The 72,089-nt window shown below is 42.7% G+C and overlaps 1 long non-coding RNA gene across 1 annotated transcript; it reads right to left on the bottom strand.

Moving 5' to 3' along the window:
• Positions 1 to 30,836: 30,836 nt before the first annotated feature.
• On the bottom strand, positions 30,837 to 60,421 carry LOC117045792. Its single transcript, XR_004426467.1, has 3 exons — positions 60,273 to 60,421; positions 59,520 to 59,685; positions 30,837 to 31,421 (listed from the first exon to the last, which is right to left on the bottom strand). It is a non-coding gene; the product is annotated as an uncharacterized LOC117045792 (long non-coding RNA).
• Between the last annotated feature and the right edge of the window lie 11,668 nt (positions 60,422 to 72,089).

The raw sequence follows: 72,089 nt of genomic DNA, 5'->3' as shown, positions 1-72,089 counted from the left end.
TGCATGTAGTCCTTGGGCTGCAATCGATCACCACTACCAATAAAGTAATCAGATGGCGTGTGCATGCATGCACGCACACAGACACATCAGTCCTTGCCAAGAAGTCTGCTGTGTGAAGCACAGCATCATGTAACAGCAAGCAAGGGGCGCTGGACCTGGGCCATAGAAACCAGAATTCAATGCTAAAGTTGGGTAGTGAAATCTCCCTGGCAGATAACTTGTTCCAACAACTTCTAGAGCATGACCGTGCCATATAGAATGATGCAATCTCTCACCCTCCTTAGGAAATAATGAAGTTCTTAAAGAAGCCACGGTCTATCTTTCTATTGTCTTGACAGACCTGTTGACATCTCAGATGAGGAAGGGTTGGATCCTGGCAATTCCTAAAGCAACTCCTTAGAAGGCTCATGCACTTGGGTGGCATCGCCCAAATGGGTGGCATCTTGGGTAGACATAGGATCCTTCCCCAGATGAGGACTAGTTTGATTGAAGACTCTTGATCTTGCCTGTTGAGTGATCCTGAGAATGACAGGACTACCCTCCACGTGTCACTGGGAACATAAGTTCACAGTAAGCAAAGTCCCATTTTTCCAGTTACACCTAGCTTGCCAGCTGTGGCCATTCTCGGACCCGCATGGCTTTCTCACAGGGATCCATGCCCTGGTAGCCTCCTGCCTTGACAAGTACAATGGCAGATTAAACTGGGGGCTCTAAAACTCCAAAAGCTTGGGAATATAAGTGGAAGGCTCACCCATGCAATATCCATTTTCTTTTCTTTTCTTTTCTTTTTAAAAAACATTAGCTTAGCTGGCAAAGAGAGAAATGAACACTGGTGTTCGGGGGCAGAAAGTCAGTTGCAAACAGTGGTATGTCTGAAGTTTGAAGCAAAAATTCTACACTAATTCAACCATGTTTAATTGGCTTTCTCTGAAAGTTAGACAAATTTCTCACAAGGTAGTTTCCCCATATCGAATTTCATACTAATGGGACACAGTCATCTTGACTTTACAATGAATACAGCTGAACTGAGGTGAGAAAGCAAGATATTTAGAACTTGGGAGCTTCTGCTGCTGCAATTGCTGCTCTGTCATCTGATGGATGTATCAGTTACAGTCGTACCTCAGAAGTCAAACAGAATCCATTCCGGAAGTCCGTTCGACTTCCAAAACATTTGACTTCCAAAGCATGGCTTCTGATTGGCTGCAGGAATTTCCTGCAGCCAATCAGAAGCCACAGAAGCCCCGTCAGGCATTCAGCTTCCAAAAGAACGTTTGAAAACCAGAACACTCACTTCCAGTTTTCAATCGTTTGGTAGCTAGAACGTTTGACTACCAAGGCATTCAGGAGCTGAGGTACGACTGTACAATGAATATTTGTCATTCTAAACTCTTATTAGAAAGAAAACATATTCCAAACAGGAAAAAACAAACAGTTCCTGGGTTCCATCTCAGAGAGCGTTGTTTTTAGAAGAAAGTGATTCCTTGCGTTTAAAGCCCTGTAAGACTGAAAGCAGCCTGTTCCAAATGTGTTATAATTTTCCCGATTATTCGTTTTGTTTTGTTTTTGGGGGAGCATTCGGCTTTAGGCAGCTTATTTCAGGAACAGCTTCTGGCACTTACAGGGTGTTTTCTTGCTCATTCAGCCCTTAATGCACTGGGTGGGTCTCTTGTTTCTTCTGCCTTCCAGGCAGCTTCCTCCTAATGCTCCCAGGACCTGGCTCAGAATTGCAGAGGATTACTCAGGCCAATGGTGTTTGTGGCCTTCAAGACTGTGTGTCTTCAGGGCGATAGAGATAAGGGCAGCGGAGGAGGAGGCGTGGGTGGATAGCTAGTCACTGCAGCTGCCCAAAGGCTGAGGGGGAGAGACATTCTTTTGAATGCATTCAGACACACTGCTATTTCCTGCTTTGCTCTCAAAGTGCTCCACCTGCTTTTACTTAACCATTTCCTGATTTCTGCTCCTAGAAATCCTCTGCTGGAGTAGCTGGTCTCTCTCAGAAGTATTACTTAAAACTGGCATGCCTGTGTGGGGCTTTTAAATGGCAAATGCTTGTTACCAGTTCATCCATCCAGAAGTATGCATCTTAAACCCGAACTCATCTTTAATATAACTTGATTCAAATGACTAGAATTACATTTACAGCTAGCAATCATTGGCTTATATCTGTATTTTCTGTGTGTTTTTTCCACAGCATGCAGACTGTGGAAAATAATATGTTGAATCTGCACCGGGATAGTTCAGTGGGTACAGCATGAGACTCTTAATTTCAGGGTCATGGGTTTGAGCCCCACATTGGACAAAAGATTCCTGAATTGCAGGGGGTTAGACTGGGTGGCCCCGGGGTCCCTTTCAACTTTACATTTCTGTGATTCTGTGAACTTGCGCAAAGACTTAAGGAATACAAAATATTAAATATCTCAACAGACTTTTGGAGGGGGAAATGGCATAATTAATCAGGAAGGAAAACTGTGCCAGATTGTGGAATACTTATACCATGGTAAAAAGACATTTATAACAAAGTGTTATTAAACATAAAATACTGTACTGTGCTGAATGATTCTTTTACTAAGGCAGTGATCCTAAGCACACGTACCATGGGGCAAGGGTACCTCCAGACAGTTCTTTGTGTCACAAATGCATCATCAGATGCATTTTTAGTGTGTGTACGACTGGCATGTTAACTTACACACATCCCCCCCCCCCCCCAGTTATGGATATTCATTGCTGTTCATCCATTTACTGTCCACACAGTAGGTGGCACTTGAAGGAACGTATCCATGCTGTGTATTTTGCCCTCTCCTCAATACACTTGCCCATACTGGTCATGCACACAAATATTTGTGTACTTGTGCAAGCACATTAAATAAATAAAGACAAACAAGAGAAAGACACCAGAAGGGCGCAAAAGCAAATGTTACCAGCCCTTAGTTATCCATCTTGCTTCACGACTGGCAAAATGGAGACTTGTGCTTTGCAGGGGAGGGGAACAGCATCCATCCCCTCCAAAATTTCTCCAATGAACATAGGGACATCCTAAGGAAAAGCGGGACATTCCAGGATCAAATCAGAAACTGGGACAGCTACTGTAAATCCAGGACTATCCCTGGAAAATAGAGAAACTTTGAGGCTCTGAGCATCCACTTTCATTTGTTGTGGTTGTTGTTGTTGCCCATGCCCCACAAAATTGTATAGTGGTACCTCGGGTTAAGAATTTAATTCGTTCTGGAGGTCCGTTCTTAACCTGAAACTGTTCTTAACCTGAGGTACCGCTTTAGCTAATGGGGCCTCCCGCTGCTGCCACACCACCGCCACGCGATTTCTGTTCTCATCCTGAAGCAAAGTTCTTAACCCAAGGTACTATTTCTGGGTTAGCGGAGTCTGTAACCTGAAGCATCTGTAACCCGAGGTACCACTGTACTAATGAGCCTCTACTACACCAACAGTGACTGTTGTTGTTGTTGTTCAGTCGTGTCCGACTCTTCGTGACCCCATGGACCAGAGCACGCCAGGCACGCCTATCCTTCACTGCCTCTCGCAGTTTGGCCAAACTCATGTTAGTAGCTTTGAGAACACTGTCCAACCATCTCATCCTCTGTCGTCCCCTTCTCCTTGTGCCCTCCATCTTTCCCAACATCAGGGTCTTTTCTAGGGAGTCTTCTCTTCTCATGAGGTGGCCAAAGTACTGGAGCCTCAACTTCAGGATCTGTCCTTCTAGTGAGCACTCAGGGCTGATTTCTTTAAGAATGGATAGACTCATTGTGACTAGAGATGTATAATAGCTTATTTTTACTTAATGGATTTTCCATAAAGGGAAATCTGGATTAAAACTGAAAGGAAAGAAGGAAATAAAAGAGTATGGATTGGCATTTTGATAAAGATGACATGGTGTGGGCCCTGTGTAAGAGTTGTAGGCTTGACCTGTAACCTCCAGTCTAGCGATACTCTCATTGAACTTGGTCGAACTGACTTCTGTGTAAGCATGATTAGAATTGTGCTTTAAGAAGGCAAATTAGGCTGGGCCATGGTGAAGCATTTTTCTTTCTTAACATAATTTCCCCCTCTAATTTTATTCATACATTTCTAAACGGGGCCAGGTTTAATATTCAGATAATGTTAATCCTCGTTCTAACAGGTATTGGGCCAGGCTTGTTCCAGTGCATACTGCAGAGCCTAAGCCCTGCCAAACCCTTGCATTTTTTTGCAAGTATGTTCAAGATAAGATAAACCATGAGTACACAGTGCTCACGGAGGGCTGAGGGAACCTTTTAAAGCTGGTTTGCAACATTGTATGAAAAGCTTTATGAATTAGAAAGAGCCACTAACCTTTCCTTTTGTCTGCTCTGTATATGCCACCTTGACCCTCATCATATTGTAGGGTTGCCATATTTCAAAAAGTAAAAACCAGAACACCCCGAAAATTGTTGAGCTTCTTTTTAGGAAACCCCAAAGTTCTGGAGCTTTTAATTAATTTATTTTTTACAAAGATGGACTTGCCTAAGATACAAGACAAAGTGCCACATTTGGCAGCCCTATCATACTGTCAAAGCAAGCATCAGAAGAAGCCATTGTAGCCTATGCTGGAGCTGAGCCAAAGGGGGAAAAAGTGCTGAATCATCTAGCATGGACAGTATCTAACGTCTCATGAATACCATATGCCCCAGCTCCCACATGTTTCATCTAACCAGAAAGCGCATGTCATTTTCTCATTGGATCCATCCACCTGTATATGGTTTTCCATAATGATTTTCCACTTGGGTCCTCTTTAAGTCTTATTATGTTGCCCAAATTCCAAACTTTTAGACCATTTAGTTTTCCTTAAGAGTACCGTGCTCCAACATTTTGATGGCTTGTGCACACATCTAGAGTATATCCTGGCAAGGTTTCCGTATGATTTGTACCTAGAAATATTTGTGCAGTCCACACCTTATCTTGCACGTTCCTCTGGGTTTTCATTACATCCAAGTGAGTAGCTTATTATATTGGCACAAACCTTCTATATTATGCACCAGCATGCAAGCCATAAGCTAATAGCACTTTATACATCAACACACACACACACCACCTCTCAGTGTGAACAGCAAGCGAGTCTGCCAGAGATCAGATGCTACATAACTCCAGGAAACTCCAGGATTGAGATATATTAGGAAACAACACTGACAGAGCAGTCTTTTTCTATTCACATGGGTAGGGGAATTGGAAAGCTTTTCCCCTTAAAGTGAGTGCTGAACTGCTTAAGTGGCTGTGCTGCTCTGCTAAAGCCTTCACTGCTGCTCATACTGGGGAGCAGGGAAGGAGGTAATCCAGTCATTTGTGCAAGCATGTGGGAGTGAGGTCATTGCATACACATAACCAATGGTTAGGTCACATGCAGTATACTTTTATTATGACTCGGCTACCAAACGCCACGCATCTCAGCATCAGAGAAATTTCTTAATAAGTTTGGGTGTTTTATGCCTCTGAGTTTGTTGCAGACTGTAACAGAGGAGAGGAATGGGGTTGCAAAAAAAATAATTACGTAAATAACCAGGTACAGGTTTTGCAAGATGTAGTTTAATGGTCTCTATTGAAGCGGGATCAATTTTCCCACTGGTCGTAACTAGAGCAATCAAACTGAGGCACATAAAAAGCTCACTGAGTCTGTCTTATTCTACAATCTCAGAGTAGCCTCTTTATGCCACAGACAGATAAAAACAGAACCCATGGCAAATGTTAACATTCTGATAGAGATCTTGCTTACAATAATAAATTACCATTGGGTGACACCTAATAGGTCAAGCAGTCCTGTGTTCTATTTTTGTCTCTCATGTCTCTCTCCCTGGCCCAACCAGCTCAGGAATCTTCTACAGAGTTAATCTGTTGTTGTTGTTTTCCCAGTGGTGTTTAAAAACAATGTGTTTTACAACTTTCCAGTGGGAAGGACATTAAGCTCATTGCTAAGGTTACTCCCATTACAGGGTTTCGGCAATAGGAAAAAGTCTTATTTCAGAACTCTTTAGTAGAACAGAATTTTGATGCCTATTTTGGGTTATAGATGCCCTACAGCTATCCCTACTTAGCAGTGGCAGTGCTAGCAATATGTCTGAAACATTAGTTCCGATACTTGAACAAGGCAAAAGCTTCAGGTTAGCTGCTAGACTCCAGGTACTTCGGTCAAGAACTAGTTAATCTAGTATGATGATCTCATAGTCTTACTGGCTGGTGATATGGCTGATAATGCTGAGAGGCCAGCAAAGAAGACAAGTGCTTCTGTTTTTATTTTTAAACACACTTGCTTCCTTTCTTATAGTAGAGTCCACATGCTACCCTCTCCCCAACTTTCCAGTGGACACAGGGCTTCACTATTAGATTCACCACGGGCCCTATGAGTCTATGCCTTTTAATTTAAACAGCATCTTTACCCAGCTTTATTGACATACTTCAGTGCTTTGTTCCTGAACAATAGCGCTGAGCTCATCTAGGTGCATGTTGCCCTGTGGGGGGGGGGGGGCTTGGGGGAACTTTACTTTTCAGCACTACAATGGCGCTTCTTTGAATGATCAGCTGAAGAAATCCAGCATGCTGCAGCACATATTTGCCTAGGTCTATGTCACCTTGCAGTGCAATTATTAGTAGCAAACATTTCTCTTTAGACTAAGCTGTCTTCCACACAAAGAGATGTAATCTGCAGTCATTCATTATCACCTGGAATATTTTTCTCCTGATAAGAACTGAATGCTTTTCCAGGTTGGTATTCTGCGCTTAGTTGCCGATAGCTGTGAGTGGATGATCTTAGAGGGTACAGGCTTCAGCATCTTCCTCCAAGGGAAGTTTGAGCGGTCACCTGTGGGGATAGCCAGCAGATGGGACGACCAGTAATCCTGGAGTTCCTGCTCCCACTGCGTCGTGAAAGGGTCCGCTGGCTATGATCTGAAGGTAGTTGTCGTGAGTTCTGAAGGTTACTGAAGGTTTCCGAAGGTTTTCTGCAGGTATCTGAAGGTTCCGGAGATTCCGGAGGTCTCCGGAGAGAAAGATAGGCTAAGCTAGGTAGCGGCCAAAACTTAGAAGGCCAAATAAAAGCTTTTGAAATAAAAGAAATAAAAACTAAGAGACTGCAGTCAATGGTGAAGAAGCTCTCAACTGCTCTGTGTGGCTGGTTTTACTTTCGGTTTCTCTCTGGCTTGTCTCGCACTGATGTTCTCTCTGGCTTGTCTCGCGCGTTCTCCACACACGCTACAGAGAGCGGAGGCTATTTATTAAGAAATCAAACATCGTCACAACATATACAAGAACCAATCACAACCTTGTCTCTAAGCTAGTTTCTGGGCGGGAAACTACCAACTGACGGTTACATTGGCTAAATTGGCACGCTTTTCCCAAACGCGGAGGGATCCATGCAGCAAACTATCTGCTGGATCCTTTGCCCTTCCTTCCTAACGCGGAAGGTTACCTTAAAGTAAACATAAACAAACAGGTGCAGGAGCACCCCAAAAACGTATTCCCACAGTCACCTTTTCTACTGCACCTCAGGCCATGTACTTTGGATAATTCAGTGGATCTGCCATGTGAAGAGCAATTGCTTTCCTCCCTTGCCCACTCAATATGTCTGTCCCACTTATGTTATTATTATTGATTGAATTTGTATACCACCCTTCGTGTGAAGTTATGAGGACAGTTCACAAGAGAAGAATACAAAGTGAGAATACAAGATACATAATAAAGCAAAAACAAAAACCAGCCAATAACCCCCCTCCACAAACACACACACACACACAAACACACAAAAAGCCATAGAATGTTAATCAGCCTGGTTGAAAATAAATGTTTCCGCATGTTGTTTTAAGATATGTAATGAAGGTACAAGTCGAGCCTCCCTGGAGAGAGCATTCCACAAATGGGGAGCCACCACAGAAAAGGCCTATTCTTGCATTGCCATCCTACAGACCTCTCGTGGAGGAGGCACTTGAAGAAGGGCCTCATATAATGATTTTGTTTTGCTTTTTAATATTGTAATTATATGTTGTGAACCGCCCTGAGATCTACAGGTATAGGGCAGTATACAAATTCATGACAACGACGACAACGACGATGATGTCTGGATCAGTTCAGTTGGTCCTTGTGTTATTGTGGTCCAGAGCTGTTTAAGGCTTTATAGGTCACAACCAGCACTTTGAACTAGACCCAGAAACTAATCCCGAGCCAGGATCGGTATAATATGCTCAAAACATCTTGCCCCAGTAAGCAACCTGATGGCTGAATTCTGCACATATAACACATAGCAGTAATCTAACCTAGAGTTAGCACATCATGGACGACAGAAGTTAGGCTATCCCTATCCAGTTAAGGGATGCAGCTGGGCCACCAGCCAAAGCTGATGGAAGGCACTCGGCACCACTGAAGCCACCTGAGCCTCAAGCAACAGCAAAGAGTCCAGAAGTGCCCTGAAGCTGTGTACCCACTCCTTCAGAGGCAGTATAAACCCATCAACAGCAAGCAATCTTTAGTCCATCTGGTCTAGGGGATTGCCCACTAACAGTACCTCAGTCTTATCTGGACTGAGTTTCAGTCTGTTGACTCATTCAGTCCATTACTGAGGCAAAACTACGGTCCAACACAGCCACTGCCACACCTGCAGGTGTAAAGGAGAAGCAGAACTGTGTCTCATCAGCATATTGCTGACAGTGTACTCCAATACTCCGGATAACCCCCCTCAGCGGTTTCATATAGATGTTAAACCTCATAATGGATAAAATCGAACCCTGACAACCCCCACATTGAAGGTTGCACAGGGTCGAAGAACACCCCCCCAAAGGATCACCCTCTGGAAATGACCATCCAAGTTGGACTGGAACCACTACAAAGAGGTGCCACCAACCCCAACTCAGACAGCCTCTCCAAAAGGATACAGTAGTCAATGGTATTGAAAGCCCCTGGGAGGGATAAGAGGTCATCATACAGGTATCCAAAGTAGTTTCTGGGCCTAAGCTCCAATTAAAATGGATTTAGAAAATCAGTTTCCTCCAACAGTGCCTGGATACCGCTCAAGAACTTTGTCCAAGCATCTCCCTGGTCCAGCCAGCTGTCCCCTCCCTGCTAGTTTTTATCAGTCAAGCGGGGCAAGAGCCCAGAGCAGAAGTGGTCACTTCCAAGTCCACCATGCATGAGTATAACATTTTAATGGCATCGTCATGCATAAAAGACAACATGTGCAGACCAAGATTGTGTGGTCAGTTCCCAGATTATCCATCACACTGCTCCGACCTATGTGCATTAGATTTATGCACATGCATGCTATTGAAACCTGCTCATATGTCTGTCAGGACAACTGTGCCCAGTGGGTGGAGAAGGATGTTGCAGTCTTTCACATGGGAAATGACCAGGGGAGATTATCATCTAAAGCAGGCCAGTATTGTAAAATTCAAGATACATGAAACTCCTATAATACTGAACATTGTACCAGGGCAGTTTGATGAAAGGCTGCAAGATAAATTTCTTTAAGCTCTCCTGGCTCCATGCAACCTTAGTAAATACTTTTGTCTTCAGAAAATCTCTAATACAGAGATTGGATAGATTAGCAGAGAGGGCTGTTTGCCATCAGCACGTATTCTCTGGGAGCTGAGATATGTAGTGAACATACCTGGATCCACATCCTTAGCTGATAAAAATCAGCAAAGTTTCATCCATTTCAACAGAGACGTGCCAGTTACCACCCACAAGTCTGCCTCATGAACAGAGAAGTTGCTTAGATCATCATCAGTGGGGATATCTAAATTTTGGCTTGTTCCTCTTAATCTCAGTGTCATCGTTGTGGAATTTAACCCCTTTTAATACTAGATGCCATGACTCATGAAGAAGCTTGCACTTCTAAGCATCCCCCTTTACTTTGGTGCCTGGTGTGAAGTCAATTATAATAATATAGTTTGACTTGCATACTATAGCATATGGGTAGCCAGTCAGTGGTGGCACCTCTCTTTTATGGAGTACTCTCCCCAGGGAGACATGCCTGATGCCATCATTAGCAAAATTATTCTTATTCACACAGGCCTTTGGGTCTTAATTTTAACAGGTTGGGATCAAGTTGGATCTGTTTTTTATATATTATTTGTGTATTTGGGGCTGTTTTATCATTGGTTTCAATGTTCATTTTAAAAGTTGCCTAGGGTTTCATTTTTTGGGGGGGGAGTGACTAATAAATATATTCATCTTATATAAGTATAGGTTGCCAAAAGTGTTGAAGAGAACAGCCATGCAAAATGGACAAAGTGTCTTATTCAACACAGTTCTAGTTTTTCATTTTCATTTTATTTGATGCTGTTTCAGGTGAACTCCCTGCCAAGTGATCTGGTGTTTTAAGCCTTTGGAGCAGTTGATCAGCCTTTGCCAAAATGATAATGCATTGATCAAAAGCAGAAGATAGATAAGGAAGCATATAGAAACTAGCTAACACAGGAAAATTCAGTATGTTGCAGTCTTAGATGGTGCTGATTTCTGAGTGGGCCAAGAATCTAGTATCTCTTTGTAGGCAGAAATGCCATCATTCAAACTTCCTTTTAAAAACCCAGTTGTGCACAGTACATCATGTTGTCACTGAAACTGGTTTTATTTCTTGTATGTTTCAGATCAAAAGGACCAGCTATATTGCAGTTGGGAAGGAACAAGTCCAGTGTTGCAAGCCATAAAAGTGAGAAAAGACACCTTTAAAAATGAACCTGAAATGGCTTTATCCAGTTTCCCCAGTGAGACTCCCTAGTACACATCAGCAGTTACAATATGCAGGACTGCAAGCAGCTGGAACAAGCAACACGTGCTTGATAAGTGTAGATACTATTGGTCTGAAGCAACTGTTCCATATGATGGCTACTAGAACTTTCTGAATGCATAACCAACTCCAGAGTCTGTAATCTTACACATTCTCCTCAATTAACATTTGCATATTGGAAAGTAGTACACTCAACTTCCTTCTTCAGTTAATAGTTGTGTGTGTTTTCTGTACGTTTTATATTGATCCCTGTCTCTTGTCTGATGCAACAAAAACTCACCTACCAGTACTCAAATCTGACAAGCTGCAGTGAACTTTGTCATCCTTCGAAATGTGTACGGCGTGATTATCATAGCACATTACCAGTAAAATTTAAAAGATCAACATGAATCACCACTACTTGGTTTCCATTCTCAAAGCACTATACAAATATTAGCTAATGTCATTCAATCTTGCTTTATTAAAGGATACACCAAACTAATAGGAAAAAATGACAGAATTTGCCCATACGTGAGAGGAAGGATATATTCACATGGCTGTTTTGCAGAGGAACATCCAGCCAACGCAAGCCACACTCAGCTGTGATGTCATCCTGAATCTGTCACCAGTAGAAAAATGTGGACATGAAAGGGAGACCCATTTTGGTAGCAAAGTCAGTCCAGCAGCCAATGTGCTATGAGTTAATGATAACCACGGTAACCAATAGCCACTTCATGAATATTATTTTGATGTAACTGCTACAACACTCCTGTACAGTAGATTGGCATTATCTTCCCCATATTATGGATATGGAGCAGAAAGAGAGTAGCTCATCACCTAGTAGGTTTATGGCAGAGATGATGTTAAGAGAACTTTTTTAGCTGCCATGTTACAATAGAGTTCAGATGGGAAGATACCTGCTTTTAAAATGGATCCATTTAGATTGCTTCTTTCACTTTGGTTAAGCACACAGGTGTGAACCCACACACTCCAAGGAGGCCAGGCAATATCCTACCTAAGGAGTACATCGTCTTCCTTACTCAATAACAGGAGTAAAGAAAAGCAAATGGAGTGTAAACAGTCTATCTGCTACTAGTTTTTACAAAGGACTAGACAAGGGGTCAACAAACTTTTTCAACAGGGGGCCGGTCCACTGTCCCTCAAACATTGTGGGGGGCCGGACTATATTTTGAAAAAAAATAATGAACGAATTCCTATGCCCCACAAATAACCCAATAGATGCATTTTAAATGAAAGCACACCTTCTACTCATGTAAAAACACGCTGATTCCTGGACCGTCCGCAGGCTGGATTTGGAAGGTGATTGGGCCGCATCCGGCCCCCGGGCCTTAGTTTGCCTACCCATGGCACTAGACAGTGTGTTGGGTTGTTACAGAAGAGAGCAACTTGTTCATAGCCGAAGTGGAAACTGCAAATTGGCCATATCAGTAGGCTGTTCCTGCAGAGCAAAACCTCAGTCCCAGCCTAAGGCAAGCCAAATCTACGGTATTTGGCTGGTAGCTGAGAGTTAACTGTAAGGTGAAAATGAGATCTCATGGTAAGATGAGATCTTTTGGAGAAATATCTTCACTACTCAGCCTGGCTAGGCTACTGTCTAGGTGCAGAGTATTCTCAAAATGATTAGGAACAGGCAGCTTTGCTAATTCGGGACAGTAAGACAGTAACTTAAACAGTAAGACTTTCCCATTCATTTCAGTGGAGAGAAAAACAAAGGAAACACAGAACTGCCCCTTCACTGAAATGAATAGGAAATTACGGTATTTTGCTCAAGTAGGGAGGGAGGATTCAGTGCAAAAGAACTGAACATATCATCGCATGACTATTACTCGGCACAAACCCATTTAGTTAAGCAGAAACCATCTCTCTTTGTCTTTCAAGCAATCAATAGAGCCAAAGTTTTTATTTTTAATGCACACGTAGACAGGATAGTGTCAATCCAAAGATAATCTTTTGGAAGCATATCCTCACATTGGCTGTCTTCTCCAGTCACAAAGAACTTGTTGCTACAGCTACCAACTGCATTGTTCTGTTTCATTGAGCCACTATTTTTTTTAAAATGCAAATTAGTTCTTGAATGGGGGAATGCTCCCCACCTTCTGTGTTACTGGTTGAGTAACTTAAAAGGAAAAGGGAGCTTCCTGTTTTGATGCCATAGCCTACCTTTAACTGTTTAACTGGATAGAGCAGGAACATCATTTGAACTAGATAACCAATGAATATTTCGTGGAAATATTCAGAGACACAGAAGTTCTTCCCTTCCTTTTCTTCCCACCCCCATCCCCCAAATGATCACATGCCTAGTTCCAAGACCTTTCAGTAGCACAATAGGCTGAATGGCAAGGAAAATTCCACTGAAGGACGTTTAGGTCTCCGGGGAACTACCATGGTCTGTGTAAGCCTAAAATCTTCAGGGGGCGGAGGGCAGAAAGAGAGAATGTGTATAGAGTGTACTTAAAATTAAAACACAAACACACACACACACACACACACCAAACAAACCTCTACAATGCAAGAGTTGTTTAACTAGATTCTCCTGTACTGTCAGAACATTATGATTTTGCAAGGACAAAGCTCTTAAATATTTTCCTCTGTCATTTTCTCTGGAGATATTTCACCCAAGGGACTGGTATATTTATAAACATTCATCATTTAAAGTTTTATCCCTTCCTTCACTGCTTTGTAAATGAAATATTGGTATTTAAAGATGGAGAAACTGAGTGAGATACTTGAAATTACACCAAGTTGTTGGCAGATTTTTGGCAGAAAAGGAAGGAGAACAGTTTCCCACCCCCACCCCCACCCCCTTTAAGTCCCATGCCTCAGATTCTAGACAATATGCAGCCCCCATTTTAAATCTCAAGGCTACATCCATATCTGCAAATGTCCATTACAGTTTTTGTTGCTTGTCATTCCTGCTTTGTTGTTTGTCGTTTCCATGAAGCATGCTTTGTAAGCCTTGTACAACTCTGTTTACAGTACAGTGCATACATGTTTTGGCTCTATTAGGCTGGATAACATTTTATTGTGAGGGTGACACTTCCCACTTGGACCTGACAGGTGAGGCCTTTTGCCTCCTCTTTTAAGGGGTGGAATCATTCTGCCCTTCAGTTACCCTGCTGTTTTTAGTTGGGTCTTTTCTTCTCTTGGGAAAATCCTTTAGTTGGGCATTTTAAGTGATCTGTGTTTTCTTCTTTCTTGTGTCTCCTCTTCTCTTTCATCCTCTACTACTGCATCCTCAACCTCAACCTTTTCATACCCAGGACCCACTTTTAACCCAAGCATGCATTTGGGGATCCATTTCTTAATCTGTTACCATATAGTTGCATGGTGGTAGTGCTCCTATTGAATCAGTCATTAAATCACTAGTGGGTCCTGATCCACCAGTTGAAGACCAGTGTCTTGGGCTGTCTGAGTTGTTCTCAGTGTTTTCCTTCCTGAACTCCTCTGAGTTTCCCTATGTGGTGGTTGTCCCAGTTGTTTGCTTCTTCAGCTTTTCATTCCTGTGCCTGTTCCTCTTCAAATAGCCAAACAAAAGCTCCTCCATTTGTTTGTCCCAATCTCAATCTTCTTCATGAGGTTTTTGTCCTCCCTTGTCCACTGTCCATTTCTTGTGAGTGGGGAGAAGGCTATAGCCAGAGATTGACTCTCCACCAGGCCACAGCAAAAAACTTTAGGGCAGGAAGTTTGGTGAGCCTCCTAACTAAACTGTCAAAAAAAGGAGTGCCATTTTGTTTGGCGCACTGTATATTTTTGCTCCAACCAGCTCTGCTCTGTTTGGTGAGTCCTGCAACTCTCATTCTGAGCAGGATCGCCTACCTAATTGGCCACTTCTTTGCCTTCTGCCTTAAGAAATCAGTGCAAGCAGCCGGCACAGCCTTCCACAAATTCCCTGGTGTGCAGCAGTTTGGGAGAAACACACAGCACCTTTGCTTCTGGCCATCTTTGAGGCATGCTGGCTTTATTTCCAAGGTGGTTAGGGCATCTGTTAAGTCTGCTTCAAGGAAGCACCAAAAAGGGGAGATCAAAACACAAGCACAACTCAAGAAGGCATGCAGCTCCAAAAAGCATGAGAGGGCAATCTTACAGATCTTATAGTTATAGCAGTTCTGTGGCGTCTCCCCAGAACTCTAGGGCACCCTTGCCTTGCAGAGTGGAACCAGCTGCCCAATGGGCCAGAGTGGATTGACAGGTTCAGGTGTCCCAAGTTTCATCTCAGTTGCAGGCACAAGTTTTCCAGCCTGTGACCTTATCACCTCTGCTCGAAAGTTTTAGAGTCCTAATGTCGTGCAAGATGAGGGCATGTTTGAACAGGAAATTGCAGTTTTCTGACAATTTGTACCTACAAAGAACAAAAACAAAGGCTGTCAAAGTACAGGCCACAACTTGACTTGCTTTCAATTTGGACCCTATCTTTGTGATCCTGAAGCCCAAAGATTTGAGCCTAGTATCATTACCCATTACCCTTGCTACAAGCTCTGATGAAAGTGGTAGGCATTTGAAGATAATATATTCTTCCTTCCACTGCTTATTTTTACAGTATTCAAACTCTGGAACAAAACTGTCTCCCCACAGTATATAAAAATACATTTTTAAATAAATAAATAAATAAACAAATAATGTACTGAAGAGGATCCAGCTGCAAAGTGATCTGATGGCAGATGTAAGCACTATGAAATCCAGTACTAATAAATAAAAAGTCTTGTCCTGAGGGAAAATAAACAACAACGAAGTGAAATGGAGTGCAAGGGGAAGGGACACAGCCTCAAATTGCACTTGATGTCACTGCTATACAGTGAGTTTATTTTCATACTAAGTTGCTTGCACTTTTATGAGACCAAGAGTCCTAAACATGATGGGGGATATGGGAATTTGTGGAAAGGGCCTGTCTTGTTTCTCATATAAAGATGTAATGTGTTACTTGATGGGATGCCTTGTTGGAGCCTAGATGCTAGCAATGTGCACAGCCCCCAAGATTTGTCTTGCATCTGTGCATTAAAAATAAATAAATCAGTCTGTGTCCCTCTGTAGTAACATTAGGTTCTGTCAATGTTCAGATGTTGCAAGTGTTAATTAGGAGCTGCAGGTTAGTGAATAACTTCCAGAAGGATTTGTATCAACCATATCAACTTCAGTAATTGAAATTCAGTTTACCTACGTAAATTGGCCATGATTTGTTTGTCAGCTGTGGACATATGGAAAGGCCTGCAGAGACTATCTCACAATAGGCAGCAATGAGAATGTCCAGCCTGGGTGAGAAACAAAATAATTATGCCTAATACATTCCCCTGCCAATAACATTGACAAACAAGAACATGCCAGAGCAGCTTAGTTCCCTTAACAAATCCATATAGGTTGCTAGCAATTGCTCCACACTTCTCAAAATACTTATAACTACCGGTATGTTGCTTATTAGCCAGTGTAATATCTCCAGGACTGAAGGTTGGCAACTGCAGCTGTAGCTGCCAGGCTCTTTTCTTTTTTTGAGGCAAGTGCTCAACTCTGTTGGGGCCATTCCCTTGCTGGTGTTGTTATTGCAAGCTCAAGATTTAGTATTTGGTCCTTTAACTGGCAGCCTTTCACTGCTAGGAAGTGTACTATTATTAGTATTAGTATTACAGTGGTACCTCGGTTTACAAACTTAATCTGTTCCGAAGTCCGTTCTTAAATCGAATCCGTTCTTAAACTGAAGTGCGCTTTCCCTAATGAGGCCTCTCGCCGCCGGTGCCCTTCCACTGTTCAGATTCTGTTCTTAGACAGAGGTAAAGTTCGCTAACCGGGACACTATTTCCGGTTTTGCGGAGTTCGTAAACCGAATTGTTCTTAAACAGGACTGTTCTTAAACCGAGGTACCAGTGTACTTCAGGAGTGGATTACTGCAAAGCACTGTATGTGGTGCAGCCCTTAAGGTGGTCCTGAAGCTAATGCAGAATGCAGCAGCCAAACTGCTAAGTGGAGCAGTTGTCTGTCAGTATATAATGCTGGCCACCAGGGCTTTTTTTTTCAGCTGGAACTCAGTTCAGCACCTCTCAGGTGGGCACCATTGCCATTATAAGAGAATGAGGGAGACGTTCATTGTAAGTTCCGGCACCTCTTTTTCTTTTTTTAAAAAAAGCACTGCTGGCCACCAACATAGTACTGGGCCTGGCTTAAAGTTTTGATACTTGTGGCACATTAAAAGATTAATAATTGTATCGTGGCATAAGTTTCCATAATAAATTGTTAGTTTTTAACGTGTCACAAGACTCCTGCTATTTCCCCGCTTTTTGCTTGGTCTGCCATTTGCTTACTAAAATGTGGGAATACGTTTTTGGGACTTCCCGCGCTTTGCCGCTTCACAAAAACCTTCCGCGCTAATGCACGGAAGAAAATGAGATCCGGCTAGTGACTGCTGCCTGGATCCCTCCGCGCTTGCTAGAAAGCGCGCCAGGAAGCTTCTCAGTAACGGCTGAAAGCTGTTTCCCGCCCGGAAACACAGATTAATGCAATGTTATGATTGGTTTATGCAAATGCTATGACGCTGTTCAGTTTATCAATAAGTGGCCCCTGCTCTCTGTTAGCGGCGACGAGTGCGCTTGGAAACACAAGAGAGAGAACAAGTAATGTGAGACAAGCACAGAGAGAAACGAAAGAGAAACTAAGGAAAGAACGCACACAGAGAATGGTTTAAAATATTTAGAAATGTCTAAGGATATGCTGTTTAAGTAATGAATTATATATGGTTAGTTAGTATCTTTATGATTATTAAGAATTGTGGTAAATGTTAAGAAAATAGTTACAAAGTTACCAAAGTATATTGATATTGAACGCAGTTGAGAGAATGGGGGAAGCCCCCCCAAAGAAGATTGAAACTAGAATTAAACAATGATTCTTTTTTGGTGTTCCTGTTTAGGTATGTATAGGTTTCTTTTTGTTATTCTTATGTTGTTTTAATGTGTTTGATGTGTTTTCTTTGTTTCATCTTTTGTTAACTGTTTTTGTTTATTTGTTTGATGTATTTGTTGTTTAATATAGAAAATAATAAAATCTTTAAAAAAAAAAAAAAAAAAAGAACGCACACAGAGAGTAGTTGGGAGAGTGCACCCCAACCATTGACTGCAGTCTCTTTATTTCTTATTTTTATTTGGCCGCTTTCCTACTTTTGGCCGCACCTTTTGCTATTCTTTTCGCTGCCTATCCTTTCCTCTTCGGAACCTTCAGAAACCTTCGTAACAACCTTCAGAACTCCAGAAAACATCTCACGACCTTCAGTAAAACCTCATAACCAGCGGACCCATCATAACCAGTGGGAGCAGGCTCTCCAGGATTACTGGTTATCTCAGAAGTTGGTTATCCCCACACTAAGACTTCATATGATCATCTCCAGTCCATGAAAGCTAGTGCAATGCTAAATTTGTTAACAGTCTTTTAAGATGCTACAGGACGCTTTGCTCCAACAGACTTAAAAAGCCTACTGCTCTAGAAAAAGGGAAAGTACCGGTAAGTCACAAAACTGCATGATTGTTTCTTCATAATAGAGTCCGCTTTCCTTTTCCTCGGCTTAATTTGCACACGTATAGCTGCTGCTCTCCCTCCCTCTCCCATGTAATTCCGAGCTACAGCTGCCAAAAGGCTTTCAGCTCACATGACAGAATATGTGAGTTTCAGCTTTTCCAACTGAACCTTCTATTTTTCCTTTCGAAGGTTTTCTTAATTAGACTTGATGGCCAGGGAAATACCAGCCTGAGCAGAGTATTTAGCAGATGATTGCTTAGCTTTACAGTTCTCTTTGTTGCTTATTTAAGCTTCATTTGCCCATTCTGCTTTGTACCTGACTTATCTCTTGCAGGAACATTGAGTATTTGAGTTATGTCTAGTGACTTCATGCATAGTCCCCTGAGATTTTACTCCCTTTTACCCCATTGGCTGGCATGCATTGTACTTCCAAGTTAAGGGAAAAAAATGTTGTGAAAAAGGAATGCACTCCCTTTAGCAGTAATAAAATATAGGTTAACCTATTGGTGAAGTGGGAAGCCTCCAGTCTAGGAACACTTCAGTGGGTAGTTTTAGCAATAAACTGGAAGTAAATCCTCAAAAGGAATGAAAACTCCAATGTCCAATAGTACAACATCTATGGGTTCATAATTTGCTGTTGAAATTCACTAAAAGCTTAAAGGTAAAGATAAAGGGACCCCTGACCGTTAGGTCCAGTCGTGGATGACTCTGGGGTTGTGGCGCTCATCTCGCTTTATTGGCCGAAGTAGCCAGCGTACAGCTTCCGGGTCATGTGGCCAACATGACTAAACCGCTTCTGGCAAACCAAAGCAGCGCACGGAAACGCCGTTAACCTTCCCGCCAGAGTGGTACCTATTTATCTACTTGCACTTGATGTGCTTTCAAACTGCTAGGTGGGCAGGAGCTGGGACCAAACAACGGGAGCTTACCCCGTCATGGGGATTCGAACCGCTGACCTGATCGGCAAGTCCTAGGCTCTGTGGTTTAGACCACAGCGCCACCCGCGTCCCTTTACTAAAAGCTTATTTCAGTTCAAATATTGTCATGCTGACAATTCAGAACCCTGTTCCAAATATCTTAGCAGCCTTACTGAAAACTATTGAACAGTTTCAGTATTCGAACACCCATGATGCAGTGGCACCTATAGTGAACTATGCATACACAAGTACAACTTAACACTCTTAAGATTACAAACTCTACAATGCATCCTTCTCTTGCGAGCATGGGCGTAGCCAAGGGGGGGCAGGGAGGGGCAGCTGCCCCCCTAAATCAATAATAAATCAATAAAAATACATAGCTAACTGAGGTTCTGTGTGCCCCCCCCATCAAAAGGCCTGCCACTCCCCCCAACAAAAATCCTGGCTATGCCCATGTTTGCGAGTAAAGATTCATGTGCAAAAATATCCACAGCCTCACAAAAACAAATTGTCAAAGGAATGGAAGTGCAGCTGGAAGCAGTTAAAACACACAAATAACGGGTGCATTTTCTGAAGAAATTAGCAGCATGGGCAATGAAAATGAAACAGGAACCAGCCTCTCCTAACTGTGGGTTTTTCATATGAACAGCAATAAAAGCAATTCTCCGTAGGTCATTAAAGAAGAATGGTTTTGGCCTAGAATATACAATTCGAATTTACATTGTTTCCAACAGAGGGTCTACTTTCTATTCTTACAGTTTAAAATGAAGTCTAAAAAGTTTTCATGAGATAGTGGGAAAGCTGGGCCTATTTAGTCAAGTAAAGAGGAAGCTGTGAGATGATGGAGTGATATTTTAAACATGTATCAGGAGTTAATGCATGTGGTTATATGAATTGGTCTAACCGGGACGTAGACTGAGTAGTCAAGAAAACCTCTTGCTGTTAAACATTGGTTCGTTTCCGAGACTGTGCTTCAAAATCCCTCCTTGGTGTGAACAAAGCAGAAAGGAAATTTCCATGAGCTCTGATTATTCTAGAGGCAATAACTCTTAGAGCAGAGGTGGGAAAACCTTTCTCAGGTGGGCCACATTCCACTGTGGGCAACTTTCCAAGGCAGAATGACAGTGGTGGGTGGGGCCATAGTCAAAACTTGGTGGGGCTACAGACATGACTCTTACCTTTCAACAGTAGGCTGCAGTAGTCAGAGGTTTGTATAAACACACAAACCTCTATTCTCTATTCAGTTTAATTATACATTCCAGCCAGGCAAAAAAAAACTAGCAGAGGGGGTCAGCAACATTTTTCAGTAATGGGCCGGTCCACCATCCCTCAGACCATGTGGTGGGCCAGACTATATTTTGGGTGGGAAATGAACGAATTCCTATGCCTCACAAATAACCCAGAGATGCATTTTAAATAAAAGGACACATTCTACTCATGTAAAAACACGCTGATTCCCGGACCATCCGTAGGCCGGATTGAGAAGGCGATTGGGCCGCATCTGGCCCACGGGCCTTAGGTTGCCTACCCCTGGCTGAGACGGTGAGGGATGTGGCTGCAGTAAGAGTTCTGAAGGCTGGAAAGAGAAGGCTGGAGGGTTACATTTATTTCCTCTCCCTGCTTTGGAAGACAAGGATACTCTCATATTTAAATACATGAAGGGATCTTAGTGCATTGTGAAAGAAAGGGCAAATTAGGAGTACATCACATATCTTCAGCCTTTATGTGGATGAATGACTCCATGACAACATCCAAACCTTATGGGCAATGTTGATGTGTTTTCAGCAGAGGAGCTTGTTTTAAAAAGAAACAGTTCCTACAGCTTTACTTCTTACAAAAGCCTTCACTGGAATTGAAAAAAACAGACATTCGGCTTCGTTTGTTTATGCAAAAACGTTAAAACAAACGAATGAATGAATGAATGTTAAGAAATTCCCTCACGACTAAAACTTTTTTTTTCTTTAATGGTTTCCCCCCTAACTGCGTTGTAATGAGAATATAGATGCTGGTATTGACAGTAAAAACCAAGTATTTTCCCAGGAGGGACAACTCCACATTCCACATCACTATTCCCAGTAGTCCTATTTAGGCATTTGCCTAAATGTGTGTAGATTCAGCATGGGCAGAGGGGCCCGGACACCTGCCCTGCCCCCCACATCTCCACAAGTGCCTGCTGTACTTCAGATCTCCCCATGTTGAGAGGGAAGATCTAAATAGGTACAGCATTCTAAACACAGTCAGCTGAATGTGCTCAGAATCCTCCTGTAAAGCATATTCACCCAAAACACCCACACATATTTGCCCCCAAAACATTCAATCCCACATGCATCTGCCCCGAATGCCTGAAGATGGCTATCATGATCTCCTCCCTCTATGCCCATCTTATCCTAATCACCTGTACCTGAAAAATCAGTAAAGGAGCACTGTGTCCTGAGCACTGTGTCCTGTGCCACAAAGATTTTTGTTTAAAAATTTGGATTGGCTATGTAATACCCCAAAAGCAAAGGCTGCAGAGTTCATGGATGTGTGTATTTTTATTTAATTTGCGTGTTTACCTTGTCCCAAGTAGCTCCCAAGTTAGAAACAATGCATTAAACAAATGTCATAGAATCATAAAACTGTAGAGTTGGAAAGGACGCCAAGGATGATCTAGTCCAACCACCTGTAATGTGGGAATCTCAACCAAAGCATCTATGACAGATGACCATCCAACCTTTGCTTAAAACCTCCAAGTAAAGAGAGTCCACCACCTTCTGGTGGAGTGTGTTCCACTGTCAAACAGCTCTTACTGCCAGAAAGTTCTTCCTGATGTTTAGTTGGACTCTCCTTTCTTGTAACCTGAATCCATTAGTTCAGGTCCTATTCTCTGTCAGATGGTCAAATAAGTACAATTGATACATGTTTTAAAAATAAAATAAAATCCTACCCTCCCTTCCTGGGCACCAAATACCTGCCCAAACAAATACTTGCAATGCTATTCAGAGCTTGGCAGGGGTCCAAGGAAGAAAGTTGTTCCACAATTGTGGGACAGAACTCCTCAGTGCATTTCATGGGATCTTTATTTTGAACTTCATTGGCAGGAGAAACATATTATCTTCATTTACTGGAAGGATATGTTCCTACTTGTTTTGCAATCTGTGTATGTGTTATGTGCATTGTGATTTGCATGCTTAAATCTGTGAATACAAGGTTGCAAAGCAATGATTGGTGATTTTTATATGCATTTGTTATGTTGGTTAGCTTCCTGATGCAAAATTCCCTTAATGAAATCTGACTGCCGTCTTTTAATTGCAGGGCTCTCATTATTTCACAATCTTGTGCTCTAGCTAACTTCTCTCTCATTCACATGCAAACAATCAAAGAAAATCAGAGAGGACATAAATACTTGTCTCCATGAACTGAGTGGGAGGCAGCTTGTTTTGCAAATACGGGTACTGACAGTTCTGAAGCAGGATCTGTGAGGCATTTCTCAAACCTTAAATCCCAATATCAGTTTTGAGGATTCAGGTACATTCAACTGACAAATAATGGTTCCGGGATCCCAAACTCAACATTTCATAACTGATCTGTCTCGAACAGGAAATATTCACATGGTTTGTACATAATGTTAAATCCTGGTTTATTAACTATTGTTTATTAAAACATGGCTTAGCATTATGTGTGAACTCAGCCAAGCAGCTTAACTATGGTTTATCAGCTATGGTTAAAGGTCTCTCATTAACCAAGTTTTTATTGTTGGTTTATAAATCTTAGTTAGAATTAACCATAGCTTAGCATGTGAACCCAGGCTGCCTTCTTAACAATGGTCAATGAGCCTTCATCTCTCAAAAGCTACAGAGTGGTGAGTGAAGAGCACAATGAACCAAGTTTTAAGCGAATGTCTGCCAGACACCCCAGCTTTAACTATGGTTTATTAACTGTGATCAGAGGTGTCCACTTGAAGAAAATATTGGGGGCACCCAGACAATGACAGTGATATGGGAGGGAGGGTGGAGAGGAAGAAGAGACAGCAGAAAAGAAACCTCCCCCTCCTCCCCTGGCTCTTACAGTGTGTCTTACATGGTTGAAATTGTGAGTTTGGGAGGGATTTAACTGAGAAGAGTCCTAGTTTAATTATTTTTTTTTTAATGAAAAGCAACCGGAGCCATTTCCTCTCTTGTCCTAGCAGAGCTCCATGAACTCGCCCCATGGAGAAAGCAGTTTGCATTCTCTCTCTCTGCTCCTGTCACAAGGGTTGTAAGAAATGATGTTTGAGGTTTTTGCCCAATCCCAGCTCTCTTGCCATACAGCAACCCTTTACAAGTTCCTTAACGGGGCTGGTTGGCAAATGAAGACCAAACATGGAAAAGAAAGAAAGGCAGCAATGCCTATCAACTGGGAAGGGGAGCCTCCTCAAATATTTGATTGGGGGCACAGAAGGGACCTGGGCCCCTTAGAGCTGGCGCCTATGGTTAACATTAAGTCTGAATAACCCTAACCATAACTTAGCATTATGTGCAAACCAGGCCATTGAAGATAGGGTTTTTAGATGTTCTTAATTGTTTTTCATATTTTATTATCAATGGTATTGTTTTATTTCTCTGTTGTTTTCTGCTCTGGATTCCTTTGGAAGGAAGGGCAGGGTAGACATATAATAAATAATTTGTGACCTAGGGCACTGACAGATAGTTTTCTGAGTAGACCATCATACTCTTCCACTCCCCATCTGCTTTGTCTCTCTGTCCTCATTTCCCCACGTCATGGGCTGTCACAGACTCTGAGGGCTCTCTAACGCCAATTCACTTCCATGCAGAAGGGGAAAGGTGATTAAGAGCCTACATGCTACACACAAATGTATGTTTAGAAATCCTGCTTCTCTGCAATTATATCTCCTTGAGATGCTTTCCCCTCTAAGGGAACCCAAATGTATACAACACAAATGCATCACTGAGTTGTAGTGGGGGACTGAACAACCCACAACAAAGATTCTAATCTTCTTTGCTGCATGAAACATTGTGTGCTACTATTTCACATGCCAGGGCAGGAAAAGGGAAATGTCTTTAACCTCACAAATACTTAAGTTTTCATTGTGCTACATTAAATGTTAACAGTAAATGGGTAAAACCACTTAACCAGTGAAATTGGTAGAATATTGTGTTTTCCAGGAAGTGGCCTGTGCTTTGACCTAATTTGTTAAATTTGTGCATGATTTAAGCACTTCAGCCTAATTCATGAGAGCAGCAATGGATTTGCTTAAACCATGTAATAAGTAAAGCCTTTTATGAATTGGGGGGAAAGTATTTCAGAGTTCATGAATTGGGCAAGGGCTTTGCCTGTTTTCTAAATTAAGTAGAAGCTTTGCTTGGTTCATAAATCATAATTACTGGAGCACATAAATTAGAGGTGCTGTTAATATCTGGAATGATACATAGTCATACCATCCATCAGTTAAGCATGGGGCTCTTAATCTTAGGGTCATGGGTACAAACCCCACATTGGGCAAGAGTTTCCTGCATTTCAGAGGGTTGGACTGGATGAGCCTCATGATCCCGCCCAACTCTATGATTCTATTATCTGCCCTGCCAAATGGCGTTCATATTGTGTATTTTCAGCGTTAATTCCAAAATACATTTCAGTGTTCATTCCAAAATGGGCCTTACACATGTTGCTACATGCACATACAGTATCCGAACCATTCAGCGAGTGGGGCACTTCCCATATTGCAGTGAAAGATGAGGACCATTGTATGCAGAAATTAAAGCATTCAGCTTATAGAGCATGACTGATCACTAATTTGACTTTCACTTGCAAAAACACTGAGAAACCTAGGAGGCTTCATCCTAGTTTTTTTATATGGCACCTTGCCTAAGATTAGAACTTCAGAGTGTTCACTTCACACATATTAATTTATGCAAGTTCAATCTATTAATAATTAATTAACTTTAACACTGTATGATCAGCTAAAAATCTTTAACCAGCTGACAGCCCTAGTTGCTAGCATTTGTTTAGCAGTTTGCAAGATTGGGCTGTTTAGTGCGTACTCCAGTCAAGGAGAAAATTGGCAATGAGGAAATGTTCATTTTTCTCGACTACTTTGCAATTTCTTCTCTTTTACTCTAGACAAAACAGTATTGATTCAGAAATATAACAAAGGTGTTTCAATGGAGCCAGAGTTTTATTTTTATTTTCCTAACGTTTAATAGCATGGAATTTGCCTTTTTCACAGCTGCTGCACGTTGGGCTGACATCTGCATTGAGCTCTTCCCTACAACCCCAAAGTGTCTCATCCCTGGTCGGTCACCAACAGTTCAGACCCCATGAGTGTATGTGTGAAATTAGGATTTTTTTGCCCCACTGTGCATCACTTTACATTTGTTCCTACTGAGTTCCATTTTTCATTTTACTGCCCATTCACCCAGTTTTGAGAGATCCTTTGAGATTTCTACAATTACTTTCTGTTTTAACCGCCCTGAACAATTTGATATCATCAGCAAACCTGGCTACCTCACTGCTTGGCTATTGATCATTTATGAACATATTAAAAAGCGCTGGTCTCAATACTGATCCTTGGAAAAGTCCACTTTCTACATCCCTCCATTGTAACAACACTTGATTGTGGCAAAAAGTCAGGGTACCGGAGACTCAGTCTAAAAAGAGGAAAGTATCAATAACTTCCCAGTTATACTTATTCAACTGCCAATTCTCACAGACTTGTTCTTACTGGGAAAATCACAGTGACATTTCATATCTAATTTTAGAAAACACTTGTTAGGCAAAACAAGTTATTTTTAAGATACCCCCTTTCTTGTAACTGGAGTCTTTCTATTGATCCAGACAGCTTTTAGTTATGCAGAAGTGCTGAGGGATTGTTTCTGTCACTCACAAACCCTCTGGGGTGTCTTGTTGGCTCATCTCTCATTGCCATTAACATGCTATAACTCACTGCTAGTTTTAGAACTGAATTAGTCATAACACCAAAGTGTGAAATAATCTGCATTTCAAAGTGTGCTGAACTCCCCTCCCACTGCCTTGTTGCCTCCCATTGGAGAAGTCTCATGCCAAGGCGGTGACAAGTCCATCATTCCTTTTAATCACAGAGGTCTGAAAATTTGTAGCCTTATTTATAAGACAGGTGGTGCGGCAGTAGCAAAATCCCTTTGCAGTGGAAGGTACCGGTAAGCAGTGGGGTGGGGTTACAGTTGCTTGAGATGTGGCTTCAATAAATGCATTCAGGCACAGAATGACGCAATGGGCCGTTGTAGCACAGTCATAGAGTTGGAAGAGACCACAAGGGCCATCCAGTCCAACCCCTTGTCAAGCAGGAAACACCATCAAAGCATCAAAGTCATTAGAGTACTGTATTGAACTGGATGCAGGGAGACCTGTGTATAGATCCTCAACCAGCCATGAAGTTAACTGGGTGACCTTAAGGTACTCATTATCTTTGAATCTAATCTAGGGTTACTGTGAAAATAAAGTGAAGGCGGACACAGGAGCATGTATGCTGGGCATGAACTCGGAAAAGGAAAGATGGAATAGGCATTTAATAAATCAGTGAATAATGTATATGCTTATGTCTGTGTTAAACAAAAGAAGCATACAAACATTCCTGACCAATCGCAGAAGGATGAATTTCACGTGATACCAAGTTGCATGCAGTTTCCCCCCTAGATATATATTTTTTAAAGTTACTGGAAAGGAAGGATGTAACCTAAAAGAGGAGGGACACAATTTCTTAAAGCTTTCCTTTCTAGCATTCTCCTTCATTAAAAACCATCCTCTCCACCAGCTGCTTCCCATCTACCACTGAACAGGAGAAAAGATCCCGAGAACGAATGTTTGATTCTGTGTATTGACGGCAGGAACCTGCAACCAATCCCTGCTCCCTGATATATGTATCTGTATGCTGTGTAGTGGTAAATGTGTGTTCGTTGCATAACTTTTACATTAGAAATGCAATTCACAAAGCTGGCCTCGGCAGGGACAAGATTATGCCCTCGTATACAAAATGCTTTTGCGTAGAATGATATCCGCACACATTTGTGCATCTGCTGATCACTCTGTCATCACAGTTTGACAGTTGCATGTTTAAAGTGGGTTTAAAGTAAATTGCACAGTCCCACTATTTACTTATTATTACCATTAGTAGTAGTAATAAATTGTTTTTACTGGTTATTTTACTTTTATCTTATTTCATATATTTATGTACCAAAACAGTCTCTAAGCGATTCACAAAAAGCGATTCACGTATCTGAAGAAGTGTGCATGCACACGAAAGCTCATACCAGGAACAAACTCAGTTGGTCTCTAAGGTGCTACTAGAAAGAATTTTCGATTTTGTTTCGATTCACAAAAAGATAATGCCACATTGCAGATACTTACAGATATGAAAATATTACAATACCAGACAAAACCATAAAGGTAAAGGTAAAGGTATCCCACTGACCGTTAAGTCCAGTTGCGGAAGACTCTGGGGTTGCGGCGCTCATCTTGCTCTATAGGCCGAGGGAGCCGGCGTACAGCTTCCGGTCATGTGGCCAGCATGACTAATCCGCTTCTGGCGAAGCCAGAGCAGCGCACGGAAACGCTGTTTACCTTCCCACCAGAGCGGTACCTATTTATCTACTTGCACTTTCGAAAACTGTCTGCGAACAAACGTCGGCTCCCTCGGCCAGTAAAGAGAGATGAGCACCACAACCCCAGAGTCGTTCACAACTGGACTTAACTGTCGTGGGTCCTTTACCTTTACCTTCAATTAGCCCTATGGGTGCACCTATACATATAAATTAACATATAGACTTCTGTGTTGTGGGGCGTGTGGCAAATGTTCCCACTTCTGCACCCATTTTGGTAGGTTCCAGAGACATCAGTAAAGGCTGGACAGTAAATTTTCCTTTCCCCAATGCAACACAATTAAACTTATTAAAATGATAATAAAAGACACCTCTGTCTTTGTGATGTCCTTTGGAAAGAGGCCAGACTTGCATACCAGACTGGTACATTGCCTTTCTGGAACCAATATGGTTATGTCTCTTGTTATAAAAAGAAAACCTTGAATTGGCCTGACTTTTATCAATCCAGCTTTGTAGGTTAGTTAAATAAAGAAGTTTGGTTCACATCTGAGCACAAGTATCAGTGTTGAAAATAGCATTCGCAGTGAAGACAACATTCTTGTATAATTTAGGTTTTGATAATATGTTGCTGTAACTTCTGTCCAGATGTTTTTTAAAAATAGCAGTTGTTTACATTTGATATAGTTTTATTAGATGTTGCTAACTTTATTTTGTTTTTATGATAGTAGATTATGTTTAGTCAAAATAATGGCAGAACTTGCAGTGTATGCATTTTTTTCATGTACTGTACAGTAGTTGAATATTTTGTGGAGTATAGTCTTGTTTTTATTTGATAACTGAGAAAGAAAATCTTATTGAAAGGAAAAAGGGATATAAATGTCTTCACCTTTCATCATCGATCACTCTTTCAGGAGGCCCATATCACCTTACGCTTGCATCCTAGCGTTTTTGCTTTAGCTAATTCTAATTTAATTAGGGTTTCTCAGCTCTGCATCAGTAGTAAATACTTTAGATTTGTAACTTTATCTAGCATTTTAGAATGTTTCTAACCTTGTTCATCTTCTTTTCTGTAATGCTTGAATAAGTTATAAAGAGAAAAGGAAATGTATTTGCTGTGTGCCGATATGAAGGAGGAGTAATTGTCTCCCTTAACACTGGAGTAGTTGTAGAGGGAACTGAGATGAAAAATCTAATTGTCAGACTTGGTGTCTGCTGCATAGAACTCAGGCTCAGATTTCCCCTCTGAATGGAGCAAAATTGTCAAATCTGCAGAATGCCTCTCACCTCTGAGTGACCACAGCCAAGAGTCTACACACATTTGGGATTAATCAGGGAGAAGGGCTTTCAGGTCAGCGGTCATGGTTTGCTTGATGGTTTAAGGCTCTGCACATCTCACATGAAGACAGGAGAAACACACTTAACTTACAGTTAATTACTGCAGGCAAGCCTGAATTACAAGAGTTGCCAGTGCCAATGACTTCTTTCTCAAACCATCTTTCTGTTCTCTCCCAATGTTATGGGAAGAGGAGTCCTAATGTCAGCCTGGGTAGCAGCCTGAGGTTCTGATCCCTGGGTGGATCAACTGACATTTGGATCCAGATGATCCAAAACCACCGGTGCCCCACTGACTGTTAAGTCCAGTTGCGGACAACTCTGAGGTTGCGGCGCTCATCTCGCTTTACTGGCCGAGGGAGCTGGCGTTTGTCCACAGACAGCTTCCGGGTCATGTGGCCAGCATGACTATGCCGCTTCTGGCAAATCCAGAGCAGCGCATGGAAACGCCGTTTACCTTCCCGTCAGAGTGGTACCTATTTATCTACTTGCACTTTGACGTGCTTTCAAACTGCTAGACTGGCAGGAGCTGGGACCGAGCAATGGGAGCTCACCCCATCGCAGGGATTAAACTGCCATCCTTCTGATCGGCAAGCCCTAGGCTTAGTGGTTAAGACTACAGTGCCACCCATGTTCCCTATAGGGCTAATTACTGTAATTCAAACAGACATATCATATCATGCAAGAGGGGAAAATAAAGCTACATTTCAAGTATCGCCAGAAACATATGCCTGAATAATTATAATAGACAGTCTTTTGTTCATCTGCAGTCTTTTTCCTCTGACCTATAAGAACAGACTTTTGTGTGCATGGATGACAAAGTGAACTTTGTGTGCTGCTTCAGGTGAGGAGAAACAGACCTTGCTCCTAAGAGAATATGCATTTGCAATCGGGGTCTGAAACCTATGCCTTGGCCCAGTATACCTGAAGGAGCGTCTCCACCCCCATCGTTCAGCCTGGATGCTGAGGTCCAGTGCCGAGGGCCTTCTGGTGGTTCCCTCAGTGCGACAAGTGAGGTTACAGGGAACCAGGCAGAGGGCCTTCTCGGTAGTGGCACCTGCCCTGTGGAACGCCCTCCCATCAGATGTCAAGGAAATAATCAACTATCTGACTTTTAGAAGACATCTGAATGCTGCCCTGTTTAGGGAAGTTTTTAATGTTTGATGTTTTATCATGTTTTTAATATTCTGTTAGGAGCCGCCCAGAGTGGTTGGGGAAACCCAGCTAGATGGGCAGGGTATAAATAAATAAATTATGATGATGATGATGATGATGATGTTTATGCCAGCATGTCTTCCTATGCCAATCAAGAGCCTCCCTCAAGAGATAAAAGGCTAATGAGTAGTGTAAAATATGAGAAACAGACTTGATGGCTTCTTAAGAAGCTGGCACAGGCTTTTACTTGCTCCACCTTTGAACCCTCCCACCACCATTTCCCAACCAACAAAAGAAGATCCTGAAATTTGCCTAGAGTGGCAGCAGATTTATGCAACTGGCCAAGGGTGGTGGATGGGATAGAAATAGGTTGATAAATAGAAGTGACAGGAAAAAGAGTGTGGGTGTGCATAATTTTGCCTCTCCCACTGTGGCCTCCCCCATCCAGCACGCAGTCCCTGAGCGAATGGAACCGCCAGTTGCAAAAAGATTGCCCACCGCCAATTCAATTTATTATTCTTTTAAATTGTATTTTGTACTGTTATAGTGTAATTGAAGTCATTGAATTATTTATGCTTTTTTACGATTTTATAGTTTGATTTATATAAGATGCTTTAATTTATTTAGAAGATTGTAATATACATTTTTTTTAATTAAACAAAAGTGGTGCATGGTCTGAAATGCATATTTGCATAGTTATTATAATGAACGTGCTTTTGACCATCAAAGAAGATACACGTTAGTGGCTTATCTTGGGTGTGAGCCAGGTATATCATGAGCGAGTATTTTGTGCAATAATTAAATCAGGTACTCAGGCTTGGTGAGGAAACAAGCCTGTGAATTAGGTTTGTAAGCGTGGAGGAACATCTGTGTCAGAGTTCATGTATACATTGTTAGTTTCTATACGGGCTGGGTCAGGCCATCTATATAGGAAGGATTAAGGGATATCATCCTCCATTAAATTACCTCAGGAAAGTCTTTCTGTTTGTATATGTCTCTGCCTCACCCTCCTCTGTCAGTTGGAGAGGATATGAAGGCAGGCCTGTGGTGGCTGCACCCTCACCTCCAGCACATGGAAAAACAAACACAGCCATTCTTCTGTTTGTTGTTTTAGCGCAGGGCGCTCTCCTTCCATAACAAAACCCATTTCCCTACAGGCAGCAGGCTAAGACTTGTTTGCTTATTATTCTGTCAAGGAAAAGGAGTCTTCACAAGGAGCAGTCTTCAAGCATCAATATCCTGTTGATAAACAGAAAAAGAAGGAGGATATTTTCCAGCTGTCCTTCTACAAACACCTCTTGCCAACTCTAGCCTAGCTTTTGTCAGTCCATGGTTTGTGAAGCTCTAACTCCTTGCAGATTGAACATTAAATGCATTTCTGGGGCAGCAAGTTGTTTCTGGCTTAGAAAATATTCTTTCTCAGAGGGTACTATGGGCATGTCTACAGGGCTTCACACTCCTCAAACATGTGCTTGAAACATTTTTATACTGCGCTTGTAGTTAGCCAATGGAGTGATGGCCCATATATAACATAATGTGACTATTCTCACTTGACTATGCACAGGTTGTTATCGTGACTTGCATTACTTAAAAACAGCATAACCTTTTCCTGTACCTGCATGAAGGCTTACTTTGGGACAAAGATCAGCAAGGCTTGCAACATGTTTTTAATGCAAAATCTCAGTGAAATCGTAAGTGTTGGTCCACATGCCTGTGCACTTTTCTCATGACTGAGTCACCACAAAGATAGCAGCATATATCTGGGATTAGGAGGGAGGTTATCTGGAACAGAGGGCATGCCTCCCAGGTATCCCTGAACACCATCACCTTCCCTTTGTGAAATAGCAGAAGCCCTGGAAAATAAAAACCAGCACTCTAAATTTAGGTCTGGCTTTGAATGTCACAGCTGCCTCTTCTTGTACACAGTCAAAGGGTATTTAAACCATTTCCCACTTGCATTGTCAGAAAAAAAAAATCACAATTACTACAGCAGAAAATGTACTGTATGTCTTTTAACCACCTGTTGAGAATTGATTCATATGTGTTTCCATCGTGAGAGCCTGCAATAAACCCAGATGCCAACTTTGCTGCCGCATACACTCAGACAACACCATTACTGGCCCCAACAACATCAAACATACCATCTTAGGACTATTTAATTGCTCATCTTCAAACACTGTGTATGCCACCAAATGCCAACAGTGCCCTTCAGCTCTCTATATTGAACAAACAGGCCAAACCCTACGCCAAAGGTTAAAGGGACACAAATCTGACATCAGGAATCACAAGACAGAGAAACCAGTAGGAGAACACTTCAATTCTATACAAGATCTCAAAGCAGCTGTCTTATTACAAAGGAATTTCAGAAATAGACTGGAAAGAGAAGTTGCTGAATTGCAACTTGTTACCAAACGTATGCATTTCCGAAAGATAGCAAGGAGATACAAGAGGGCCTTCTTAAACGAGCAATGCAAAGAAATAGAGGGGAAAAACAGAGATCTGTTCAAGAAAATTGGAGATATGAAGGGAACATTTCGTACAAAGATTACAATAATAAAGGAAAAAAGTGGAAAGGACCTAACAGAAGCAGAAGACATCAAGAAGAGGTGGCAAGAATACACAGAGGAATTATACCAGAAATATATGGCGGTGTTGTACACCCCAGGCAGTGGTTGCTGACCTTGAGCCAGACATCCAGGAGAGTGAAGTCAATTGGGCCTTAGAAAGCACTGCTAATAATAAGGCCAGTGGAAGTGATGATATTCCAGCTGAACTATTAAAAATTTTAAAAGATGATGCTGTTAAGGTGCTACACTCAATATGCCAGCAAGTTTGGAAAACTCAGCAGTGGCCAGAGGATTGGAGAAGATCAGTGTACATCCCAATCCCAAAGAAGGGCAGTGCCAAAGAATGCTCCAACTACCGCACAATTGCGCTCATTTCACACGCTAGCAAGGTTATGCTTAAAATTCTACAAGGCAGGCTTAAGCAGTATGTGGACCGAGAACTCCCAGAAGTGTAAGCTGGATAGAAGGGGTGGAGGAACCAAAGACCAAATTGCAAACATGTGCTGGATTATGGAGAAAGCTAGAGAGTTCCAGAAAAAACATCTACTTATGCTTCATTGACTACACAAAAGCTTTTGACTGTGTTGACCACAGCAAACTATGGCAAGTTCTTAAAGAAATGGGAGTGCCGGATCACCTCATTTGTCTCCTGAGAAATCTCTTTGTGGGACAAGAAGCTACAGTTAGAACTGGATATGGAACAACTGATTGGTTCAAAATTGGGAAAGGAGTAGGACAAGGCTGTATATTGTCTTCCTGCTTATTTAACTTATATGCAGAATTCATCATGTGAAAGGCTGGACTGGATGAATCCCAAACCGGAATTAAGATTGCTGGAAAAAATATCAACAACCTCAGATATGCTGATGACACAACCTTGATGGCAGAAAGTGAGGAGGAATTAAAGAACCTTTTAATGAGGGTGAAAGAGGAGAGTGCAAAATATGGTCTGAAGCTCAACATAAAAAAACTAAGATCATGGCCACTGGTCCCATCACCTCCTGGCAAATAGAAGGGGAAGAAATGGAGGCAGTGATGGTTTTACTTTCTGGGGTTCCATGATCACTTCAGATGGTGACAGCAGTCACGAAATTAAAAGACGCCTGCTTCTTGGGAGGAAAGCAATGACAAACCTAGACAGCATCTTTAAAAGCAGAGACATCACCTTGCCGACAAAGGTCCGTATAGTTAAAGCTATGGTTTTCCCCGTAGTGATGTATGGAAGTGAGAGCTGGACCATAAAGAAGGCTGATTGCCAAAGAATTGATGCTTTTGAATTATGGTGCTGGAGGAGATTCCTGAGAGTCCCACGGACTGCAAGAACATCAAACCTATCCATTCTTAAGGAAATCAGCCCTGAGTGCTCACTGGAAGGACAGATCCTGAAGCTGAAGCTCCAATACTTTGGCCACCTCAGGAGAAGAGAAGACTCCCTGGAAAAGACCCTGATGTTGGGAAAGATTGAGGGCACAAGGAGAAGGGGAAGACAGAGGACGAGATGGTTGGACAGTGTTCTCGAAGCTACCAACATGAGTCTGACCAAACTGCAGGAGGCAGTGGAAGACAGGAGTGCCTGGCGTGCTCTGGTCCATAGGACACAGGACAAGACTAAACAACAACAACAACACCAAACTTAAAACCATGGAGAGACCTGGTTTGAATAGAGACATTCGATTATTATCTCATTATACATGACAAAGCTATTTTTAGCCATCTCACTCCTTGCTTTTTCCTGTAAGACCAATTGCAGTCGTTAACAGTTGTCAACAGGTGTACCACACCTATCAGCCAATCACCCATTCCCACCACCCTTCTGAGTAATAACCCTCCCCACCCTCTCACTATATTTAAGGGTCTGGTGACTTCCGTTTCAGTGTATCTGAAGAAGTGTGCATGCACACAAAAGCTCATACCAAGAACAAACTTAGTTGGTCTCTAAGGTGCTACTGGAAGGAAAAAAATTTTTTTTTTTTTTGTTTTGACTACGGCAGACCAACACGGCTACCTACCTGCATCTTGAGTATGTTTAGCTCAGCTTTTTTACTGAAAGGGAACCATGAAAAGGTACCTCCAAACAGTTTATTGTGGAATCAATGCTGTTTCCACTGACAAGTTTTTTGTAGCATCCACATGTGCTGTTATCAAAATGCCAGCCCGTAAGGTGTGTGTGTGTGTGTGTGTGTGTGTGTGTGTGTACACAATTAATCTGATCCCCCCCCTTTCCACAGAAAATCCAGGAACCCATTATGTATCTGCAGTCATTGCTGGTGTGGAAATTCATTATTGCACTTTTCGGACTAGGCAGTTTGTCATATGTTGTGATGGATTTCAGTGGATTTTCTCTATTGCCCTTGCATTGCTGGGTTGGACTAGATGACCCTTGGGTTCATTCCAACAGTTGTTGTTGTTTTGTCGTTTAGTCGTGTCCGACTCTTCGTGACCCCATGGACCAAAGGGGGGGGAACCCTTTCCATTGATTGCTACATGCTCAGTTTGAATGAGATATTCTCTCAAGATCTCTACAGGAAATGTGGAAGGTTATGTGGAAGACTGTAATCGCATTACACAGGTCAGGCTTTTTATTTTGTTTTGTTTAAAGTTAATGTGGGGGTCTTGCACAAGACCACTGTATCATTTGGGCACTCTTATGCAAGACCTCATTATTAAAAAATAAACCAAAGAAATGGATCTCCCACACGCCATTTTGCCCACTATGAAACAGAACTGGCTAGATAAGACTGGTGACATTTGCACTTGCACAATTTATGGGATTCCCCCTGCCCCCAATAAAGGTACACAGAGATATAGAAATATCTGTGCAGAACATGAAAAGGTAATACAGTGTGAGAAATAAGTGATTATTGGGAGGGAAGGGAGGGAAAAGAAAAACATAACTTAGATACCTTCCTTCAAACTCCACCTACTGGTGTGGGGCAGTACGTAATGGGTTAGCAACGGATATTATGACTGAAAAAAGTGGGAGTATGCAGAAGGATTTGTTTGCTTGTTTGTTTGAATTTACATACCGTACTATAACCAGAGGTCTCAGATTCACAAGAAAGATCACAATATATAAAATCGAAATAAAAACAATAACCCAATAATAAGTAAAGGGACCCCTGACAATTTAGGTCCAGTTGCGGATGACTCTGGGGTTGCGGTTCTCATCTCGCTTTATTGGCTGAGGGAGCCGGTATACAGCTTCCGGGTCATGTGGGCAGCATGACTAAGCCGCTTCTGGCAAACCAGAGCAGCGAACGGAAACGCCGTTTACCTTCCCGCCGGAGTAGTACCTATTTATCTACTTGCACTTTGACGTGCTTTCAAACTACTAGGTTGGCAGGAGCAAGGACCGAGCAACGGGAGCTCACCCCGTCACGGGGATTCAAACTGCCGACCTTCTGATCAGCAAGCCCTAGGCTCTGTGGTTTAACCCACAGCACCACCCGCGCCCCGCAACCCAATAATATCCCCCCCCCAAGAGCCACATTTTAAAAGCGTATAGGATGTTGATCAGGTCAACCAAAGGCCTGGTTAAAAAGGAATGTTTTTGCCTGGCGCCTAAAGGTGTATAATGAAGGCGCCAGGCGGACTTCCCTGGGGAGAGCATTCCACAAACAGGGAGCCACTGCAGAGAAGGCCCATTCTTGTGTTGCCACCCTCCAGACCTCCCGAGGAGGAGGCACACAAAAGAGGGCCTAAGAAGATGATCTCAGGGTCTGGGTAGGTGCATATGAAATGGGTTAGGAATGAAGGGTTGCATCCAGCATTCCTCTCACACAATAGGAACTTCCTCTTCCTCTTCCACTCCCTCTTCCTCTCTCCTCCCTATACATCTCCAAAATCAGTTCCATAGGGTCCTCCTGTCCTCTGGAACAGATTTGAGGGAATACTGAGGGGGAAGATATAGAAGTTACACTGTGCAAACAGATGCTTGTTGCACAACTGGAACTGCAGCATTGGATACAGCCCATAGGAAGCTGCCTTATACAGAGTCAGACCACTGGTCCATCTAGCTCCTGCCTGGCAGAAGCTCTACTGGGTATCAGACAAGAGTTTCTCCCAGTCCTACATGGAGATGCCAGGGATTGAACCTAGGACTTCAGCATACGGAGCAGATGCTCTGCCATTGAGCTGTGCCCCTTCCCATATGTGAAGATAGGGGGGAAATTTCTGAGTGACCCATTTGTGAAATAATGTCCTCATCTGGAAGCAGCCAAGGTCTCTTCAAAGCCATAAATATATCAGAGGTGAGTGCCACAGAATACCAACACCAGTCTTTGCTAGAAACAAAGCACAGGAGAGTCTCCTATGATATTACCGAACACAATCCTCCTGGATGAGAAAAAGAGGGATGAGTGCTCTTGCGCACAGAGGCATTTTGAAGCAGAGTCTCAGTCCACATCTCCATCACCCACAATCAATTTGCAGTCTGACTGTGGCTGGTCAGAGCAGATGAGAAGGATCTGCACCAATGGCTTAGCAACCATGAGACTCAACTAGCTGTGGTAGCACCAAAGCCCTGGACAGGTAGGTACTTCCTTTCGCGTTGCTTATCTTTTATTGGTGATGCCTAACTGCCTGGAATCCCTCAAGCAGTGAGGAGGCAGTGTTGAAGCCATGTGCTTCTTGAATAATCCCTTCAGGAATTTGCCTTTGTTCATGTGAGTGCATCTTCAGTTTCCCTGGCAACAGCAGCCAGAGATGCTATCTCTTTCTGAAGCTATTTTCCCTGGTGCACACTACACCCAGCAAAGAGCCCTCAAGTCTCTTGTGTCTGGCCAACATATGGAGAATTATTTGGCTGCCCCCTGGAAAAACAGCTCATTTAGCACTTGAAAGTCAAGCTGCTGTAGCCTGAAAACTGCTCTTTGCTGCAGTAAAGAGCGTGCGGGGGGGGGAGGGATGAGAATTCTGAAACACTCAGGAGCGAAATACTTTGCAGAGGCCACCACAGCGCCTGCTTTCCCACAAGGCTGCCTCCAAAGCCTGCAGCCTCTGGATAGCTTCCACCCCAAATGTATGTCACATTTCCTTCCAATGAAAGCCAAATATTTACATTAATCTGGGGTCACTCAAAGGCCATGCTGCTATCACGAGTTGGAAGAGACTGTAGTAAACCCAAGGAGAAGGGGGAGGGTTTGGTGGATGGATTAACAGACATCTCTAAAGTAAATCATGGAGCCGTGGGTTCTCTGCTTTAACTGTACTGTGTCAGTAAACAGAAAAGCCTTAGGCCAATGGAGTGATTTCAATGGAGTGATACAGGCAACGCATCATATTTTGGGTGAACACATCTAAACACGGTAGGGGTGACATGGGAGCCACGTACAGCAGACACACAGGGCAAAACTTGTGCTTTCAGAACAGGTCATGCTTGAGTCTTTTTTACCTATTGTATTATATTTAACTGATTGTTTAAGACTGTCAATATCTTTTTGTGTTTTTATCATATAAATTGCATATCATAAATAGTTTTGCGCACTCAGCTTTGGGATTAATGGGGGAGGTCCAATTATTTCTTCCTGCTGGTGCAATGCAATGGAAATCTGTTTCAGCAACAGGGATTCTGGTTTCTCTTCTCTCCCTCCCATCCAGCATACCCCAAAAATCTGCTCCAGAGGGTCTCACAACCCTCGAAAGCAGATTTTGGGGGTGCATGGATGGCTGCAGGGCAACGAAAGAGAAGCCTTGATGTGCAAGCGTCCAGTGCCACTTTCCTGATTACCTCTGAGTGCTATTGTGTGTTGTGTCAAGCGGTGATTAAAACAGAGTGTGTGTTTTGCCAGAATTGTTAAGACCTATTCCTCTCTTGGCTCAATTTTCTCACCATCTTTGAATCTGTCTTTTTTGGAGAAAGTAGGATTCCACATTGGCACATTGTAATGGTCGACTTTTATCCCTGGTGCCCAAGAAACTGAGGTTTGGAGGCATTCTGCCATTGTGCCACATGACCTGCTGGACCTGGTTACACTATCCTGGCATGGAATTTGGGCAGAAATATATTTTGGCATTCATGGTTGTCCACAGCAGCTTTCCCTATCTGTGTACGAGGGCTGGCATGGGTTCTACTGTCATTCCCTGACACAGAAGGTCTACCTCCATCATCCTTCACCAACCTGGTGCTCTCCAGGTATTTTGAGTCACAACTCCAGTGCTGTCTGCAGCTGATAAGAGTTGTAGTCCAAAAGAGCTGGAGGGCACAAGGTTGGCAAAGGCCAACCCACATCATTGGCAGCACCTTCTTTTTAGATTGACTCCCACATCCAGGTTACCACATTTGCCACCACAATTCTGTCGGGTTCATTAGAGCAGAGCCATGTTTCACTTGCAAAAGTTATGCAAGAATGCAGTTTTAGACTTTCTGCCCCACTTTTACTACTAGTGTCACACAGATTTATAACCTCTTTGATTTCCACATCTAGAGCCAGATACACATGTAATTAATGAATCTACCTCCCTGCCCTTTTCCCTTCTGTTTCATGACTCATTTTATGCTCTACTGGTGCTTAGCAGTTGATACGCTGTAGAAGTAATACTACTCTGCTGCTAAATAACAATATATTGTTTCATGCTCCCCACTTTCCTGAGCAGTGAGGAGTTATCCAATCTGATATCTTGAAGGGAAGATGGATAACTTGAATGGAATCTTAATGATAAATAATTAAATAAAGTCAAAGGTGGTTGGCTGCCTTTTGGATGATAGATCCATAGATTCACAAACATTTATGCATTTCGTGCATGCACACGAAAGCTCATACCAAGAACAAACTTAGTTGGTCTCTAAGGTGCTACTGGAAGGAATTTTTTTATTTTTTATTTTGTTTTGACTGCTGTTGGTTTTTAGTCATATATACTGTATGTGGGCTCCTTGATCCCAAGGAAATATCAAAATGTTCCTTTGGGAGGATAAGTTCTTAAAGAAATGGGAGTGCCGGATCACCTCATTTGTCTCCTGAGAAATCTCTATGTGGGACAAGAAGCTACAGTTAGAACTGGATACAGAACAACTGATTGGTTCAAAATTGGGAAAGGAGTACGACAAGGCTGTATATTGTCCCCCTGCTTATTTAACTTATATGCAGAATTCATCATGCGAAAGGCTGGACTGGATGAATCCCAAACCGGAATTAAGATTGCCAGAAAAAATATCAACAACCTCAGATATGCTGATGATACTACCTTGATGGCAGAAAGTGAGGAGGAATTAAAGAATCTTTTAATGAGGGTGAAAGAGGAGAGCGCAAAATATGGTCTGAAGCTCAACATCAAAAAAACTAAGATCATGGCCACTGGTCCCATCACCTCCTGGCAAATAGAAGGGGAAGAAATGGAGGCAGTGAGAGATTTCACTTTCTTGGGTTCCATGATCACTGCAGATGGTGACAGCAGTCACGAAATTAAAAGACGCCTGCTTCTTGGGAGAAAAGCAATGACAAACCTAGACAGCATCTTAAAAAGCAAAGACATCACCTTGCCGACAAAGGTCCGTATAGTTAAAGCTATGGTTTTCCCAGTAGTAATGTACGGAAGTGAGAGCTGGACCATCAAGAAGGCTGATTGCCGAAGAATTGATGCTTTTGAATTCTGGTGCTGGAGGAGACTCTTGAGAGTCCCATGGACTGCAAGAAGATCAAACTTATCCATTCTCAAAGTAATCAGCCCTGAGTGCTCACTAGAAGGACAGATCCTGAAGTTGAGGCTCCAGTACTTTGGCCACCTCATGAGAAGAGAAGACTCCCTAGAAAAGACCCTGATGTTGGGAAAGATGGAGGGCACAAGGAGAAGGGGACGACAGAGGATGAGATGGTTGGACAGTGTTCTCGAAGCTACTAACATGAGTTTGGCCAAACTGCAGGAGGCAGTGAAGGATAGGCGTGCCTGGCGTGCTCTGGTCCATGGGGTCACGAAGAGTCGGACACGACTGAACGACTGAACAACAACAACAACAACTATTCCAAATATAAGAACTTCGTGCAATAAAAACCTCTTCTGGGTTTTTATTTCTTAACCCCTTCATAACTTTTTCAGTGTCTGTTTTGAGTCAGTAGATGCTTGCTACAAATAGAGAACTTGGATCATCTCACCCCATCCAAAATCTTTCTTTCTTTCTTTCTTTCTTTCTTTCTTTCTTTCTTTCTTTCTTTCTTTCTTTCTGTGCTTAGTTGTCCTGTGGTGAAAACAGTTCAGGAAAGGAACTCTAGTTATGCAGGACATCCTCCTTTCACATGTTATGTACAGTACTTCAATATCACACTTCAATCTATCCCTGCCTCCCCCCCCCCCTTTCCCCCCTTTTTTTACAAAAAGGAAGTTCACATCTGAGGCATATTCATGAGTTAACAAGTAGTCATTATAAACCAAAAGAGAAGTTGGCTGGGAGGTATAGAACAAGCAAACAGCAACATGATTTTTTTTAAAAAAAAACACACAACCCAAAACAATCCAGGTTATTTGGACCTATGCTGGAAAGTGAGGCTAAGCATACAGTTAGCTAATCTGTCTGGAGTGGGTTTATCCAAACCCATTCAAAAAAAAGAAATATGAAAACAGATCAACTTAAAAAAAAAAAACAGCTGTGAATGACTCCTGAGGGAGAGGAATGGAGGGCAGGGCTCATAAGCTCGGTGGGGGGAAGCACTGGGGAATTGCCCATTGCCTCGTTCTTCCCGTCCCATGGACACACCCTCCTGGGGAGAATGCTATACAGCATTCCCTCTGCGGTTTGCCAGATGACCAAGGGCTCAGTCTGGTCTGGTTCTCAAAAAGCATGCATTGGCCAGAACATGTCACTATAGCCGTGAAATAATTTGGCTGCCCAGCTTTGTTATCTGTTTGGCGAGATACCGCTGACATCTGTCTGGGGTTTCTGTGAGTACCAAAACGCTCCAGAAGCACACACAGCAAGCAGATGAAACCTTGGAATCTATCCAGCAACCTTAATGTGGCTGAGAGGGTTTTATATTGTGTACGTGTCCTCCATATATCAGCCGTTTCCAGACATGGCAAGGCTGTGCTGCTTTCTGTTGCTTTTCCATGCAGGCAGCTGTGCAGCGACCCAAACGACAACAAGCAGGTTTTCGATATCCCTTCTGCACAGCCAAAGAAGGGTTCTCGAGTTGAGTGCAAAGGGAAGTTCTGAAAACTTGCTGCCTAAGCACTCATTAATCTCTTGCATTTGCCTAACTGGCAGTGGCTACACCCATCCTTTCCCAATCCCCACATATGTTTCAAGACAGCACTTGCTGCGGTCCAGCTGCTGCAATCTAATTGCAGTTCAGTAAAGGAGTGTTCAGACAACACCCACACTGAACATGAGAGCCATGCACCTGCAACACTGATGTTCTTGTTAGCCACACATTTGGCATTTGTGCAAAGGAGCCCTATATGCTTGCAGAACACGTAGGTGTTCCTCCACACAACCAGGAACTCTGGCTAACCCTGCTTTCCACCCTGTGTGGCTGTGTATGTATATATGGAGGGCTCATTCACTAATAAAACTGTGTGTCCTGTCAGCAACAGAAGGGGGGGAAATTCCAATGGGTATATAAGAATTTCCACTGGTTTTTAATATTACAAATAGCCTGGACGTAGCTGGCAGATTCTCCATCTGGATTTCACTGACTGACCAGAATGGGATAGACTTTCTGGGCCACTGTAAAAAAAACAACTCTATATAGGTTTAGAATATTATAAAGCAGGGGGGGCTTTTTGGAACCCATTTATCAGGATCAGCGCAGTGGACCAAATTTGACAAGTGGCAGCAAGCAAAACTTGCTAAAACAAGTTCCATCTCCCCCTCCATTTTAGCAGGACTTTTGATGCAAATCCCTTCCAGAATCAGGAAGGGGGTTGCATGGAATGTTGCTGAACTAAGCAGGATTTAACCCTTGCTTATCAGCTGATGGCACACAAACAGCTCCTGCTTCCCTGGGACTATGTCACTGGCCGCTGCAATCAAGCTGGTCATGATGTAGGGGAATTTCTGCCTGGGCGGGAACTCAGCATGACTCAGATTACCTCATTAGCCTTTGGAGGGAAATATCTTTCACTGAAGAGTATATGTTCTTGAAGTGCAGCCAGCCATTTCAGCTCCTTTCCTGTTTATACATAGTGTGTGCCAAATTACACATACATCCTGTGTTAACCCATTGAAGGCGGTTGCTTTGGGCCTTGCTTAAGAGTTTTTCTATACTTTTGCCGCAGAATGGCCCAAATACCATCCATGTTCACACGTCCGTGGTGTTTTCTTTTATATTAATTAGTCTGGCATTGATATCAACTTCTAATCCCCTATAAGCATGGGAGGGATCCACTGTTCCTCCTTTTTGCTTTAATCTGCACCTAACGCTGTGTTGCCACTACTGTAGCGCTAATTTTTTTGTCCTGAGACAAAAGGTAACTGCATAATGAAAAAACTAATGTGTTCATTCAGCATGATTTCCCTGACACAGTATAGCTACCAACACTGTTTTCATAACAGCATCATAAATCTCTTATTCACATTATTCATGTTGGTTATATGCTGGCCCTAATGTACAAGTTATTCACAAGTTACTCTATCACTCTGATTGTGAGGGCCAGTGAATATGTGTCCAGAGGCAACTAGTGCACATGAGTAGACAATTGGACTCAGGAGGGCCAAACTACACAATATGTGAACTGCATCTTTGTGGGGGGGGGGAGAATTAAATGGAATAGAGGAGGAAATCCAGTTAGGACCGGAGCACAGGTGGTGGTGGCTTTAAAATGTAAACTTCTCCCTGCTTCCCCCATCTTCCCTCCTAGGGCGAACAGCAGGTTTTGGGAGCAATTTTCAGCAGGAGCACAACGCAGGGGTAACGGGTTAAACACTCCCTCTTCCACTGGTGTCATGATGCCAATGTAGCTACAAGCCTCCTGATGGCTGGTTAAACCACACAGAGAGAGGCAGCTCTTAACGGAGCATATTTGGAATTTTCCCTAGATGTGTAAATGTCACTTACTTGTCATCTCACATGGCACAAATGGTTTCTGGTATTAAAAAAAAAACCCAACTGCTGTAGTAACATGTTATGCCTGCATTATTAAGTCGACCACAGCCCCCCAGCCTTGTAGTGTGATCCTGTAGGACCCGACAAGCTTCTTGCTTTTGTAGTTCTAGGTAGCAGAAACAGGAGGCTTGTGAAGCCCATGGTCAGCCACCATACATGGAGGGTGGTGGTATTCAGCTTCAATGGCCTGCTAGCTGGCAACAGACCCCACTGCTCGCGGGTGCTGCTGCCAGTGGTCTGACTGTCAGCTACAGGCAGAGACGGGCTTCAGAGAAGAAGCAAGTTTTATCAAGTTTTCCTTGATCAGGAAGCATGGGGAGCTACCTTATACAATGTCAGACTATGTGTCCATCTAACCCGGTATTACATGAGGAGAAGCTGCTCTCCAGGGACCCAGGCCTTTCATATCACCTGCTGCCCATTCCTTTTTAGTTGGAGATGCCAGGGATTCAACCTGGAACCTTTTAAGTGCAAAGCATGTGCTCTGCCACTTTGGCTGGGGTCCCTCCCTTTAAAAGAAGTATGTTGCAAGGGGCTCACAAAAGTCTCTCACCCAGTTTATTGACCAGGTCCACACCTGCTTAGTTTCAGTATTACTGCAGCACAGTTCCTGTTGTTGAGCCCCGATTAGTTCAGCAGCCTTAGCAACAACCCTATGTTGAACTCTCTCTCTCTTAAAGCAATGCCTTAGCAGACCAGGGAGAGCCTGCGCCTTGTCCATTAGTCTGTTTCCTCAGCCTTTCCAGCACAGCATGTCACCAACTATGAAAAGCAAGCATGCATACTCAAATCTCTCACACACCCCAATACTGTAATGATAAACTAATGCTCTTCTTGATTACAGCTCATTATTTAAGCTTCATAAAACACTCAGCCAATGTATTATTATTAAGAGAATGATGCAATAATTAATATGGGGGTTAATTGTTATTCCATGCTAGTGCTTTCCCAGGAAGTGGATGTTATCTCTCAGGGCCCACACTGCAGATTCCAGAGTGATGTTTCCTTGAGAGAATTCCTAGCACAATAACTTGCAACAGGCCAAAGGTTGCTCTAATTTACTGCACGATATTTGTTAAGAGCACAGCTGGCACAGGATGAGACAGCATCACCTCATCCCTGTACAGGCCTCCCTTGGACGCTTCTGTACAATCTTTTTTCCTGCATTCCAAAATTCATCCCTTATGTGCTGCCAAAGATAAGACCAAGGAGTATTCATGTGCATGTATAGATGAGATGAGAATGGGTATCTTATTGCAGCTGAGTGACCGTCTATAATCCTAACTATCAGAACAGAGTGATTTCAGTTTACCTGTTTCCATGTGCTGGGCAAATCTTACCACCCACAATCAGAAAATGGATGAGCTCTAAGAGCAGCAATCTCCCCCTAATGGCTACCAAACATGGGTGGGCAGGAGGCCCACTGGTCGTGCGCCAAAATGGTGGAGGCCAGCAAAAAGCCCCACAATAGGGCATTCTGAGGGTGGGGCCAAACCAGTCCACTGGAACCTGAGGCAGTCTTGCTACTATTATGCAACAGCATCAGTTCCAATATGGACCTGATTATTTGTGCCAGCCTGGAATTTGCACAGGGATCAGGTCTGATCATCATCCCCTGCTTCAATTGCAGCAGGCATGAGCAGTCAGGCTGTGGGTGTGGCAGTGGATCCACAAAGACCCAGCAACAGGGTGGAGTTTTTAACTGCACCCTTAGGGAATCAATATTCCCACTGGCTGGCTGTTGCTTTAATTAAGCATGCAATGTGTCTGAGAAATCATAAGTGCCCTATCTCCTTCCAATGGAAAACTGCAGGGTCCCTCCAACAATCTTACACTGGTCACACAAGCAGCCTCTGAGCTCTTCAACAAATAAACAGTGGTGCCATAAGAAGAAGCCCCTGGGATGGAAGTCCAGGGCACCCACTCTGAAGAATGAGCAGAAAGGCCTCCAAATGGAGTCATTTTGGACTCACAGCTGTCCATGGAGGCACAGGTCTATTCTGTGTCTAGGGCAGCTGTCTACCAGAGACCCTACCTACCCACGGACTGTCTCACCAGAGTGGTGCATGCTCTGGTTATCTCCCGCTTGGACTACTGCAATGCGCTCTACATGGCGCTACCTTTGAAAGTGACCCGGAAACTACCATTTTGGTAATCCAGAATGCGGCAGCTAGACTGGTGACGGAGTGGCCGCCGAGACCATATAACAATGGTCCTGAAAGACCTATATTGGCTCCCGAGCACAATTCAGAGTGTTGGTGCTGACCTTTAAAGGCCTAAACAGCCTTGGCCCAGTATACCTGAAGGAGTGTCTGCACCCCCATCATTCAGCCCAGACACTGAGATCCAGCTCCAAGGGCCTTCTGGTGGTTCCCTCACTGTGAGAAGTGCGGTTACATGGAACTAGGCAGAGGGCCTTCTCGGTAGTGGCTCCTACCCTGTGGAATGCCCTCCCATCAGATGTCAAGGAAATAAACAACTATCTGATTTTTAGAAGACAGCTGAAGGCAGCTCCGTTTAGGGAAGTTTTTAATGACTGATGTTTTGTTGTGTTTTTAATATCCTGTTGGAAGCCGCCTAGAGTGGCTGGGGAGGCCCGGCCAGATGAGTGGGGTATAAGTAATATATTATTATTATTATTATTATTATTATTATTATTATTATTATTATTATTATTATTATTATTATTATAGTGCTGGCTTTCCACATTTTGTTTTATTTATTTTATCTAACAAAATTTATATACTGCTTGAGTATAGGAAAACCTCTAAGCAGTTTACCAAACAAACAAACCCATTTTGAATAACATAGGATGCCCATTGGTCCATCTGGTCAGTGACAGGCAGTGGTTCTCCAGGGTTTCAGGCTGGGGAACTTCCCAGCCCTGCCTGAAAATGCTGGGGTTTGAACTGTGACCTGCATGGCAAAGCAGGTCCTCTGCCACTGAGCTATGGCCTTCCACACATTATCGCCTCAAGAGGGGGTGTGGCATAATACCATTAAGTCCAGATTCTAACATTACCTAAGTGCACCAATGTGAAAAAGAAGCCAAAAAGCACAAATGAATTGGACCTTAGAATTAGCCAGTTCCTTCCTGAAATCATAGCAGTTGAATATGCAACTTACGAAGTTCACTATCTACAGGCTGCCATTCTACTATGGAGAAAATTGTGACATATTTAATTTTCCCTCCTGGTGGGCTTTTTATTAACTTGATGCATCTTAGCACCTCCATTGATGTCACTTAGAACAAAAAAGGAGATTCCAGCCAGTCGCTATTTTGGGTTGGGATTCAGTCACATACCACCAAATTTAGGTTGTGCAGTTACAGTTTTTTGGGAGGTGTTGTGAAATGAACCAGCTACCCTCAAAGATCAGACTTTTGCAAAAAGAAAAGCAATAGGAAAATGCACTGGAAACTGTGGGATAACATTGGCTTTGATGCAGCAGCAGCATCTAACCTTCTCTAACCTGCTCAATAAACAGGTTGTCTGGAAATACCCTATGAAATGATGTTGTAGGACATGGTATATGAATATACTTTTTAAGGAGCCTCTTTGCAACTTGTGTTTTGCTAACCCGTGAAGCTTTTCCTTCCTGTTACATCCCTTCCTAAGCTTCTTCATATGAAAAGAGGGAGTAGAATACCTTTGTAAGTCCCATTTCTCATACCAAGAAACACTGCCTGGTAAACTCACCTTCAGTAGATTGTCCGTTTGGAATGTTTGTTTTTAATTCGTCCTGTAAGTTACACTGAGTGGCTCAGTTTTTGAGCTAAATGGTGGTATGTAACTGTCCTTAGTAAATAACAAATAATAATTACACAACAAGCAACCAAATAACAAAAGTATTTTCTTCTCTGACAGTGGCACTCTTAGGGTCAAGTACAGCACAGAATCTGCTACCTGCTCTCTGGAGATGATACATTTGGAGAGGGAAAAGGTAACCTTGACTCGCATGTTGTTGACACTTCATAAAATATTAAGTATTTTGTTAAGATGTTATCTTCCTCTGCAGGATAAAATTTTAAAGCTTCACAGGTATAAGGTTCATTCTCTCCCCAGTATTAAGTACCGGTAGGCCTAGGAGGCCTACCGGTACTTAATACTAGGAGGCCAGAGCAGTAGCCAGAAGATTAAGCATGGGAAAATGGATATTGTCAAGGTTTGTTTTGCTTAAAGGGAACTGCATAACAAAGAAGATAAGGATACTCCACAGATGTTTGTGAAGATTATGAAGTCTGAATAGAATCCTAGTGTTAAAGAAGATTATATAATTATCATTGTTATTAACAGTGTTGCGAATGCATAAAGGCAAGATGAATAAGTTACAATGGAGGAAATATGATTTATGATTATATGGAAAGATAACTATAACTGGATATTTTTGAGTTGTATCTCCACTTTCTTCCATAACACACAAATATAGAAACTGCTATGAATAGCACAAAAAGTCATTTCCAGAACTATGCTATACTGATGTGAGGAAGAAAGTAAGTAGGCTGCTCTTTGGCTGACTTTAAACCAGGCCAGCTGCGTTTTGTTTTGTTTGTTTTGTGGCTGCATGTGTGATTTTTCTCTCTTTTCTTAAGGTCAGCCTCAATGCTCAATGAATAAGCAATTGTAAATCTGTACAAATTTTAATGGATGCAAACCATATTAGCAATGGCTTTAGAGAGGTTTTCTGAAGGGCAAAAACCCTCATTCATCATGTAAGTAAAAGCTAGTTCAGATGCTCATCATTCTCAAGGCTAGAAGTGTGGGAAGGTGTCAGATGTGCATATTTGCTTGCCTTTGGTGCATGCAATGTTGTATATGATGTGTGGCATACGGGTACATTCATATGCAAATGACTCCTGTACCCTTTTTTCTAAGATCAGGCACATAAGCCACACCACACATTACATGCATGGTGGAGAGGATACATACATGCCTACAGGCTTTCCAGAGTGATGAGCATGCAAAATGCCTTTTACTTTCTAAGCATCCCATTTTAAAAGTCTTGGTAAAACATGCAACCCAATTTAACTATGAAAGGAATGCTGGGTGCACCCCTGTAATCTGTTGTGATATAGAGCTCATTTTTACGGGTTTTTTTTTTTTAAAAAAGATAAATGCTGGAAGCAAGTGTATGCATGCAATGTGCAACATTATCACCATGGAATCAATGAAGAATTCACTCAGTTAATGCCACTGTATTCCATTAGGGGCAGCATTAGGCTTGACTGCCTCATATGTTTCAGAACATAATAAAAAATAAAATAAAAATCCTTCCACTAGCACCTTAGAGACCAACTAAGTTTGTTCTTGGTGTGAGCTTTCGTGTGCATGCACACTTCTTCAGATTCAGGTACGGTAATCCTATTCATGGTTATCTGGCTGGATATACCAAGTGAAGAGACTCCCCCCCAAGTTTCCTATGCAAGTTACACTTAAGTTCCCCTTTCTGCAAGTAAAAGATGTCCAGACAGTACATGCTCATTTTCTCGCTCGCTCTTCCTCTTTCAGTGGAAGCTCTTACATAGGGAGAGAACAACAAGTGTGTGTCTGTTAACCAGATATGCTTCATATGTGCACCAATATGGAGAAGTACATAGGGGTGTCATAGCACAATATATTTGACTACAGGCCCTTATTTGCACAATTCTGTCTCTGTATACTAAGGGTACTATTAGAAGATGGCCCATGGTCTTTTGCATTGGTCCCAAGACTCCTTTCACCCTCCTCCTTAATTTTGTAAAACTTATTTTTTTAAAAAACCTTTATCTACAGGGATGTTGGGCATGCTCCAAAGCACAGAGCAGGTGAAACCCCAGCCACTCACCATCTTAATGTGCTCAGAGACCCAAATCTGCAACTATACACCAGCATTTGCAAATACTATGTAGTTTTGTCTCATGTGCTGAGCCATTGCCCTGAGTTATTTAAGTATCAAGCTGCTGGGATATTGTAGTTTGATGGTACTTAAGCGTTTGGGAAATGACAAACTTCAGAGAGACAAGATGAGGATTAAAGAAGAAAAAATGAACATACATGCTTCCCAACACTATCACCATTTTACGAAAAATGTTTCAAATTAAGCTCTTTGTCATGTAAACAAACCCTAATATTGATCCCCATAAAACTCATTCAATTTTTCCTAAATTTGGTATTCAACAGTGATATTAATACTATGATGAGAAACCAAAAAGGAAACTATTCAGATCAACAGCTGACAATAAAGCTTAGTAGGCTGAAATGACTTGGGAGGCTTGCAGTAAAATTCACCAACTGGATAGCTCACTTAGTTAGTGGTGCTGATAATGCCAAGGTTGCAGGTTTGATCTCCATATAGGACAGCTGCATATTCCTGCATTGCAGGGGGTGGGCTAGATGATCCTAAGGGTCCTTCCAACTCTACAATTCTATGATTCTGTGAACTTCTTGATAAATGGGGGTACTATATGAAGCAGCTTTGTATTAAGTCAGATCACAGAACCATCTATCCCAGCATGTCAATTTTAACTGGCAGTGGCTGTACAAGGCCCAATATCGTTTTAGATGGCAATGCCAAGGCTTAAACATGATAATTTCCAAGGCAAAGCATGCTTGCTATCAACAAACAATGGCTAGGAAAATAAAACATAAGCTTCATCCAGAAAAAAACCCCAGAGTGTGTTAGTTCAGGGATAAATAGCTAAACAGCAGCACCAAGAAGACTCTGGGAGTCGAGTCAATCATGTGAGCACAAATGTGTCAGCAATGTGAGATTGTTGCTAAATGTCAAATATTATTCTGGGTCCTATTAGTAGACACAAAAGATCTAGGTCTAGGACACTGGAAACAATTGGGGCTTTGTATTCTTTAGGCCTGAGATGGAGTAATGTCTCATGTCAAGGTTCACTTAAAAGAGAAAGAAACAACTCAGCCTTCCCCAACTTGTAGTTTTGGACTACAAGTCCCATTAGCCCTAGCTAACACGGTTTGTTGAAGTCCAAGAATTCTGGCCAGAGAAGATACACTGGAAAGTAGAACATCCTGTAAAAGGTATAGATTCCACAATATATCCGGAACTGAAAATTACTGGCTTATGGAAAACCTGCTGTTGGTGACGGTGATGGAATACATTGCTTAGGAAAGTTCTCACGTTACCGACTGGCATTTATGAGAAGTTAAGTATCAGTGAGAGATAGCTTAAGTTGTTGCAAACATTGCTTCACCATAGAAGCTTGAACTAATTTGCTCTTGAGATTTCTTCAAGTCCTGTGATGGTGATGCTGTGATTCTGATAATGATTTACATGTTCAGAATCGGCACATGATACAGCACTTATGGAACTCAAAAAACAGAGGGTGGGGAAACATATTTGGATGCTTCTATGTGTAGAAAAAAATAAATCTCCTGCAGCTAGAAAATCATATTCCAGTGGAAAAGGCTAGTTTTGCATTCTTTCCCCTGGCATGTTGTTAGAAGGATTGATCCAAATTGTTAGTTTAACTTAAATTCCATTGACGTATTGGGCAACTACAGTATGTCATGATTAACTTGTCCCATTGATTTTAAGTTCACTTAAGTTCAACTAACTTAGCTTGGGTCCAACTTGGAGACAGTGGTGTAGGAAGCTGCTCAGGCACCCGGAGCGGCAAACATGACATGCACCCGGAGGTGGGGCATCGCTACGTAGTGTGCATGCACAGCGTCACTACGTATGACGCATGTGTCGTACCTAGCGACGCCACACATGCGCTGTACATAGTGGGTTGCCGGCGGCGCTACTCCAGCGCCATACGGGCAGTGCCGGGATCCTCTGCTCACAGCATTCTGGTTTGATCAGCCGATTGGTCAGTTGTTAACTTAACTACATTGGGCAATTTAAACTAGATAATTTGTTGTCATTAAGTTAATAAGAGTAGGGGGCAGATGTCTTTGATTGTTGGATATATTTTAAGTAACTATGGGTTAAGTAAGGTTGGTTTTTTGTTTTCCTCAAATAACACAATCTGCTGTTACTAAGTTTTTACAAGCTGTAGCTGGAGATGAAACAAACAATTCAGGTAAAATAGTAACTTCCCCATGTTCTTTTCCAACTTTCAGCTTCAGAATGTTCCCTTTATATTTGTGGCTGGGTTCTTGCTGGAAAGGAAAAGCTCCTGTTCTAACGGCAATTTCAAACTTATCAGAAAACATTGGAAACCCATTTCAGAAAGTGTCTTGAGAAGATCTCTATATTTTATTAAAGTTAAGTACATCAGCCCTGCTGGCTCAAACCAAAGGCCCTTGTATCCTCTTCTCACAGTGGCCAACCTATGGAAAACCCACCAGAAAGGCCTGAGCACAACACCACTTTCCCTATTTGAATTCTTCAGCAACTGTTATTCATGAATATACTGTCACCAATACTGGGGGAAAGGACACTTAGCCATGATGAGGAGTAGCTGTTGGTAGCCTTATCCTTCGTGAATTTGTCTAATCCCATTTTAAAGCTGTCCATGTTGGTGGCCATCACACCATCCTGTGGCAGCCAGTTATTCAGTTTCAGTATGTGCTGCCTCCTCTCCTGTCCTGAATATTCCAATACTCAGCTTCCTTGGAGGACCCTGATCCTAGTATTATGAGAGAGGGAGAAGTTTATTTATATTGAAGTTTAGGGTATTTTCAGGTCACTTTTCCAGGTCCAAGTGACTGAAGGATGCATGTAATGTCCTTATCTTCTTTGGGCTATTTATTCAGTCTTTCCTCTTTTTGTCTTAGCTGCAGCTGCTGTTGATTCCTCTATACCTCTCTTCTGAATGAAGGACAATAAACCCATTTATTTTCCTTTGGTACATCTCTGCCCTTATCTTACCTCCACTTCTGAATTAGTTCCTCTGCAAGAGGGAATTCCTTCGCCTGAATTAATTGAATATCCTTTTGTTGATCTACTGCCATAGGAACCAGAGTGCGCTTTGTAAAAAATCCACTTGAGTACATTTTGTTACGCAAACAGCTCTGGACATAGCATTGTCAGGATCATTTAGAAGACACCGGAGCAAAGATATTCCTTCCTCCTCCCCTGCCTTCGGGAATTGCTGCTCACACTGTAGACACTCCACAGAACTGATTGCAGACCTTGAGCCGGTCTGTTTATATGACTTGTTCAGTCTCCAACTGCTCATTGGTCCAGTCATTTGGAAAGCTGCATGGAGCTGTCCCACAGGGAATTAGAACATGGTGTCATTTTAGTCTCTGCCTTTCCCAGCCTGATGTCTGTTTGTTTTTATTTTCTTTGCCACAACATCTGTCCCACATCGTGGAGAGATTTCACAATTTGGAACTTGCAGCAAATACTGACACAGGATCAACAAGCTCCATAAGTTTGCTATTAGCTGCTGCTTTTTTTTTCCTCTTGCAAAGGACACTGGGTCAACTACTTGTTCTCTATGGAGCTCAAACTGTCTGTATTTATTTTACTGTTCATTATAGGGCCATGTTGGAATCTGCAAACAAACCATCATCTCTACTGCAGACGCCCTATTCCCATGTGTGGATTCCATTTATGGTCCAAATTAGAATTTCCATTGGATCTCAAATAAAACGGATTTCAGGTTTTGTAAACTGAGTGTTGTTGAGCTCCGTAGCGACTTTTTAGAAGCAAATCCCTATATCTAGCCTAGTGTGAAGCTGTTATTCCATCAACCACTGCCTGTGTTTATGAGGCCTAGCTTCTAGGAAAGGGTTTGTGTTTGCTTCAACACCCCTAAATTCCCACAGCCAAGTCCCAGACAGTTGGGGGCCCCTGTGAGAAGAATGGGAGAAACTGGAGCTTTTGATTTTATAGGTAACAAAGGACAGAGCTGAGTAGCTGCATGTACAGTGGGACCTGTGAATAATGTAGCTTTTGGCAAATGTTCAGCTGAAAGAAGGGCTTAAATCAGTATTTATTTTCAAGTGTGTTCAGAACATAAAAACACTTAAAAGTTACTGTTAATTGTCCTGGATTAGAATAGCTATACACAGTGCTCAAATTACTGAGGAAGCAGGAAGAAAGGGGGTGTTAATTAAATCCACAACCCCTGTCCTAAACACCCACCAACTTTAGCCAAACTGTATCCACTCCGTAGCCTTGTAAAAATTGCAGTTAACAGAAAGGAAGAGGCCAGCTCCTCTCTTGCTCGCCTCTGATTTGAAAATTGGATATACTTCCATAACAAGTTAAGAGGCTGCGTTTTTCTTTACTACTCAAATTAATTCATTTTTGAGTCAGCACAGAAAGCGAAATTTGCAACTATTTGAGGGCACGTGTTCATGTTCTGTATTCACAGACAAAACTGGAATTGGAAAGGTACATCTCCTAACTAGCAGATAATGGTGGTATAGCTGTTGCCGAAGTATAAACATGGCCTTCAAGGTACTTTGCTAGCTGATGCAGCTCCTTCTCCAAAGACTCAAAGTGTTATTTGGAGAAGGGGCTACAGGAGAAAAAACAGCTGGGGAAGCTGAAAGGGGAAGACAATCTTCCCTCCAGACGTTGCTAAACTACCGCTCTTGTCATACCTGCCCATTGGTTGTGCTTGCCAGGGCTGATGGGACTCGTAGTTCAGCAACATCTAAAGGGCCAAAGATTTCCCGCACCAGGTTTAAGCACTTCTTCACCTCTCCACCACTTCCTCCCTGCAAACTACCCACTCCTGATGCCACATTGCTGCAGAAAAGCAGAGGTGAGTGTTTGCATACATGAATTGGTCAACCTAAATTCCCTTTGGCTCCATGGTTTCCTTGGGGTATCATGGGGCATGTGGGAGCTCAGAATAAAAACCTTCATTTCTCTTTCTCCTGATGAGCCCTTATTTATTAAGTAATAACCCTCACTATTTTTGAGGGGGTCAAACTAGATGATATATTAGCTCCGTATCTATGCTCTAAAGTGCAGGATTGTTTTCTTTACACAAACTGCTAGCACAGAAGGCCTGATTTGGATCAGGAACCTAGCATGGCAGCTTGCCCATTGCCAAGGCCCTGACTTAGCTCACCTCCTTTCTGCATGCTAACAATTAGGATGGGGTGGGGGATAGATAGATAGATAGATAGATAGATAGATAGATAGATAGATAGATAGATAGTAAATAATATTTATTTATAAAGTGGTGCCCCGCTAGACGAATGCCTCGCTAGACGAAGGCATTCGTCTAGCGGAAGGCTGCCCCGCTAGACGAAAAAGTCTATGGGGCTGCCTCGCAAGACGAAAAATTTTCGTGTTTTTTCCGTTTAGCGAAAGCGCGGCTGTCATTGCCGCTTCGCTAGACGAAAAACCCGCTAGACGAAAATTTTCGCAGGACGAATTATTTTTGTCTAGCGGGGCACCACTGTACATACATACATACATACATACCCCGCCCATCTGGCTGGGCTTCCCCAACCACTCTGGACGGCTTCCAACAAAATATTAAAATACAATAATCCATCAAACATTAAAAGCTTCCCTAAACAGGGCTGGCATTTGCTTTTTTTTCTTATAGAAATTGCAATCACAGGTATACCAAATCAGATTGGGACCAATGTGGTAGGTAAACGGTTAACCCCCCCAAAAAACCCACATTTATTATTTTTGTTGATGTTGTTGTTGTTGTTATATGCTGCTCTGTGTCTGAACTGACTTCTAAGCTGTTTACAAAATATAAAAGCCAAATATACTAATTATAATCTATGATTAAAACATACCATAAAGCAGTATCATAAAAATAATACAACAGCAAAAACAGGAGATCCAGGTCAAGGGATCAGGAAAATGCTGGTATAAACAGAAGTGTCTTCAAGAGCTGGTGGAATGCCAATACAGATTCTCAAATCTCAAAAGTCAACAGGGAGGACATTCTATGGATCCTGTACAATCAATAAGAAAGCCTGCCTTTGCATTACTACAAGTCAGTAATCATTGAGCAGCAGCATGACTCATCTTATAATGCTCTTATAGGGCTATAGATGGGAAGTCAGTGTTTCCAGCGTTGTTTAGGGCGTTATATGTAAGTAACATATTGGGTCCTCTCAAGATACGGTGTACTTAAGGGCATGGCTATGAAGTTAACGTATCATCTAGCTTGGCCCTCAGTGTACCCAATGGAATTCTAAAGATAGGCCCAAGTGACCTCTCTATTCATACGCCCAACTGTTTTAGAAACTATCCTGATATAACTTACTGGATTGTGTGTTTCTTTTTGGCATGGCCACACTGTTTGCTGTTTCTTTCCTATCAGCAGTTATGTCCTGGAAGCCAGTAACTTAATTTATCGGAAGAGGTGTGTGGAATCTCAAGCCTGCTTGGCAGCCTCACTCACTGACCTCAGCAAACTAAGGCTCTGGTGAATCATGAGTGACGGCAGCTGCGTATTAACTAGTTCCCACCTTCTAACAAAAAGGTGTTGCCCTGCTCAGCTAAATCGCCTTGTGTGCCTCCTCAGCCACAGCACCGTGGGAGAGAGCTGTGTCTCACTCAGCTAAGCCTGCACCTACTAAGCCGGCAGGATCCCATTGTTGGGCTAGAAGGGAGGGAAGATAAGTGTTTTAATGTATTTTTAATCTTTTGTTGGAAGCCGCCCAGAGTGGCTGGGGTATAAATAATAAATTATTATTATTATTATTATGTTTGGGAAATGTGACTGTGAACACAAATACACGCAAAGCACATTCCTCTCTCCCCACCTCAAAATCCTGAGAACTGTAGTTTGTCAATGTAATGGTGTTGGGATTTATAGCTCTGTGAGTAACAAACTACAGTTCCCATAGTTGTTGGAGAAGGGAAATGTGCTTTAAAAGTATGGTGTGTACATGGTTTGTGTTTTCCTCACTCCAGCAGCCCACCTTAAGTTTGTAATGCATGGTCTGGGAACCCACATGCCAACAGATCCACAGGCAGTTAGTTGCACTGGGAACCTTGGGTGATGCATTTGTGCGAGTTGCTTTCCCTTGTAGGGACAATACATTGCATACTGAATTTTGCAACATTAGGGGACACAAGGAATGAAGCGGCACAGAGGACTCAGTGGCCCTCTTCTCTCCCTCTAATTGCTCTTCTCCCTTCTTGCCACTATTGCGACTGCTTCCAAGAGAGGGGTTTCTTTAAAGAAGCCTATGTGTGCATCAGCACTGATGGCAGGTAGTAATACCTGAATGTTTAAAAGAAAGTGACAGGGCAGCAATTATATATGCATGTCTTCCCACCTCTTCCACCACCTTGTCAGTTTCATCAGAGAGTGGGGATGGTGAAGGTAATGCCAGAGGGTCAGGCAGGTCACAGAGAGGGGCAATAATCCACACCATCACCAACCAAGTCAAAACCTATGCCTCCAAACCAAGTGAGATAATAGAAGCAGTCAGTTTCAATTGACTTAGGGGTCTATGGCTGTCTCTTGAGGCTCAAGTGGCCTTGTTGGCATGGAGTGCCTTTCATCAGCATGGGCTGGTGGCCCAGCCATGCCCCTAACTGGACAGGGATAGCCTAACTTCTGTCATCTATGCTCTGGTAATCTCTAGGTTATATTACTGCAATGTGCTATACATGGGGCTGCCTCTGTGGATGGTTCAGAAACCTCAGTTGCGCAGAATTCAGCGACCTGGTTGCTCACCAGAGCAAGATGGATTTTGCATATTACGCCAATCCTGGCCCAACTGCACTGGTTTCCAATTAGTTTAGGGGCCCAATTCAAAGTGCTGGTTTTGACCTATAAAGCCTTAAACAGGTCAAGACTACAGTACCTCAAGGGCTGTCTTTCCTGATAGGAACTAAACCAACCCCTATAATCATCATCTGAAGTTCTTCTTTGTGTGCCTCCTCTGCGAGAGGTCCAGAGGGCAGCCACACGAGAATGGGCCTTTTCTGCAGGAGCTCCCTACTTATAGAATGTTCTCCTTAAGGAGGTTCGCCTTGCACTTCCGTTACATATCTTTAGGTGCCAGGGAAAAAAACATTTCTCTTCTTCCAGGCCTGTAGGCCTGCAGCTAATTAAACAATCTATGGCCTTTTAAACTGTGGGGAAGGGTTTATTGTTTCTGTTTGTTATGTCATGCATTTTTTTGCTCTTATATTGCTAACTGGCCTGCAAGTAAGACACCTTTAAAATTCAAGGCTTATTTGCAGGTGTGGCCCGCCTCCTGGCACTACCATCCTGAACAGGGGGTGTCTGGCACTCAGTTTTGAGTGTGCTGCATGCCTGCCTCTATACCCATAGATCTCAGGGCGGTTTACAACGTATCTGTTTTTTATTTAATGCTAATTAGTTTTGCAAAAGATGAGAAGAGTTCATTTTCTGATTTCCTTAATCAAGAGCAAGTGGATTTCAGCTGAGACTGCAGTACCTATGGTACAGTGATAGGTGATTCACACTACACCTTTGGGATCATGGCCAAGGACAAAAATCACACATTTCAAAGAATGGAGTCCAAAGCAGAGAAGCCTCTTGCTTCCTTGGCTCTGAACCCTCATCCTTGGTATGCAGCATCTTTTGTTCTTGCTCTGCTATGTTACAGAGTCAGCCGTTTAGTTCCTAGGTGAAATGACACATCTGGGTCATCTTTCATCTTGGTCATTTACTGTAAAAACAATTCTGCTAAATCCCAGAATTTTAAAAGATGATGATAGTACTTCATAAGTCATGTTGAGATTTTAGTTTTGTTTTAGAATTGCATCAACCATAAGCCAAAGTTAAAAACAAGGCATGGCAACAAAGTAAACACAAGCCTTGTACTGCACAAGTCGAGATATGTAAGTAAGGGAATATAACTAAAGGGCTGAGACATCTTCAGATGTGGTTTTCGGGCTCATGGCTTCAGAAACTTGTGTGTGGGCCATTGTGTGTGCAGGGGGCAGGGGGCTGAATCTCAATGGAATTTAGTATCTTGTGTGCCCAGGCTCTGTGGCCTTATTTACCTATTTTACATTTTATATCCTACTCTGTAGTCCAGGAACATATGCTCAAGGCTGTTTATATTCAAGTTAGAACACTAATATAAAATAAGGTAAAATGCTTACAGGAAACAATTAATTTCAGCTAATAGCAGGAGCATTTCCAAGTGCCAAGATGCACAAACACTTGGCAAAACACAGAATTAAGGCTGTAGGAAGAATCCAAATTGCAGAAATCACAAACTGATAAATTTAGCAAAAATGCATTTTTCAGCTCACCTGCCGTTCCAACATATTTGAATATTCCCCTGAGTTGCAGGTGGCATCTTCCCTGTGGATCTTCACCACAAGGTGACTGCAAAAGACACCACACTTTAGGGGAAATAGTGACAGGAAGACACTATAATAAGCTGGGGACAAGACAACGAGATAGGAAAAGAGACATACAGATCAGGTTTAGGCTTCAGTATATATATATATTTGCAATAAAATCTACCAGGGATAAAATTATTAAAATTAATTTTAATATTTTAAAGGGCAAAAAAGAAAGAAAGAAAACTATCACTGCATAGCCAAACTTCTGCTCTAGCTTCCTGGCCACACCAGAAATTATGGGAAAAACAGATACGCCTACACCCCCTTTCTAGGGAATAGTCTTGATATATTCAGCTGAAAGTGGAGACTATTTTTGGAACTTTACAAGGCATCTTGTATTCATATAAACATGAGGTTCTATCTTTGGAATAAAGTAAATAAAACAATGGCAGCTCTTGAACTTCCCCTGATACCAGACCAAGACTGCTCAGCATGCCAAAAAAACTCAATAAATTGGGTGGCTTCACCACATTAAAAATGGTTGCATGAATCAGCCCTTCTTTATTTACCTTTCCAGCTGCCTTGGCCATATTAAGGCTCTTCTCAAAACCCTCCAGTGGTTAGTTATCCTTCTTGACAGCCAGATGAGATGCTTGCCATGGTCCTGGCCTGACCACACAAATGATCCAGGCAGTCACTTAGAGGGACAGCATTTGTAGGATGATGACAATGCATCTGTAGGGGTGACAATAAAGCTGTGTTTGATCTGTAAAATAACCTTCAGAAATTGTGTCAGTGAAGATCATAGAGGACACTGGGAATCTATCTCTTAGTAGTCTTGGTTTAATCTACTAACTCAGCTCTTGTATTTTACCAGGTATTTAAAAGTACAACTTTTTGCTTCAGAATTATCCATGACATCTCCAGTTGAAAGGATCTCAGGTAACTAATCTTAGAAGCACCAACATAAGATCCTAAAAAGCAACTGCCACTCACAGTATCACACAATACAGGGACAGAGGAGCCAATAGTATGATTCACTAACTGTACATCAAAATTAAACCCCATCCTTCCGCACTACAGTCATACCTCGGGTTATGGCCGCTTTAGGTTGCGCGATTTCGGGTTGCACACCGCACCGAACCTGGAAGTAATGGAATGGGTTACTTCCGGGTTTCGGCGCTTTGCGCATGCGCAGAATTGTGTGGCGTGCGTGCGCAGATGCAACAGTGTGGGTTGTGAACGCGCCTCCCGCACGGATCACGTTTGCAACCCAAGCATCCATTGTATTATAAATAAACAAATAAGCAAGCTTTACTTACACAGGGCCTCCCAATCACATTCTTATATTCTCACGGCAGCAAACAATTCATAATAAAGTGTTAAATACAGCAGCTTCAAATAGGCACACAATTGAAAATAAGGGAAGCAATAGAGGGAATGGGAAAGTAACCTGAGAGACTGAGGATACAATGAAATTGTAAGCAAATACAGCTCAATTTGCTAGGGGTTTGCATTTAGGGGTTAAAAAGTATCATTCATGTCCCCTCTTTTGACGCTATCAAGCTTTACATAAACTTCCTTACTCCTTGGACGCTTCCTTTAAACTGCATCACTTTTCTTTCATCCTTCAGATTTCTCCTTCTGCCGATAGCCTCCTTTAACTTGCTCTTCTTCTTTACCCCTATAAGTAAACCCCTAGCAAAGCACAGAGTACACACAGCTGCATTTACTCCCAATCGTGCAGTCCACTTCTCAAAATCCGGTTCCCATTTCTCCTCTTCTTCTGCAGGGCATACTTTGTGAAGATGTCTTATAGGGAGTCGGGCCATTGGTCTGATCAGCCCAGCATTGTCTAATTAATTGGCAGCTGCTCAACAAGATCTCAGGCAGGTCCTTACAGGCCCAGAAGCTGGACTGCTAAATATTTGGTTAAGGGACTTGAACTGTGGTTGCACTGAAAGACAAAGGGGAAGACTAATCACTGCTTAAAAATAAAAATAATCAAGGGGGCGGGGTGTGCACTTAAGTCCAAGAGAACAGTAAAGGCTAATTATTATTGACAAACAGGTTGTCTAACTAAAGCTCCAGAATGAGCTCAGGGTACACAGGTGAGTGTGTCATTACACTCAATTCACTTTGGGCAGGCTTGCAGTGGCATGCAGCATACCCAGTCATGATATGGACCAGTGATGAAGCCCTCTCTAGTAGGGCTGGGCGATATTAGGTTTTCAACATCGTGGTATATCACGAGCCAAGCATCGGCGTTTGAACGGACTCCCTGAATGCATTTTGTTCAAGAACCAAGGTATGACTGTATTAACATAAAATGCACATCTCATGCTTTATAGAAGTAACACAGCAAACTTTATTTTATGTTATTTTATTTAAATAAGCTGCTATATGTCTAAGCATATATGCCAGTTATCCCTACCATCCTAAAACAATTCTGTTTTACATAAAAAGAGACAGAGTGCATGTACACTAAAGACCAGATAAAATATTTTAAGAAAGACAGAGCTGACACAGATTGCTTTCTACCTCTTTTCTTGTGTGAATTACACTGAAATCAGCTGTACTATGCATTTTCCCTCTTCCACCTCCTATCGTTGGATGGCAAGAGACACAGTCCGGTGATTGTTTGAATTAGACTTTACAAGGGAATGAGATGGAGAAGGGCAGGAATCCGTATCTTTTCTCCCCTGTGAGGGAGAAAGCAGATGGGGGGGAGGTTTGACATTCATTGTGGAAAATAACAAGAAAGGAAAACTTAAACGTGCCCCCCTCCACACACACAATTCCTTCTTCTGTTCTTCTGTCCAGCCCCCATGGTTGCTTTTCCTAAACAAAACGAAACAGCAAGCAAGCAGGGGCAACTACATGTGACTCAGTGTCACTTGTAATTTGGCCATGAGCTGTAACATAAAATTAAGAACTTAATTTTGAAAATTGGTCCATGACTAATCATATGGATAAACTGCATAGTAGGCAAGCTGGTGTGTTTCATCTTTCTCTCTCTCTCTCTCTCTCTCTCTCTCTCTCTCTCTCTCTCATGTGTGTGTGTGTGTACACCACACACATGAAGGAAGCAAAGAATCCTTAGCATGTGGTGTCTTTTCTCTCCTGGAATTTCCAGCTCCCTGCTTCAGCTTGTCTCTTCTAACAACTGATCCTCCTTCAGAGAAAAGCCTTCAGCTGGAACGGATTGCTTTACAGCAGCCTGCGGAGGGATGTCTGATACCTGAATGAGATCAAACATTCATGCACTGTTCTCAGGCTGAGCTGCCATGTGGAAAATCCTGTCCTCCTCATGCAACAAGGGACACTGTTTGTTCCTATGGCTTGGGGTAAACTATAGGAGCAGAGAAGGGAGAAAGGATTAACGAAAAGGAGGGGCTGCCTATTTAAAGATCTGAACTTAAAACATCTGTTGAACGTAAATAACACTCTGCATTCCATGAGAAGGCAGACACCTCTACAGTTCACCTGCACAACTTGCTTCTTGCTTTGTTTGAACATGGAATGAAATTCTTGGAGGAGCTGAGAACCAGGACCCCGTGACTAGGAAGAGAAGGGTAGTGGCTGCTGGTGGTGACTTGTGTGCAGCTACAGGTGAATGGGTGCTGAGTGTCAAGAGATGAATACTGAAGAGATTGCTATCAGGGGTCCATGGCCCTAGGCCCAAGCTGCTCAGAGGGAGATGGTGCCATTAAAAAAGCAGACTGTCAAAAGCAGACACAACCCCTAAAAGCATACTCTCTTGTGTGGGCTTCCTTCAGGAGCTGCAGACAACAGACCACGTTTAGAAGCTTCTCACTTACTCTTCCTCCCCTCCCCACTCTTTTCAGTACATTTGTTTTGTTGGGACCAAAGTCTCCTGACATCTTGGTGTTATCTTAAAAGCAGCTGCCAGGAAAAGGGAGTTGGATCAGAGCTGCAGTACTAGGAGAAAGCTTTTCCTACCGTGCTTTTTCCTTGGGATGACATATGTCTGGAACTTCCTGGACATAGCTGGGATTCATCCACCGGAAATAGCATCTGGGCGGAATTTCCAAAAATCATCCAATTTGTTCGGGGAAACCTTGGCGTATGGAAACCCATGTTGGAAATATAGGTTTTTTTGGCAAATTCCCTAAAAAATGCCTCCAAAACATTTTTGGAGATTTTGACAAAAAAAGCTCAACAATTTGCCTCAATGTGGCAACCCTACTGTCTCCCCCAATTTAAATCACCCCCAAAGCCTACTAAGAGGAAGAAAGTCAGGTATTTGTATTCTGTCTTCTTCTCCCCTAGCTAATAGCAGCCCAGGAGTCTAATTTAAGAAATGGAAACAGCACATGGGAAAACAAAGCATTACTTCCCCTGTTGACATGGTGGGGGCACAGCTCTACAGCATAAATATCAATGAGTTCTCTTTACTGTGTCTTGTCTCCCCCCCTTCCACTTCCCTACCCCTATCTGTAGCTCCTCACCTAGTTTCTGAAGCCTGCCCAGTTCCTGCCCAAATGCTACTGTCCTGGGGTGACCACTTACAGTTTTGGCTAACTCCACGGCCTACCTTCACTTCCTCATGTTTTAGTTTCTGTGCCACACAACCACTGAGCCACCTGGCTCTATCTTGGGTATGGTGCCATGGATGACATAGGCATAGATTGCCCATCCTCCCCCAGAGCCATGGCCCCATTTAAAGTCAAGCCTTCCTGCAGCTGCTTGTAACCAGTCGCAGCCCTTTCACCACACACCATATCAGTTTTTGCCTTTTGCCATATTTTCTTCTCTTTCCTCATAAAAGATAATGAAGTAATCATCCAAGCTCTCGACATTGGACTTGGGCCCAATTTCCAGTTTATTTGTAGCTATGGTGTGTGAGAAAGCTGTGGTTTGTGTTAACGGTGGAATCCCCAGCAGGTCAATTTAACACTCCCTCATTTTTCAATTCACTGTGACAATAAATAAATAATTCACCACTCATGAAAAATTAGTCCCAAATGGACTTAGAAGTAGTCCTCAGTCACCTATGCTGGTATCCACCCTTTCTCTGAGGACAAGAGACCCATATGTCAGAACTGGGTTACAGCAGAATCCCTATAAAGGTGGTGATTTAAACAAGGTGGTGATTTAAATCACAGGGCCTTTTCTTTTCCAGATCAGAAGTCGCTCCCCTGGAAGAAAAACATCTGGAGAGCAGCAGCTGGGGGAGGATCTTAAGAGAGGACTCAGCACCCTCCCACCTCCATCGTACTTTAAATTCAGTGCACCCTTTCTTTATGGAGACAATTACCGCAGTTAGGCCACCTAATGCCTAATTTGGTCTCATTCCCTTCCCTCAACAACCCAAGGAGTTATGTTAGGTTACTGAGAAATAAGTGATTTTCCCAGGATCACTCAGTGAGCTTCACAACTGAGCAGAGATGCTAACCAGGAATGGACAGATCCTTCTATTTCTGGTCCATGTTAGTTTTGCATGAGTTCATTAATAAGTCGGTTCTGTCCCAGTCCTACATTAAGCTGCCATTTTTAAAAAGAACGTGGAAATTCCTATTTAACCACTTAATGCATATTTTGTCACAAAATAGTATTTAAATGTAGATTTTATGGGTAGGTATGTTCTTGTTTATATTTTACAGTTTTATGTGGAAAACAATTAAAAATTAATGTGCATTTTATCTCAATGTTGTTGGCATCCATCTGTCTTAAGAGGTAATGGAGTGCTCCTCTGGGAGTGAAGTCAAACCAATGTATTAACAGCACTCACGGAGCCTTCCTAGGACGCAAGCCTGGACAGTGTGTATGGAGGTCATGGGCTGCTCAGACGACCTCTCTCTCAGCCTCACTGGTGTGGTCCAAAGGAAAGCAGAGCAATAACTTTGGCACCAACTTGGCTGCAGGAGTTGCTGGAAGAAAGCACACAAGACACCATCCAACCGTTTTAGGGACTCGAGACTTGTGTAGGTTTACTCCTTAGCCTTGTCTTCCCACAAAGATATTCCACACAGCAGCAGAGGTTTAGAATCAGAGTTATTCTTATTCTGGATGAGCTACCGGTATCTTCCCTGGTTGACAAGCCCCATCTGCCCCTCACTTCCCTCTACAGCACGTGCAGAAGCTGCCTTCCTCACTACTGGAAATCCATGGGGCTTTAGGGGTGTGGAAAGACAGCAATCATAGTGGTATTTCAGAGACAATGATGACATAGGACCCCAAGATACTAAGTCAGACCATTTCTCCATCTAGCTCAGTATTGTCTACATTGACTGGTAGTGTACCCTCAGGGTTTCAGTCTTTATTGGCCCTTACCTGGAGATGCTAGGGATTGAATCTTGGACCTCTGCATGCAAAGCAGGTGCTCTACCACTGAGCTATGGCCTTTCCCCCTTCTTTGTTCCTCCTTTGTGTGGAGAAGGTAGGGCGTAAAGGCTAATTGTGATGGGGGTGGGGGGAAGTCAAAGGCACTACAGCAGTTAGATGTCCAAATATTGAGGGGGTTTAGCATGTGCTTTATGAGCATGTGAAATTAGCAATAATGAAAGATGCTAACAGAATGTGATGACATTGGCTGATGAATTGGCTAGAATCTAGACCAGGCTGTAAGACAAAAAGTATGTTAGGACACTGTTGGTTGCTGTGCAGATACAGCACTTTCAACAGGCTACAGCTCCATCTTTAACACCAACCCATACAATAATATTACTAGCAACAACAAAATCCTTAGGAAGTAATTACTTTTTTAAAAGGCACAAACCATTTTAGGTCCTTGCTCTCCCATTTTGATAAAAGTCTATTTTGAGGAAGGATAAGATAACTCGCCAGCATAGCTTAGCTTGCTTCAAATTAATGAGCTTTTTAAGGCCTTATCATTCACCCAGCTTTTTCCCCCTCCATTGCAAACTTTTGAGCCTTGCCAAAAGGATGGATTAAAAAAGAAAGAACACATTTTGTTTGATCAGCCCTTTCTCTCTACAATCCCCCACATCTCTTTGAAACTAGTACCACTGGTGCATGTCAGTGTGCCCTAGCAACAAGGAGTGAACTCCTCGCGATGGACAACAAGCTGGCAGAGGCTCGCTAATTAGCTGAAAAGAACAGCACAAAAGCAGGATTGTGGCTGCAAACACAGTTTAAATAAAAAGAATAGGTTTTACATAGAAATTATTCTAGTGCCTGGTGAGGCCTAGAGAACAGTGCTCTATTATCTACAGAGCAGGTAGGCCTTGATACATGGTAGTAGTGACCACTTTAGCACTGGCTTCCAGGGCCAAAGCGCTTCAGGTATAATATGAAGTACAGTGGAACCTCAGTTTACGAGCGTCTCAGAAGGCGAACATTTCAGTTTTCGAACGCTGAAAACCCAGAAGTAATTGCTTCCAATTTTGAATGCGCCTTGGGAGTTAAATGGCTTCCGAGGGGTGTTTCTCCATTTTCTCCATTGAAATTGCCGTGGGTGAAACCGCCACCTCCAGAGTCCCTCTGCTACCAACGCTCAGTGTGCTGAGGGAGAAACAAGCTGCAGCTGGGGGCTGGAGGCAGAGGGACACAGGAGCGGTGGTGGTTTCACCAGTGAATTGCTTGAGTGAAACTGCCATCATGGTCTGCCCTCACACCACTGCAGAGGGAGAAGCAAGCTGCATCGGTGAGGTGCTGATACAGCTTGTTCCTCCCTCTGTTTCTTTAAACTACTCAGCTGAGGAGTGCGCAGCTGCCCTTGCCTCAGCCAAACAGTTTTATGGAGCCCGCCAACAGCTTGCACGAGCCGGCAGCGGGGTGGGGGCTGTTAAAGTGCTCCTGCCCCCAATCGTTCCTTCTCATGTTTTGCATGCAAGCTAGAGAGGCATTGGGGCTCCCCCAGCTGGGCAGCACCAATCCTACTCCTGTTTGTGCGCAAGCAGCAGAAGGATCAGGGCTCCCTCAGCTGGGAGGGGAAGTCTTCTCTCCCCCTGGCTGAGGAGCACAAAGAAGCCCCCCCCCCATCCCTCCAGCTTGTGCACACACTGGAGGGACAGGGGTCCGCTGCTCCTCCGGGGGGCAGGAAGACTCCTGCTACCCCTACCCCCCTGCTGAGCGAGCCCCGGTGTCCCTGCTGCTCGTGTATGAGCGGTAAGGACATTGGGGCTCCCTTGCGAGACTCAGCGGGCGGGAAAGCTCCCGTCCCTCAACTGAGCGAGCCCGCCAACTCCCCAAAATGGAGGGATCCCTGTGACAGAGTCTGACAGGCTCCATTTACAGGAATCCCTCCACCTTCTCCAACGCGATGGGGTGGGGGAGCAGACATACAGATGCTCCTGGTTAGCAGATCTGTCAATCTCTGTTGGATGGGGCTGCACTCCTCTTGAAAACTTAAGGTTCACATCATGAGAGTTCTCCTGGATCTGGTTTTGCTCCTGGATATCCAGGTAGCAGCAGGACTTTTACCCAACCTAGGCTGGTTTGCCAGCTGCACTTGTTTCTAGAGAAAGAAAACTCGACTACGGTTACAGATGGGAATGGAGGAGAAATTCGATTCAGTGCACATTTTAAAGTTGAATCTATAAAATTCACACTTTCTAAAACAATACGAAAACCGAAACACACCTATCCTTCAAATTTCCTACTTAACCATATTTTGTTATGCAGTTTGCAAACAATGTTTTAAAATACTGCAATTACTACCATATTTTTCCATGTATAACATGCCCCTGTGTATAAGATGCCCATATTGGGGGACTCCAAATTAAGAAAATGGGGGGAGAATTGCCCAAAGTTGTTGAGCTTTTTTTAGGGGGGATTGCCGAAAATCGCTTATCAGCATGACCTACACTGCAACTCGCACGTGTCACAAAAGCCACCTTTCGGCTGTCCCCTCGACACCAGGAGCCAGCAATCGCCCACCCAATTGCCGCAGCGACAGCCAATCAGCAACAGCCCTTGCCGCAGCCACCAATAACACGCCCAATAGCCGCTCACAATCTCTTGACGCGCAGCAGCAACCAATCCCACGTTCCCCTTATGCATTATCAGTGTATAAGACAAGCCCCAATTTTTAGCATAACTTTCTAATAAAAAAAACCCTCGTCTTATATATGGAAAAGTACGGTATTATCTAAAGCCCTGAACGGCTTAAGACTGGGGTACCTGAAACCCATTACCTCTCATATGAGTCTGCGTGCTTATTAAACTAGCCAGACTGTACTTTGTGTCCCACAAATATGTGAGATGCTTTTAGTGTGGGCACAGGAAAAGGTTTTCTCTGAGGTTGTGCCTGGGCTTTGGAATGTCTTGCCTAAAGATGCCCACACTCACTCACTCTCCCATGTTTCTTTGGTGTTTCTTGAAACTCTTTCCTTTTTTTTGGCAAGTGATGATTGTTTTATTGACTCCTTGGATATATTTTTTCCTCCCTCTTATTTTTTATCTGCTGTTGTCTTTTTAATTTTTAAACTGTTTATTCTCTTGTTATGTTTTATTTAAATAAAATTTTGTAAGGAAGCCTGGAAATTTGTTGAAGGATGGGGATACAAACACCCAAAATAAATATGTGTTGCAAGCCACCTTGAGTGTTGTTATTGTTTTTAATGTTAGGGAGAGCATCCCATAGACAGAGCGCCATAACCAAGCAGGTTCTCTTTTCACCTGCGTCACTTAAGAAGAGGATAGTCTCCAAAGATTATGATGGCGATTCTGCAGATCACTCTGCATCCAAAATGGCTCCAAAAACAGATTACAAACAGTCAACTGAAATGAGACGGACCCTGCCCACAGGCTTACAGTCTTAAAAAGGCATGACACAAAAGGAAAAGGGGATGGGGAAGGAAGAGGGTGAAAAAGAAAGCAACCTCAGGCATCAATTCTTAAAATTAAATGGTTCTTCTTATAATGACCAGCTGGAATGGAAGCAGTCCAGGAAGAGAAGCAGCCCAATGGAGCCAGTCTTTCAGCAGAGCTGATGCTTTAATTAACTTCAATAATGTAATTTTCAACAAGGTTGTTGTGACTTCCTTGCTTATATTCTCATGTTGTATTTCCATATTATGTATTATGATTTTTTATTATAAAATTATTGGAGGGATCCACCTCTCTATGCTCATTGAACTGACCCCCTCTTGAACTACGTGGAGATACTGCTGTGCTTTGAAGTTTATTTTATTGCATCTTCATTTCTTGGTTCTGCCTTTGACTGGAAGTGAAAGTGCTGAAACGTCAAAAGAGTTGCTTGTGCAGTGAGATTTTTCACTGAGACAGGGGAAGTACCAAAAATGTTGACAAGTTCCAAAGAGTTTCATTTGCTGACTCTAGTGTTTTGGAGAAGAAATGCGGCACTGCAATGGTTAGAGATCCACTAGCATCTCACCAGAACTCTAGGGACTGCCCACCACTAACATAAGTAGGACTTCAAAACTTTATCCTACACTGATTAAATGCCCCAGCAGCTTACACTGAGCTACATACTGTTCTACTCTTCCTCTGTCTCCCAATTGGTCAGATGTTCCTCTCAAGATGCCTCCAGCCATCTTCCTATTACTCTCCCTGCCTCTGTTCCAAAGCCTATTCCTCTTCACAGGTACTTTAGACCAGCCTCTTTCCTAGCATGGGCAGGTCTCCACCTCTCCAGATTTCAAGAGACCTTTTTCTAAGCATTAGCCCCTCCCATTAAGGAAATATTAGCCAATCACCCATTGCTTTTAACAAGCATTTCCCTAACAAAGAAAGACTGGCCAGGAGCTGAAACAATAGCTTTTTCCATAAGAGAGTGGCCCTAACCTCCTGCCTTGCTTTGTAGGAAGGGGCCCATTGTTTAACTGGCACAGATTACTTCCTCCTCATGGCCTTGCTGTTGTTCAGCACTTTTAATTTTTGTTTTTTAAAGAGCTTCATAGACACTCTTGGTCTTGAGAAGTACAGAGGAGGAGTGCACGGCCCTTCAATATGTTTTAAAATAAGGAAATGCAAAGCGGGGGGGGGGGAGTTCACCACAGGCCATGGTCGTACAGAGGACAGAGAATTTCTGTCCCTGTGGTAAGGACTATCCAGGAAGTATATGTGTTACTCAAACTGCCACATTGCCACATAGTGCTCACCATCACAATAGGTATGCAAGCTCAAGTGTTTTTTTTTTAATTTTATCAACAGTAAAATATGAATTAATGTATATGAAAGAGTGGGTGATTTTTGGTCTTTCTACAACTGGTGGCTTACAACAGCACATCTATTGAGCAATTAAACCATTGTCTGGAAAAGCTCCATGTTATTTTATCCTTAGCCCAAATGCGTACAGTTCCATGGGATATTGTTTACCTTGTACCTTCCTTATAGGTTCTCACAGGAGCTGCAGTTAGCAGCCAACCCTGGCTAAGGCCTTCTTTCCTGGCCACTTCTCTCTTGAGTGGTTCCTCTCTGCTTCTGACCATCCCCTAGGACAAAATGTTCTGATGCAACTATTTCAGGGCCCAGCACAGTCTGCAGGTTCTTCTGGAGCTAGGAATGGGAGAGGAGAACTAGCCATGTTTCATTTACTTCTCTGGGGCCACAGCTGCTTGAGGAAGATCCTCACTGAAGGTCACTCAGAGCTGGCCCACCCATGAAGCAGGGTGAAGTAACTGCCTCAGGCGGCAGAAGCCCCCAAGGGCATCCCATCACCTCCACCAGCAGCAGAGAAGCTGCTGCTTTACAGCCTATGTTTACAGTACATATGAGAGTAGAGTTTCAAAAACTTTCCTGAATGGTGAAGAAAACATTCTGTACATAAAAATTTTTTTGTTAGAGACTACTCTTTCATTCAAAGCCACAATGCCCAAAATCAAAGAGACACCTTGATTGCATTGAGAGAACAAAAGGAAGAAAAACCCAATTTGGTATTTTAAAAAATGATCCCCATTCTCTTGCAGCAAAATCTGATTATGATTACCGGTATAATGGTGTTTCAGGTTTTTAAAATGTTCACATTTAAATGCTCACATTAAAAAATGTGTAAGCTGTCTATGAGACTGATATTCTACCATTTTGATAAAACTGCAGTTACATTTCTATAAATCCCTATTGTTTTTATCCATAATAAATGTTACGGGAATCTCTTACATCATTATGGTATCTTTAAGTGGGAGGAGCTAAAACATCTCAGTCAGTTCCTAGTTAACTTCCCAGTTCTTGAAATTATTTTGGGCTGGTCAATACCAACTCCACATATCTCAAATTCTGGGAAAGACTAAAGAGCAACAAACAGTCCTTTATGTAGAGTAAGTCTATATTATTTAAGGCTAATAAAAACAACTTAAAATACTTTATTATAACAGTTTGGCCTTTCTCACTAGAACTTTGAGAAAATGGGTTTCTGACTTATTTCTTTCAGTCCCTCTTATGGTATTTAATATACCCAAGGGATAACTTCACTATAAATACAACATGTATACATGTGAACCATGTTGCCTGAGACAAAGCCAGAAGGAAGCCCCACTGCTCATTATATGCTACAAGTTTCTCCACTTGTGAACTATCTGAACTTAAAGTCTGCTTGGCAAGAGAAACCTAGACCACTTCCTTAAGCGTGACTAAAGCACCCCAAATGTGTTAAAATGTAAGGGCAGCCTCAACCAGGCTATAATGGATTACTTCCTCGGCATGGTGTTTTTTGCTTGCTGGGCATGTCACAAGAAGTGGTGAACAGCAAATGCGTGAGGAGACTCAAATCAACTTTCCACCACTTCCTGCAAAATATGAAAAGAGAACTCATGCAGATAATGGACTACCCAAGGGTGTTTTGCAAAGTAACGGTTATTTTAATCAAATAGCTGTTATTTTCTGAAACACACTGACATATTGCCATTCTTAACACTAAAAACGGGGAGCTTTCTTAATAGGTTTAGGTGGTTCTCTCTGAGAGTTCAGCAAATGTGGGACTTCTAAGCTCCCACTTTTTCTGGAGCTGATTCTAAAAAGTTTTACAACAGAAGGTGCCCAAGCACCACAGAGGTTAACACAATACTCAAGTGTCAAGCCTCACTTGATAATTTGCAGCTTGAACAGTCTGGTTTCCTTAACAACCTCTGCCGGTGAGGCATTTGGTCATTAATGCAGTATTGTGGGCTGATTTTGGAACATCTAAGCATGCGTGCTTCTTGGCTGGAATATTTTAACACTTGGCTGGTGATGGCCAAGAAGATTGTAAATTA

Source organism: Lacerta agilis, chromosome 1, assembly GCF_009819535.1.
Source record: "Lacerta agilis isolate rLacAgi1 chromosome 1, rLacAgi1.pri, whole genome shotgun sequence".
Taxonomy (NCBI): Eukaryota; Metazoa; Chordata; class Lepidosauria; order Squamata; family Lacertidae; genus Lacerta; species Lacerta agilis.
Note: the sequence above shows the minus strand (reverse complement) of the source record. Positions and strands in the feature narration are given on the sequence as shown.